The sequence below is a fragment of the Diplotaxodon limnothrissa genome, linkage group LG17 (genome assembly GCF_057381915.1).
Source record: "Diplotaxodon limnothrissa isolate DT_005_m linkage group LG17, D_limnothrissa_male_GT1.1, whole genome shotgun sequence".
NCBI lineage: Eukaryota > Metazoa > Chordata > Actinopteri > Cichliformes > Cichlidae > Diplotaxodon > Diplotaxodon limnothrissa.
Genome location: NC_140612.1, coordinates 14,331,024 through 14,403,112, shown reverse-complemented (window position 1 = coordinate 14,403,112; position 72,089 = coordinate 14,331,024). Strand labels below are relative to the sequence as shown.

Genomic DNA, 72,089 nt, shown 5'->3' with positions numbered 1-72,089 from the left:
GCAAGTTGCCCCACTTAAAATGATGACAGAGGTCAGTAATTTGCACCAGAGGTACACTTCAACTGTGAGAGACAGAATGTGAAAAAAAAATCCATGAATCCACATGGTAGGATTTGTAAAGAATTTATTCGTAAATCAGGGTGGAAAATAAGTATTTGGTCAATAATAAAAATACAACTCAATACTTTGTAACATAACCTTTGTTGGCAATAACAGAGGTCAAACGTTTACTATAGGTCTTTACCAGGTTTGCACACACAGTAGCTGGTATTTTGGCCCATTCCTCCATGCAGATCTTCTCGAGAACAGTGATGTTTTGGGGCTGTCGCCGAGCAACACGGACTTTCAACTCCCGCCACAGATTTTCTATGGGGTTGAGGTCTGGAGACTGGCTAGGCCACTCCAGGACTTTCAAATGCTTCTTACGGAGCCACTCCTTTGTTGCCCGGGCGGTGTGTTTTGGATCATTGTCATGTTGGAAGACCCAGCCTCGTTTCATCTTCAAAGTTCTCACTGATGGAAGGAGGTTTTGGCTCAAAATCTCACGATACATGGCCCCATTCATTCTGTCCTTAACATGGATCAGTCGTCCTGTCCCCTTGGCAGAAAAACAGCCCCATAGCATGATGTTTCCACCCCCATGCTTCACAGTAGGTATGGTGTTCTTGGGATGCAACTCAGTATTCTTCTTCCTCCAAACACGACGAGTTGAGTTTATACCAAAAAGTTCTACTTTGGTTTCATCTGACCACATGACATTCTCCCAATCCTCTGCTGTATCATCCATGTGCTCTCTGGCAAACTTCAGACGGGCCTGGACATGCACTGGCTTCAGCAGCGGAACACGTCTGGCACTGCGGGATTTGATTCCCTGCCGTTGTAGTGTGTTACTGATGGTGACCTTTGTTACTTTGGTCCCAGCTCTCTGCAGGTCATTCACCAGGTCCCCCCGTGTGGTTCTGGGATCTTTGCTCACCGTTCTCATGATCATTTTGACCCCACGGGATGAGATCTTGCGTGGAGCCCCAGATCGAGGGAGATTATCAGTGCTCTTGTATGTCTTCCATTTTCTGATGATTGCTCCCACAGTTGATTTTTTCACACCAAGCTGCTTGCCTATTGTAGATTCACTCTTCCCAGTCTGGTGCAGGTCTACAATACTTTTCCTGGTGTCCTTCGAAAGCTCTTTGGTCTTGGCCATGGCGGAGTTTGGAGTCTGACTGTTTGAGGCTGTGGACAGGTGTCTTTTATACAGATGATGAGTTCAAACAGGTGCCATTCATACAGGTAACGAGTGGGGGACAGAAAAGCTTCTTACAGAAGACATTACAGGTCTGTGAGAGCCAGAGATTTTCCTTGTTTGAGGTGACCAAATACTTATTTTCCACCCTAATTTATGAATAAATTCTTTACAAATCCTACCATGTGAATTCATGGATTTTTTTTTCACATTCTGTCTCTCACAGTTGAAGTGTACCTCTGGTGCAAATTACTGACCTCTGTCATCATTTTAAGTGGGGGAACTTGCACAATCGGTGGCTGACTAAATACCTTTTTGCCCCACTGTATACAGCCAATCACGCCTGGGAACCGTGAGAATAAATGTAAAATTTAAGTAGTAGTTCAAGTATCACCACATCATGAATTAAGTTTCGTTCATCCTGATACCTGCAATTTTGTGGCATCCCTCTTTGATAAATTTTGTGGGTCTATGACCGGGGAACACCACAGACGAGTACAGGAGACGTTTCAGTGCAACTGTAACATTCCTGACTGCCCGACAGACGGTAGCCTTGGAAACGTGCTCAGCGTCACCAATATTATACAGAAAGCTCCCGTTTGCAAAAAACCGAAGTGCAATACAAATAATATGTACAGAACTGAGAGAATGTCCGCGATGTGTCACATGAGCAATATTACGCCTGAGGATGTTATTCAAATGAATTATAGATTGTGCTGAAAAACGGTAACGTTCACACAGAAAATCATCAGGAAATGATAAAACGCGCTCTAATCACTCTCTCCCGGCGGAGAGCTCTGCGGAGAATTTGGGCTTCAACATCTACTGGCTCTTCAAGGAAGGAGCACGCCATGTCTGACACTTCCTACAGTCAGGTTTCCGACAAAGAGGCGGAGAAAGTCAGGGTTAGTTGAAGTAAACCTGCTAGGGGGCAGGTTAGCTTAGGAGTGTGTCGTCATAGTAACTCACTCGGAATTAATCTAAACTCGCTTTGTGAAACCGAAAACCCAGAGTTTTTGTTAACTCAGGGTATACTTACTCAGAGTTTGCACTAAACCGGCTTCCTGAAATAGGGCCCAGTACAGAAATGAAGCCCAAAAATCATGTTTTACTGTCCTGTGGTCTCAGCCTCAGATACTTATCAAATCACACAAAGCTCTTGTAGCAACAAACAAACAAATAAACAAAATATGTTCTCCTTCATTTCTGTCAAACAAAGTTGTATGACACGTTTCCAGTGGTTGCTAGGCAACCTGGGAAGCGCGACGGAGACTAGACCGTCGCATACAGACAAACTTGCCGGTTTTTTTGCAAATCGAGCTCAACACTGCCCCTAGTGTCCTGGAGCACTTCCGTTGTGTTTTGGAATTTGCATGTGTTTTGGAATTTGCATGTGTTTTGGAGTTTGTACGTGTTTTGGAGTTTGCAAGTGTTTTGGAGTTTGTACGTGTTTTGGAGTTTGTACGTGTTTTGGAGTTTGTACGTGTTTTGGAGTTTGCACGTGTTTTGGAGTTTGTACGTGTTTTGGAGTTTGCACGTGTTTTGGAGTTTGTACGTGTTTTGGAGTTTGCACGTGTTTTGGAGTTTGTACGTGTTTTGGAACTTGCATGTGTTTTGGATTTTGCAAGTGTTTTGGAGTTTGTACGTGTTTTGGAGTTTGTACGTGTTTTGGAGTTTGCAAGTGTTTTGGAGTTTGTACGTGTTTTGGAGTTTGCACGTGTTTTGGAGTTTGTACGTGTTTTGGAGTTTGCACGTGTTTTGGAGTTTGTACGTGTTTTGGAGTTTGCACGTGTTTTGGAGTTTGTACGTGTTTTGGAACTTGCATGTGTTTTGGATTTTGCAAGTGTTTTGGATTTTGCAAGTGTTTTGGAGTTTGCATGTGTTTTGGAGTTTGTAAGTGCTTTGTCTCTAGGGGCCACCGTAGGGGCTAATGACTTGTGATTTATTAAACTAATTGAATTCAATTTACTTTTATTTACATAGTGTCACATCACATCAACAGTTGCCTCAAGGTGCCTTAAAGTCTATAGTTATATGAAAGTAAATATATAAGAATACCTAAATCAAAAGAACAACAAAAGAAGACTAGTTGGGTTTTAATAAGGTAGTTAAACAATTTTATTAACATATAGTCTTATGTTAATCACCTTATAAAAACATGTAAGCTGACTACCTATTTGCTAAGCGTTACTAAAAGAACCTACTATAACACATTACATTGTCTTATCTATTCAACTAATCTGTTTCTTGTAACATAGTCTCACACATTTTCAAACATTGCTACATGTTCCCATGTTTATTTGTCCTTTGGTGACTTGTGAAGGACATCATAATGTAACATATTTCCTGAGCAGGTATCCCAAGCAGAAGGCATTTATAAAAATGTTAAATGACACTGCCATCAGAACTAAAGTAGGCACTGGTGATGGATGACTCAGAGCACAGCAGGAGTGCTGGGGATCCTGTACGTGACGATTTGATCAATGTGTCTCTCCACGCAGCCGGTCAGGAGATGTAGTGCCTGCCATGTTCAGACCCCATTGTTTAATCCAACACATCATTAGCACGCAGGCAAAGGTTAACGAGACAGAGATAACCCATTAAATAATCAATTGATCATTCTTCAATTTACCTAAACTCTTGTCCTTTTCTCACCAACACGGATCACATAAAACTACTCTAAGAAAAACACAGAGGCACAGTTATTCACAAGACATCTAGAAACACTTATAAACTTCAGATAAACCCTTCAGGACTTGCTCTGCTTTATTTATTTCTTGTACTTTCCTCTTTGTGGATTTGTCTGCTTTATCTCAGCTCAGGAATTGAGCTAGCTTTTGGGTGCATTTTCAGTTAGCCTGGACATCCATTATCAGTCTGAGGCAAACCTGATTTAGAACCTCAGAATTATTTGGTGGAGAAGAGGACATAGTCATTCTGTCACCTTCTTCTCTACTGTCAGTCCCATTGCTGCTCTTTAATAAGGCTGCTAATCAATTAAGGCATGTGTGCAAAAGGGTCATCTCAGCCAAGTATCCAAATGAGGCCAACGGTCAGATCAGCGAGACACTGCAGGGTTATTGAACAGAACACATACCTGTCTTCCACATTGTCCAGCTCAACTTAAATTAAGCTGTAAACTGACCATGCACATAAAACATTATTTTCTGAACGTCTGCAGAAAGTTTCTGTTTATCTTGAACTTAGTTAAGGATCTTATGATCCCTTACATGTTTGCCTAACAAACAAAGATGCCTGGTTTGACGCTTGGAGGAGCCACAAATTGCTTGGGGGTTGCGTCAGGAAAGGCAAGTAGCATGAAAATGTAGAAAATCAAATATGCAGAGCTGCATGCTGCTGTGACTGCTCAAATTAAAGTAAAGCCAACAGTCATTATGGCATTTAAAACTTTATCTGTCAAAAATTAGTTTATTCAGTAGAAACAGTGTACTCAAACCAAAATTTAAACCAAACAGCAAATCAAGCAATTAAATTAAATGCAGCCTGCATGGCATATGCATGGCTGTTGTGAGTCAGCTGCTGCTTGCAGAGTCAATTTTTTTATTTGTTAATTTTAGCATCTATGCCCAAAATATTCCCAAAGCTTCTTAGCTTGTGTCGCCTCTGCTTTTATTGATGTGCTCATCACTTTTAGATCAATAGATCAGATGTTGTCTTTGCATTTTAGTCAAATATTTATATGTTGTCGGGTTTTGTTTTTTGTTGTTGTATTTTTTTTTTTTGGGGGGGGGGGGGGGGGGGGGGTATTAACACCAGTGTTTTAAAAGATTGTAACACAACTCCTGGTTGCTTCTAACAGGCTGTGCTCTTACTTTTTTTTCTAAAGGTGTGCTGTTAACATTTGTAAGCAGCACAAAGGCTCAGAATGAGAAGACACAATTTCATAGCTCTCAGATTGGTGAGGATGCCTCTCTACTCATGGCAGCAAACCTTTTACAGCTGCTTTGTTGCTGCTTGCTCGATCATACAGATCCGGACATTGTGTTTGACTTTCACACTTCAGCTGTAGCAGGACGTTTAAAAGGGTCTGTGATATGTAGAAACTGACAATGTCAGAATAAGCAGCCATTTTCACACTTATTAAGACCGTTTAATAAATTAATTCCTGCAAATCAAACAGAGAGACACTGATCTCCTGTGGCTGTACCTGGCAGTGTGCCTGGCTTAGACTCAGTCTGTACAGTGGTCCACCTCCTCCTTATTCTACGAAAAGATTAGAGGGTTGCAGGACTTATTGACTCCTCCAGGTATTGGAGTAATTAATGTAATTAGGCACTGTATCTCTGCTTAGGCCTTTTATCAAAGCTGTTTCTTTATCACTTCTGGAAATTTAATTAGAAAAATTGTTTTAATTAGAGATTTTGTAAAAATAAAATTAACTTCAGTCAGATGATTCCCTTGTTAACTGAAGAAGTATATAAAAAGAATAGTTGGGAGTTTTGTATTAACCACTTAAGTCCCACACAATTTTCTTTAAAATTTCCATCTGAGAAAATGTAGTGGCAAAAACAAAAAACTGTAAGTTTTTGATTTCAGGGCATTTTGAATTTTAAAAAAAATAAAAAAAATTCCCAGTTCTAACATAATCAAAACTTTCTTTTGGTCTCAGGAAAGAAAAGACAAAAGCAGCCAAGGACAAAATAACTGTATATATATATACTGTATATACTGTATATACTGTATATGTGTATATATATATATATATATATATATATATATATATATATATATACATATACACACACACACACACACACACACATATATATATCACTAAAGTTTTATTGAATTGGATTGAATTGAATCCTGGTTATAACTTTTTCAAAAGGAAACCTTGAAGGCTAATTTCAAAAATGGAGAGTGTCTTTTTTCTGAATTAAAACTGGGAACTGGTTCCATAGGAGAGGAGCCTGATAGCCAAAGGCTGTCCTTCCCATTCTACTTTTAGAAACGCTGCAAACAAGTAAACCTGCAGTCTAAAACAAAATGCTCTGCTGGAATAATTTGATACTACTGTAGTCTCTTTGACGGGGACTGATTATTTAACACCTTAGATGTGAGGAGAGGAGTTTTAGATTCAATTTTGGATTCAACAGGGAAAAGCTAATATAGGACAAATCTTTTTCTAGTCTCTGATACTACTCATGTTGCAGAACTTTGGATTAATTAGCAACTTTTCGGGCCTGATACCATTGAATTAGAATAGTCTAGCCTGGAAGTAACAATTGCACAGGCCAGCTTATAAGCTTCACCTATTTCAAAGAGATTTAAATAAATTATTAAACTAAATGTTAAATTAATTTCAGTTTGTGGTCTTCTTTGTCATATTTTGTTTTTGTTTGTTTATTTTGTGCCAGAGTGAGTGTATTTTTAGTGAGCAACACACTTTCACACCTAACCCACTTATAGTGGCCACAGTTTCCAAAGTGAACCTTATGCTGTGTTCAAGAACACTTGGAGGATCTTGTCAGAAATGATGACTAGCTGATCACTAGAAGGGGTGTGTCTTTTATGTGCAGTAAATGGATGCAACAGAAATTCAAATGCCAAATTTTTAACTTGGGGTGAGATGAACTACCGGTTGAACTTACCTCCAAGGCTCCGGTGCAGTTTGGAAAAAAATGTGCATAGTGTGTGTATGTCATGTAATCAGGTCGAGCTTCTCCTTAGCCACCGGCTCACTGGATAAAGTTACTCCCTAAATGTCAGTGAACTTATATAACACGAGAAATGATCCTCTCTTGCAGTACCTGCTGCAGTTATGTTATACGTGCTTTGTAATTTAGCATATGTTGAATCATATTATCTACATTTGTGCTCTTTGACTGACCTATTTTCAGAATTATCAATAGAAAATAACAAAATAAAACAGTACATAAAACTGAGGAAGAACTGAGGGATGAAGGTGGTACTATTCTCAAAGAAATGGACAAAGTAAAAGATGGACTTTTTAAAATCAGTGAAACTCTGAAACTCGACCTGTGTTAATCCAATTCAAAGAAGAGCACAAAATCTGCTCTGTGCAGATGTAGGCACACTTTATTTAAGGTTTCATTTGGTGTGCCACAGAAAGAAAAGATCACATGGGCATCATTTGAGTTTAAGTACAGTTAATAAACTGTCTGAAATGATTTTGTTAGGCAAATGGGGATTATGAAAATTTTTTTGTTTACTATGATATTTCAGAAGGTATAGTCAACATCTAACATGCCGAGTAGATGGTGGAGTGCAAATAAAAATTTTTTCCATGAAATGTAGTAGAATAAATGCATAAAGTAGTATCCTTTTTTTGAGAAACTCAAGGACAACATGAGTCTCTTATAACAGTGCTCTCCTCTTTTTTCAGGACTGGGTCAGCTTGATTTTATCTGTCAAAAGCTTCACTAGTTTTTAAGACATCTGCTCTCTTATGGTAAGCTTTCAGCAGAAGTACAATTCTGCTGAAACTATTCATCAAATTAGACAAAATCTGCCAAGAGAATAGGAGCATTTCACTTGCAGAGATTTTTAAAACAAATATCCTGTTTCAAAGCACTCACTTATATCTTAAAGTTTGGCCAGCCTAACAAGACAGTTAAAATCAATAACATATGTGTGTGTGTGTATATATATACATATACATATATATATATATATATATATATATATATATATATATATATACACATAGTGGCAAGGGAACAATAAGAGAACAGCACCACCAAGGCTGGAGACGGAGCAATACTGGAAGAGCATATGGGAGAAGGATGCAACCCATAACGGCAATGCTCAGTGGCTAGAGGATCTGAGGGCAGACCACAGCGACCTCCCTGAACAGGGTCCAGTAACCATCACAGTGGCAGATATCCAAGAAAGGGTCTCCAGTATGAAGAGTTGGACAGCACCAGGGCCCGACATGGTTCACGCCTACTGGCTGAAGAAGCTGACTGCACTCCACGAGCGTCTGGCAGCACAAATGAACCAGCTGCTAGTTAACGAGAGACACCCGGAATGGCTAACTGAAGGCCGGACGGTCCTGATCCCCAAGAAGGGACCGGTCCCCTCCAACTACCGACCAATAACCTGCCTCAGTACTACATGGAAGCTCCTGTCAGGCATCATATCGGCTAAGATGAACAGGCACATGGGTCAATACATGAGCGGGACACAGAAAGGAATTGGCAAGAATACCAGAGGCGCAAAACACCAGCTACTGGTAGACAGAACAATCAGCCGAGACTGCAAGACCAGACTGACCAACCTGTGCACTGCCTGGATGGATTACAAGAAGGCCTATGACTCAATGCCCCACAGCTGGATACTGGAATGCCTAGAATTGTACAAGATCAATGGGACCCTAAGAGCCTTCATCAGGAACTCAATGGGGATGTGGCGTACAACACTAGAGGCCAACTCCAAGCCCATAGCACAAGTTACCATCAAGTGCGGGATCTACCAAGGAGATGCTCTGTCCCCACTGCTGTTCTGCATAGGCCTGAACCCCCTCAGTGAGATCATTAACAAGACTGGCTACGGATACCGACTACGGAACGGAGCAGTTGTCAGCCACCTCCTGTACATGGATGACATCAAGCTGTATGCCAAGAGTGAACGAGACATCGATTCACTGATCCACACTACCAGGCTATACAGCAATGACATTGGAATGTCGTTCGGACTGGAGAAGTGTAGTCGGATGGTAACAAAGAGAGGGAAGGTAGTCAGAACTGAGGGGATTGAACTACCAGAAGGCAACATTGCAGACATAGAGGACAGTTACAAGTACCTGGGGATCCCGCAGGCAAATGGGAACCATGAAGAGGCCGCTAGAAAGGCTGCAACCACCAAGTACCTGCAGAGGGTCAGGCAAGTCCTGAGGAGTCAGCTGAATGGTAAGAACAAGATTCGGGCCATCAACACATACGCCCTGCCCGTGATCAGGTACCCTGCTGGGGTAATAAGCTGGCCAAAGGAGGAGATAGAAGCCACTGACATAAAGACAAGAAAGCTCCTGACCATGCATGGAGGGTTTCACCCCAAGTCCAGCACCCTGAGGCTGTACGCTAAGCGGAAGGAAGGGGGCCGGGGACTGGTGAGTGTCAGCACCACAGTCCAGGATGAGACAACGAACATCCAAGAATACATTGGGAAGATGGCCCCAACTGACCGAGTGCTCAGTGAATACCTCAGGCAGCAGAAACCCAAGAAAGAGGAGGGAGACGAGGAACCATCATGGAAGGACAGGCCCCTGCACGGTATGTACCACCGGCAGATAGAGGAGGTGGCTGATATCCAGAAATCCTACCAGTGGCTGGACAAAGCTGGACTGAAAGACAGCACAGAGGCACTAATCATGGCAGCACAAGAACAAGCTCTGAGTACAAGATCCATAGAGGCTGGGGTCTATCACACCAGGCAAGACCCCAGGTGCAGGCTGTGTAAAGATGCCCCAGAGACAATCCAGCACATAACAGCAGGGTGCAAGATGCTAGCAGGCAAGGCATACATGGAACGCCATAACCAAGTGGCCGGCATAGTGTACAGGAACATCTGTGCCGAGTATAACCTGGAAGTCCCGAGGTCAAAATGGGAGATGCCCCCAAGGGTGGTGGAGAATGACCGAGCTAAGATCCTGTGGGACTTCCAGATACAGACGGACAAAATGGTGGTGGCTAACCAACCGGACATAGTGGTGGTAGACAAACAGAAGAAGACGGCCGTAGTGATCGATGTAGCGGTTCCGAATGACAGCAATATCAGGAAGAAGGAACACGAGAAGCTGGAGAAATACCAAGGGCTCAGAGAAGAGCTCGAGAGGATGTGGAGGGTGAAGGTAACGGTGGTCCCCGTGGTAATCGGAGCACTAGGTGCGGTGACTCCCAAGCTAGGCGAGTGGCTCCAGCAGATCCCGGGAACAACATCGGAGATCTCTGTCCAGAAGAGCGCAGTCCTGGGAACAGCTAAGATACTGCGCAGGACCCTCAAGCTCCCAGGCCTCTGGTAGAGGACCCGAGCTTGAAGGATAAACCGCCCGCAGGGGCGTGCTGGGTGTTTATATATATATATATATATATACATACATACATATATATATATATACATAGACTCGTTCAACCATGCTGGTATTTTAGTAATGTGTATGCTCCAAAAGCAGACACAGTGGATACACTGAGGCTTGGCTTCACTAACAGTGACCGTCGCCATGTTTCCAACAGGCTGTGTGTGATGGTGCCCTCTGGTGATTGCTCACTGCATCCAGGACAGTTGAAGTGGATATAACAGAGCAGGTTCGTCTGTAAAACACAGAATTTAAATGTTTTATTGTCCTCTGGTGGATGTGGATAAAGTCAAATTCCAAAAGTGCTATTTCATTGCTGCATTGTCTGTGCTCCACACAATGGATTCATACTGCCAAACTGGACTGTTGCTAGATGACTAGATTTTTCTTGTCTGAAAGCATAGCTGGACTGGCTAATGGAATAAATTTTGTTCCTTCTAATATATGTTCTAAGTATTTGATTCCTTTACCACTCCAATATGGAAAGTTTATCATATTATTGTTTTGTAATATGTCAGGGTTGTTCCAGATAGGTGTACGTTTGCATGGGATTAATGAAGACTCCGTCAATTTTAGAAACTCCCACCATGCTGTCAGAGAGAAGCTGATGTTGATGCTTTTGAAGCATTCATGTCGTTGGATATTTGAGCTGATAAATGGTAGATCTGAAATCTCTAGATTATTGCAAAGTGCTTGTTCTACATTTAGCCAAGGAGTCGTCTAAGAGGGTATGTTTTAGCCATCCTGAGATAAATTGAAGCCTGTTGGCTAAGAAGTAGTGCTGAAACTTAGGTAGTTCTAATCCTCCTCTATCCTTGGTCTTTTGTAGTGTTTTTAAGCTTATACGTGGGGGTTTATCTTTCCAAAGGAATTTGGAAAATATTGTAGTTTCGATGTTTTTAACTGTATGAGTAGTCTATCAAATTAAGTAATCTACGTGTATTTGTTGATGAGTGCCTACCTTTTATGAAACCAGTTTGGTCAGGACGAATTAAGAGGGGGGTTATTTTCTCTAATCTCTTTGCAGATTATTTTAAGGTCTACATTTATAAGGGATATTGGACGATAGCTTGAGGGATATACAGGGCAAATGCCCGGTGGGCCGATGGTGATTTTTCGTTTTTATGGGCTGGTTTTTTTTTTTTTTTTGTAACGGTATAAACAATGAAAGGTGGTGGATTGGCCAGATGCTGGTCGATCTGTAAAAATAATTCAGTTGTTTGGTGGTGGCTATGGAGCTTCCACAGAGGCCAGCAGGTGGATGAGGGAAAGGTGAGGCAGGAGGAGAGACCTGAGGTGGCCGCAGGTCAGGTGTACTGAAATTCAGGTAAGAAGTTATGACCTGCAGTCTATCTGGGTCAGATATAAACCAAGTTTAGGTGGAGTTTATTTTTGTTGTGCTGACTTTTTACAGTCAGTTACAATCAGAGAGTAACGCATTACTGTAATCTGATTACTTTTTAAAAGTAACGAGTAAAGTAAGGGATTACTATCGCGAAAACGGTAATTAGATTACCGTTACTTTCCCGTAGGAACGCTGCATTACTGCGTTACTAAAACCGTGATTTTTTTGCGAGAATGTCTCATGACAATGATGTAAGCGAGTGCGACGTTCGTGACAACAGCTGTGTGCAGATCAACAGTGGATCATATATCGAGTGCGGGAGAGAGTATGAGCGTGCAGCGTTTAAAGCGTGGAAGTACTGATCTTACTTTGAGTTTGATTCCATAAAAAGTGACAAAAACATTAGTGTCCGTTGTGCGTGGGAAGAAAACTTCTTTTTACAGCGAAAAAACCCCCTAAACTTCCGAGCAAGCACCGAGTGCGCTACGACGTAATGGGAAATTCACAGAGAAACTCGCGGATTCTTCCATTGACTGCGGCACACCTGCACCACGCACACCTCCGCCTACGCCACTCCTGCTATACAGGTGAAAATAGAGCAAAAGGACCGCTAGTCTGTGACTTTATTTATTTTCTGCTGTGTTTTACTTGCATCTATTTGAAAGACTGAGTGTAAACACAAAAAATATTTTATTTTATGTGCTGGAATTTGCAGAAAATAGATTTAAATGTTAAACTAATTTCTTCCAGTCAGAGAATGGAGCATATAATTTAATTTTTGCTTGATGCATAAAGTTAAAAGATTAAAACTGATAAAACAAGTTTAAAAAAAAGAGACTTTTCCATTTGATTACATTTTGTATGATGGATTATGCAGAAAAAGTAGAATTGGGCTGAAAGATCTATTGCTTTATTACCTATTCAGGTTGTAAATCGTGTTTTTAAAAAGTAACTAAGTAATTAATTACTTTTGAAAATAAGTAATCAGTAAAGTAACGGGATTACTTTTTGGGGGAAGTAATCAGTAATTAGTTACTGATTACTTTTTTCAAACTGCACCCAGACCCAGGTGGTGTTACCCTTTCCCCTGGTGTGGAGAGAAGCAGACCACCCCGACTCAGCAGCAGCAGGGAGGCCCCACACTCCAGACCCCAATCGGACAGCCAACTCCTCCTCCTAGCCCATATGTAGTGTTGATGCATGTGTGTTCTAAGGTGCATTTAAAACCCAGGAGGGCATGGAGCTACCTGCCAGAGAGCAGCAGGTAAGCGCATAGCCCCTCCTGCTAGCCCTCAATGTCTACGTGTATTTAAAATTGAGAGGTGGGCAACGACGCCAGGGGTGAGGTTGTACACCCTGATGGTAATTTGGAGTCTGTGTATCGTGCCCACCCCCAAGATCCTATATGTATGTGTTATGAGAGTGTGAGTAATGTGAATGTCTAAGTTGTGGGATAAAATTGACGCACAGGCAGCCAGAAGGGGACAGAGGGGAGGATGCCTCCCCTGCACCCTGGTGACACACCTTTACCCCAAGGCCCTGCATGTGTGGGTGATTGTGGTGGAGCGGGAAGAGGGAGGCAGCTGGAGATGGGGAGGGAAGGAAGGGAGGGGCAAGTGACCCCTCCCTGGGGCCAGCTCCACCGCTGACCCCAGTAGGCACCCCTACACTCTGCAACCCGCCAGGGAAAGGGGGCCCAGGCCCATCCGGACTGGGGCCCAGTTCAGCAGCACCGCTGCTGTATATTTTGGAAAGTAATTTGGGGGTTTTAAGAGTAAGAAATTGTACCACACTTGGTGGTGTTTGTAGTTCGACTTGACCCGGTTTAAATTTCTTTTTTACTATGGATTTAATTTGTTGATATTCTAAAAATCTTTTCTTGTTGATCCCCATATTGTGGAACTAGTCTGTCTAATGGAATAAATTTTGTTCCTTCTAATATATGTTCTAAGTATTTGATTCCTTTACCACTCCAATATGGAAAGTTTATCATATTATTGTTTTGTAATATGTCAGGGTTGTTCCAGATAGGCGTACGTTTGCATGGGATTAATGAAGACTCCGTCAATTTTAGAAACTCCCACCATGCTGTCAGAGAGAAGCTGATGTTGATGCTTTTAAAGCATTCATGTTGTTGGATGTTTGAGCTGATAAATGGTAGATCTGAAATCTCTAGATTATTGCAAAGTGCTTGTTCTACATTTAGCCAAGGTTCGTCTAAGAGGGTATGTTTTAGCCATCCTGAGATAAATTGAAGCCTGTTGGCTAAGAAGTAGTGCTGAAACTTAGGTAGTTCTAATCCTCCTCTATCCTTGGTCTTTTGTAGTGTTTTTAAGCTTATACGTGGGGGTTTATCTTTCCAAAGGAATTTGGAAAATATTGTAGTTTCGATGTTTTTAACTGCATGAGTAGTCTATCAAATTAAGTAATCTACGTGTATTTGTTGATGAGTGCCTACCTTTTATGAAACCAGTTTGGTCAGGACGAATTAAGAGGGGGGTTATTTTCTCTAATCTCTTTGCAGATTATTTTAAGGTCTACATTTATAAGGGATATTGGACGATAGCTTGAGGGATATACAGGGTCTTTGCCTGGTTTTAGCAGGAGATTAATGTTTGCAGAATTCATATTTGATGGAAGTCTGCCCCTTTCTTTGATTTCCAACAACGTTCTGTAAAAAAATAGTGCTAGAATCGTCCAGAATTCTTTGTAGAATTCTGCAGGAAAGCCGTCTGGACCTGGAGCCTTATTATTGGGCATACTTATCAAGGCTTCCTGGAGTTCACCTGGTGTCAGTGGTGAATCCAGTGCCATTGCTTGAGTGTCCAATAATTTTGGAAGAGTTATGTTGTCCAAAAACTGATCAATTTCTTTTTTAGATGGGTTTATTTGTGGTGCATACAACGTTTTATAGAAATCCCTGAAAATGTTGTTTATTTGTTTCGGGTCATATATTGTGTTCCCAGATGAATCTTGAACAGCACATATAGTTGTTTTTTCTTTATTTATTTTTACTGGTTTGCTAGAAATTGACCAGATTTATTACCATGTTCATAATTTTGTAAGCGTAGTCTTTGTACTAAGAATTTTGTTTTTTTATCAATTATCTCATTTAATTCTAGTTTTGTTTCGCGTATTTTGTTCAATGTTTCCTGATCTTGGTGTGACACATAAGCTTCTTCTAGTGATTTGATGTTTTTTTTCTAATTCCTAAATAGTTTTGCTTTCTTCTTTCTTTTTATGTGATGAGAAAGAAATTATTTTACCTCTCATCACAGCTTTCCCTGCTTCCCATAGAACAGAGGCAGATATTCCGGGAGTGTCATTATAGTCTAAATATAGAGTCCATTCTTTTTTTAAATATTTAATAAAGTCTTCATCTTTAAGCAGTGATGTATTAAATCTCCAGTTATTACTTGGCGTAGTGTTATTCTTGTGCATTAGTGTTAAAGATACAGGAGCATGATCGCTGACAGCTACAGGGTGAATCTCAGTGTCTGAAATGTCACACAGCAGTGAGCTGCTGACCAAAAAATAATCCAGACGAGAGTAGGAGTGATGAACATGTGAGAAAAAAGTATATTCCTTACTGTTGGGGTGAAGGGAGCGCCATGCATCGCAAAGGCCAAAGTCTGTTTGATTATATTTGTGGACTGCCAATTATGCTGAGTTCCTGCTGTATTGAGCCTATCCATTTCTTCATTTAGTCCAAGGTTGAGGTCGCCTCCAAGAACAAGTGTGCCATCTAAGTGTTCAGAGAGTGCACTGAAAAAACCGTGAAAGAATGAGGGATCATCAACATTTGGACCATATACACTTACAATACATAGCTTTTTATCAAGTATAGATAGTTTAATGATTAAGAATCTGCCCTCTGGATCTATAACTATATCGAGTACTGTGAAATTAATATTAAATTAATTAATATACTGTTTATGTAATAGCATGCCACATCTGGCCTGATTGTGGTTTGGTGTATATGGCCCAGGCTCATAGAAAACAGGTCTGGCCCGGTTCCGGCATCAAGCTGGCACTTCTAACTGACTGGTATCATGGCAGGGTGTATGTCAACCAGATGTGGGCCAGGTCTGGCAATGATGGCAATATTTATGTTCCTATTTTCCTATTTTAGTTAGAAGATACAAATGCCATTTTGCAATACTATACTGCTATGGTGGCCAACGTTTCAAATGCAGGTTTGACAAGTTTGTGAGTGTACATTTTATCCAAAACCTAGTGAGGGTTTACTCATATTTACCACTGGATGGTTGTAGCTCAGGAGGTAGAGCAGGTCACCTACTGATCAGAAGGTTAGTGGTTTTATCCCTGGCTCCTCCAGTCTGCGTGTCAAGACTGTGAATGTAGTTAGCAAACACTCAGTTTAGAGAAAGTGTGTGATTGGGTGAATGTGACGTGTTGTATGGAGCACTTTGAGTAATATGGGTGTGGCGGGGCGTGGCCTGCGGTGCCGTGCAGAGGAGGCGGACACACCTGCACGGCATCCGCAATCACGCCCCGTCGAATTAAATATTGTACTGGTTCCTGTGGTTGGCGTTGTTGTTGTGGTTATTATGTTGAGCTGGCAGTGGGAGAGCTGCAGCTCTGGGTGCGGATGTACAGCAACCGTGAAAGTGTTAATAAAGTATGCTGCAAAGCATGAACGTGCACCAGGATCTGCCGTGGTCGTTTACAATGGGAGAGTAGAAAAGCACTATTTAAGAATCAGTCTATTCACTGTCTGAACAGAGTTACGTCATGTTACTTTTGCACTACTATGTTCCGGCACATGTTGTTATTACATGGCTTGATTAAGGTACACATTAGGCTGACATCTGGGGCCAGAGCTGAAACTGTTCTGGACCAGCACAGGGCCAGCAGTGTGTCTGCAACTGGCCATGTGCTGGCCCATGTGTGGGTTTACCTCTGGTAAACCAGATCTGGGCCACCAAAGGTACGTCATTCTTTGCGGTATGTGGGCCATGTGTAAGCACATTGTGTGGGACAGATCCGGGCCATACCAATTTTGCTATGTGGGATGAATTATGTAAAAATGGAAACATCATAAAATTGAAAATGAACATAAAGTAACATGTACTGAATAGAACATCAGTATGGCCATCATTATTTGCTTGGAAAGTCTAAAGTTCCATGGCTTTGAATAGCCAAAGAACACAATGCCCAGCTTAGAGCGACTAAAAGTAACTTCTTTTAACATTCTGTCCACTAATAATAGTAATTTGAAAAAAAAATATTTGGCATTTTTCATCAGTTTGGGTTCCTCTGTTTATAGTAATTAACCAAAGTTTTAGAATAGAATAGAATACCTTTATTGTCACTATACAGTTGTACAGTGAGATACAGAGCATCTCCTACTCAGTGCAAACATGCAGGGGGAGGGCTCTATCCGCCTTAGTGCAGCTTCCGTACCATACCGTGATGCAGTAAGTTAGCAGGCTCTCAATGGGCGAGTGCTGGAAGGTCAGCAGAGGATGTCTGGGATGATTGTACTAAAGGCTGAGCTGTAGTCCACGAAGAGCATTCGGACATAGCTCTGCCGCTGTTCTAGGTCACTCAGCACAGAGTGGAGGGCGATGGAGTCTTCTGTGGACCCGTTTGTGTGGTATGCAAACTGGTGGGGGTTGAATTCTGGGGGGAGGAAATCCTTGGTGTGCTGAAGGACTAGTCTTTCAAAGCATTTCATGATTACCGGCGTGAGGGCCACAGGGCGATAATAGTTCAGGCTGGTGATGGGAGACTTCTTTGGCACTGGGATGATTGTGGCTGATTTTAGACAGGATGGGATGGCTGCTTCATCCAGTGAGAGGTTGAATATTCTGGTAAAGATTAGGGTGAGCTGGTGGGCACATGCTGTTAGCACTTTACTTAGCACTGACCCTGCGCTGTATTCACCTAGAGGCACTGTGTGTAAAATCAATTTAAATAGCTCTCATGCTTAGTCTGGGTTTTAGTTTGGTGGCCTCTTGTCTGGGGCGACCGTGGCTCAGGGGGTTGGGAAGCGCATCTGTAACCGGAAGGTTGCTGGTTCGATCTCCAGGCTCTCTGTCCTGGTCATTGTGTCCTTGGGCAAGACACTTTACCCTACCGCCTACTGGTGTTGGCCAGAGGGGCCGATGGCGCGATATGGCAGCCTCGCTTCTGTCAGTCTGCCCCAGGGCAGCTGTGGCTACAACCGTAGCTTGCCTTCACCAGTGTGTGAATGCGAGAGTGAATGAATAGTGGCATTGTAAAGCACTTTGGGTGCCTTGAAAAGCGCTATATAAATCCAATCCATTATTATTATTTCTTGTGATGAGTCTTACTTCCACTGTCTTCTTATTCCCAATGTATCCCTGCTGTGTTATGCATCTGTCTCCAATTCATCCAAACCATTTTAAATTACAATAAAGAAACACCAGAGCATTAACCACAGCCGAATACTGTGGATCGACACATTGCAATTATAATTTTTGCCTTTTTCTTTGTTTATTTTTTCCATGTTGTATTATAACTTACAAGGATTTGGCTCCCTCCCTATTAGATTATATCGACACAGAACAGAGAAGTGCATCAGGGCTGTGACCACAAAAAGGAGAGAAGAAATCGCTACTCGGAATGCTAATGTTTCAAAAGTGATTCAGAGCAGCGTTCGATCTCAAATCAAATGGGACTTATCACATTAATGCTAGATTAGATCACAGTGCTGCTGTGGTTGGTTGTGCATACCTTTAGAGGCAGGGTCTGCTCACTGAATCAACTGTAACAGCTGTAAAGTGCTGTTGTGAAATTGTTCTAAAACACTGAGGACCATGTTCCCATTTGTGAAAACAGCACCATTGCTTTCTTCTTGCCATTAGAAAGAATGCACATCTGTACTCGACTACAGAAATCTCTTCAACTGGCATCTTTAATATACGTTGTACACATTACTGCTTCCACTCTCTATAGTATCTCAAGAAACATCAGCGCAGCTGATTAGAAAGATAAAAGAAGTCTCAATCTTAATGTTACAATGTGCACTAGTCCACTAAGCATCTGGGTGCAAACGTTTTGGGGGGCTTTCAGTGGAGCCAGTGTACCTAGATGGAAGGAAATATTCCTTCCTAGATGGAAGGAAATTGAAATATTCAATTTCCTTCCATCTGTTCTCCACATGGACTCAATGCAGTCACAACCTGCTCAAACATCATTGCTTGTAGTCTGAGTTCTAATGACCAAAGCACAAATGCAAACTAGATCATACATATTATGCTGGAGTGTTGGTAAGAGACATAAACACACAGGACACAGTGAAGCGGTTTGCTTTTTTGTTTATTTTTTTATAGCTTTTTTTTCCATTATTATTTAAGACTTTTCCCCTTTTTTCTTGCTATCAATGCTTTTGGCACTACATACTTAGGGTGACATGTTAGATTGTTTTTAAAACAAACATCTATTCAAAGCCTTCATCTTGTGGCAAGCAAAGTATGAATAAAGCTAATAAAAATAAAGGTTTACATTTGTCCTCCTTACTTTACACATAAAATAAAAACACTTTTTTGGACCCCCTCAAAAACGGGGGTATTAAAATATTTGACATTTGTATCACAAATCAATGTAATGACACAAAAAGTAAAACTTAAAAACTGTACAAAAATGATAAAATTCATTTTAAAAATCGTCTTGTGATCAAATGATGCTTTATGCGTTGTTTTACTGACCATAAGCCTGATTAAAAAAAGATGCCAGTTTACTTCTTCTGTTGGATGAAATTCAGATTCACTGGATGCCGGACATGAGGGACCAGTGGGAAGTTGGGATTCGGATGCATCATAGAACCTAAACAAAGAGAAAAGAAATCCCTTAGAAAAATAATGTCTCTTTTCCAAAAGTAATAAAAAAGCATTGCTGTTCATCATATCTAACCTTGGGCCACAAAGGGTTTACCATGGTGGTAGCCTCCGTTGCCCTGCTGGATGAAGTTCTGGGGCATTCTGTAGGGCCAGGATGGAGACAGAGTGTACTGAGGGGTTTTATTGTGCTCCCATAACCGAGAGCCTTGGCTCACAGCTACAAATGAAGCCGGGTGGCCAGACTCTGTAGACAAAGGGGAAAAAAAATCTTTCTGTAACTGTCAAAAAGAGACAATTGGTACCGGTAAGAATTTTAATCCTAGTGCAGATTTTGCAAATCAAATGGTGTTTTGTGGGTGCAGCACCCATAAGGTAGTAATCAGGATTAGACTAACAAGCTGAAATCAGCATGCCACAGGGAACTGCAGAAGGGTCAACACTGAAAATGCTGACTACTTGCATAAATTTGATTTATTTACAAATTAAATCATTAAAACTTGTGAAATGCTTATGACTATAATAATATCATAGAAAATTTAAAAAAAACCCCCAAACAAACCAAAAAAACCCCCAACTAAATACAAACTAAAACAGCTAAGTGTATGAAACTGACACTGACAAGCCTCAGAGCTCGGGTAGACTGTCGCTCCTGTGTACCTCGTTCTTTTCACTAACATTTTTAAATTGTTAGGGTCAAGAAACAATCCTCGGTCTCATGCACAATCTTTTTGACAACTGCAAACTCATGAGGGTTTGGTAACATTTCCTCTACATTTGCACCATTTTCTTTAGCCTCTCCTAGCTGTGATTGAGATCTGCAGTTTCCTAAGACATACACAACCTAAATCCGAAACATCATCCTGGAACAAAAACTCCAGATTTACTTCTGAATGAAAGAATTCCTTGATTTTCTCTGTAAAGAAAGTGCAGACTCTAAAGCAGCTATACCTGAGCACTAGAGTCAGGTGATTGTGTAATAAAATAAGAAATGGTTTGATGCTTTTATTTAAAGCTAAAGATAGAGACAGAATCCCACACAGACAGATGGTGACCCCAAATCACCCAGTGAATACCTGACTTGACTACAGTGCCATTGCCCATGAGTGACCCAGGTTGTGCCAAGTGGTTGTGCCAGTGTCCTTCCCGTCCTGGCCCGCTGATGCCCAGCTGTCTCCCCGCCGGCTGGGCGAAGATTATGCTGGGGTCATTCAGATTCATGGTGCTGGGGTTTCCACCTGAACCTGTGGGACTCCCGTTCCCAGACGCTGAACGCAGGGCGAATTTCATGCCAGGCGGAGAGGGGGCAGTGGGAGAGGACGAGGTGAGGACTGGTCCATGGATAGGCCAGGAGGTGGAGGGAAGGTGGACTGGGTGAGTAGACTGTCCCTGGGACTGGTGTGACTGGTGCTGGTGGGTGGGAAGAAGTCCCAGTGCAGTGAGTGCACTTGGGTGATACTGGCCTGGGTGGGAGGTAGGAAAGCTAAGGAGAGAGAGCGGGACCTGGGGATGTGCAGACTGCTTGTGGGGACCAGCAGAATTGGTCTTAGTGTGGGAGGGCTGAGTAGAACTGGAGTGGGTGGAACTTGGGGGAACAGCAGTGGGCTGTGGTGAGTAGGGTGGAGTCTGACGACTATCAGACTATTAGGAAGAAAGGAAGAAAAAAGGAAGAAGTTAAAAATCAGCAATCTGAACAAGTGATGTGCAAATAAGTTCTAATTTTATTTGTTCGTTATTTTTGGATTCACATATAAAAGTGACGACTCTTTAGACCATGTTTTCTTAAATTCATTCATAAATCACACTAACTACAATCTTTTTTATTTTTATGGCAAAATGTAATCATTGGGATTATTGTAGGTTCTTTACCTACAATATAAACTGCCTTGATTCAACTGTTATTGTGATTTGGCGCTGTATAAATGAAACTGAACTGAATATGCCCAGTAAACTTATTTTCTGTTAATTATTTGCATCTCTTTCCAGAAGCATGCACTTAATTTTCAGTTGTTTAAGTGAGAGAAGATCCTATGACCTACAGTAGTTTGAGAGACATTGCAAAGTTTAATAACTTCCTTCATTATGAAAACTAAAACTACACTGAAGAAAAGCGGATCACATGTTGTTACATGCTGCCATTTATAGTTCTCAGAACTGGAATTGGTACCAAAAAAAAAAAAAAAAAAAAAAAGAAAAGAAAAGAAAATCACATCTCAGTGTTGAATATGCATCACTTATGAACTTCTGTCATATCTGTGCTAGCCAGTGTCAGTGATTATTTTGAAAGCGTAGTGTGTGTGGAAGGTTAACTGTTGTACTTACACATTCTGAGGCCTGTCTGGTCCTTCCAGGACAGTCTGCAGCTGTCTGGGGAATAGGGATGGACTGAGAGCTCACTATAGTTCGCACCATGTGAGAAGCTGTAAAAGAATAAAAAGCCATATAAGCTATCTTTTGAGTTCCCACTGCAGAGAATATCTGATGTGTCCCACATCTGATAATTATAACTCAAAATCAATAATTGTTAGGGCATTTACATACATCGATATTTAAGATTTTAAAGAGACTCATAATAAGGTTGGGCGATATGTAAAAATCTCCCAACTGACAATTGCCACTCCAATAACAATGATATTCACGCAGATGACTTTTTGATGGGCAGAGCAATCACGCAAACACTGATTAGCACGTTTAGAAATTATACATTTTGTTTAGAGGGAATAATTTACCTTCTTTATATGTTTGTTTCAATATTACCGGTAACCCTTTAAGACCTACCATAGAACCAAGTCCGCCCGAGCTTATCGTTATATTTTTACATGCTGTAGTCCTATTTTGGGGAGTATTTCAAGTTGCTATACATCAATATAGAGCTGGGCGATATGAGATTTTTTCATATCACGATATGTTTTTTTCATTTCAGGCGATAACGATATATATCACGATATAAGCCAAATAACTATATTTGTAAGATTTAAATGTGCCGTTGCTCACAAGTAAAATGTGAAATAATCAGCAGCTTGTTTTTATTTAAATATTTATTTCCCATAATAAGTTCAACAGGGTAGATGTACTAAAGGAACATGAGACTTTTTCAGATAAATAAAGGCAAATATTACAAACTACACAAAAGGCAGCCGCTAAAGCGTTTAAGTTTCAAAATAGAACAAACGAAACAGACTAAATTGTCAATTCCACTTAGAAACAAAATATTAATTCTAAAAATAAATCTTAGTTTGTTTTACAGAAGAACAGACAAAACTGACTAACTTTTGTCAATATCAAATAAACTGAGAACTAAAAGGAAATTCTCAATCTCTCCTTGTTGTATAGCTTAGCTTTTCAAACAGTTTTAACAGTTACTTTAGTCTGACAAAAGCCGAATGACGACTTAGCGCTTCCAGTCAGAGACTGAGGCTACGTCCACACGTACACGGGTATTTTTGAAAACTGAGATTTTCCGTTTTCGTTTTAAAAAATAATCCCGTCCACACATAAAGGCAGAAATGAAGGAAAACGCTGCTATGAACATGCCAAAGCAGCAGGTGGCGCTAGATTCCTAACCGTGCAGAAATGTTGGCCAATCAGAAGTCTAGAAGCCTCGGTGGGAAAAAGTAAACAAAGCTGGGGCATAGAAGCAGAACCGAGTCGTATGTGTGGAGGGACAGTAACTGTGTGTATATGTAAGCATTTAAACACTGCAGAGAGTAGAATTAACAGTATTGTAGAAATTCATTTCACCGAAACAATAACGTGGCGCACAGTGTGACGCATGCACCAGTTTATTGTATTTCCAGACTTGCTTTCGGCACAATTTACAGTGCACGTTACTCTGTTTTTTGTCAGACTTGAAATAGCCGAAATACCTTCACACTACGGAACTTCTATGGCTCTTCCGTTCGACAATCTCTCCGGCATTGGAACCATCATCTGTTTTCTCTTCGGTCACGCTCGGTTGATTTTTCTAGTCGGCACACTCATTTCCTCCATTAAGCGCTGGCTCCATTACCCGCTGGCTGCTTCCCAAACAAACACACGTGCGGCTTGGCACTTGTGCTGTACGTAACAAGTCACGCGACGTGACGCTGCGGCTGTGATTGGTTCGGCTCTGCGCTACTTAATTTGGATTGGCTGACCTTTTTTTTTTTTTTTTTAAGAGGACAAGAGCGGCGAAGTCTATCGCGATAGTTTAATTTCTCTATCGAGTAAAAGTTATATCGCGATACATATCGTTATCGTTCTATCGCCCAGCTCTACATCAATAGAACTGTTATATCCCAAAATTTTATAAATGTATGCATTAAGTCCATAGTAACTGCATAAATTGCAAAAATGTGCAATAAACTACAAAAAAAAAAAAATGGAAAATCGTTTTTTTGTTGTTTTTTTTTTTAACACATATTTCTAGTTACAGAAATTTCAGAGGTATATACCTCAAAACTGTAAATACAAAAAAGTTGCACAAAATAGTTTCCAACCAAAGAAAATTTACTTTGAGTGTCTTCATAGTGTTATTTTTGCCATACACCAATTTTTATATACAGCATGAAAAACGAAAATAAATATTATTATGTGACTTAAAAAAAAAAAAAAAACTAAACTTTTTCCAACAGTGCAATTTGAGTTCCAAGCATCTCAGAAACTATACAGAAAAGAATAAAGTCAAACATGACTTTTAAAAACACCATTATAGGCTTTTAAAGGCCCTGAAGGTAAAAACTATGTTTCCCACAAAATATGACATCACTTCCGATTTTGGCAGGCAATGGCAGACATGCAATAGTTCGCGCTGATGTCTTTTCCAACGTAGAAAGTGCTATAAACAGCTGATCGGCAAAGCATGTTTCTGGAATACTATGCTTTTGTTGCTGCAAGTGCTTTTTATGCTATTTTTGCAAAGCTATATGTGGAAGGAAACCGTGACTTAGGACAAGCTGAATGCGTAAGAAGTACGTACTCCTCCGGTTTCCTATGCAAAAAAAATTATTGCGCTAGCTTATGTGGTAGCAATTCTACCGGGACTTAAAAATAGTTATGCAAAACGGAAACACCATCCTGACAAATATTCATTTTCATACACAACTTCAAAGGGAAAAAAAGAAGCTTTTTTTTGTGCTGACCTGGTGCTCCGGCAGCTCTTTGTTTGAGGTGACGATATTCAGGGCAGTCTCGCCGTACATGCCCCATGTCCCCACACTGGAAGCAACGCCGATCCTTTGGCTCTCGTTCCTCCTCTTTGATGTCCTCATCTTTCTCATTTTCCTTCTTTTTTATTCTGACAAAAAAATTTCAAAAAAAAAAAAAAATCATGTCACCACAAGAAGGTATGGAAAACATGCCAGATTTAGTACAAGTCAAATAAAAACAACTTTGACTGAAAATATATATCTGAAGTTTGATAGTTGAAATTAATTTACGTCCAGTGCACTGACTTCGTACTTTAACATCCATGGCTGGTTGATTGAATAGAAAAATGTTAGGCCCCAAAGTTATGATATTATATTCTGTACTGTACAGTGCTGTGCAAAAGCCTTGAGCCACCGCTCTCTTCTTTACATTTTGTTGTCAGTGAGCCTGCCTTTCTTGTAAGGTATCCTGAACAATGGTCTCCACGCTTCCTGAAGGTCTTTCAAAGGTTTTAGGACAATGGCTGCTTTGAGACTCATCTTTGGTCTTGTCCTTGTACCTGACCATTTTCAGAGAAATGTTTTTTAGTATGTTAAGCCCCTTTCTCGGTCAACAGTTAAAAAGAAGCTTAAAGCAACGGATGAACCAGTGTGATGTCTACACATAACAGATGACAGACAAGAACCAATTTTAAATTGTACCTTTGGGTACTTTGGTAATACTGGCCTGTCCCAAAACACAGCATTAGTTCCCATTTGTTTACTTTAACCTACAAAAATATACCAAAGTTAACACAGTTTGACAACCACAAATACAATGTTTGCACCAACAAGGTGAATCCCAGCATGCTGTTAGCCAAAAACTTGGCATATGCTGGGGTGTGCAATGTACCCATTAGAAAAAACCTGAGGAAACTGGACAAGTAGAGAACAAAAGAAGTTGCTTACCAAAAAAAACAAAAAAAAAACTGGAATTTTCCTGAGAGATACAACTGGCCATTCTCTTGATTATTCTATTGTTCATGGAACTCTCATGAGAAATGGTCTCAGTGGATGGGTGGCTGTCAAGATCACATTCTTTTGGACAGTTCCCTCCACAGCTTTAGTTGTATTTTTTAAGATGTGAGATAAAACAACTGAGAGAAGTTCTTCGTATTTGAGCATATTGATTTTTTTCTCGGAAATCTAGCCAACTGAGAGATAAATCTCTGTGACTTAAGAGGGGACCACCTGCGTCTCTTTGGACAGTCCTTCATGTAGTGTCCAATCTTTCCGCAGATCCTGCAGCACCGGTCATTAGGAGCCAATTCACCATCTGTCAGCACCTTAGAGTCAAAAAAGTATTCCTGCAACAGAACAGAAGACATTCAAAACACAAAACACCATTAGGCTGGGATACACAGCACACAGCAGTCAAAGTCTGAACATTCAACTGTGTTACATGAATGACCTACCACTTCAGTGCCCGGGACGGGATAAAAGGGAGTTCCAAACAGCTTTCTCCCATTTATAAATGCCTTCATGATGAAGTTTGTCACTGGTGGAGGAATGAGAGGCAGCATAAGTAACAGGGCATTTTCACAGTTTCAAAGCAAGCTTCTGCAGACGTACCCAGGCCCAGAGCAGTTCTGAATCGATTTACATAGAATCCTGACATTTGTCTACATATTTCCCCTTCATAACAACTGTACGGTGGGTTATTTGTTTATTTTTAATATTCGTTTGGATGGAGTGTGGCCACTTTGACAAGTGTCCTGACACTGTAGGTGGCACTATTTGCTACGGCTCATTTTCACTAAACGCACAGTGGATTCACAAGTAACAACTTTATATAAGCACTAATGTTGAGACTTCAGGACTGGAAAGCAATGGCTGACATCACAATGACAAAACTTATGTTTCACATATAGTCTATGGTTTTGGTGCCCATTAAATGTGTTTTCAACAATGGACGGGAATCAGAATAGCATTCTGCCTGATCTGCTGATGTGCAACCACGGATGATCTGATATCCACGTGTCGGTGTTGTTCCCACATCATCATAATAAATGTTGTTCCAGGTTCAACATTGCAAGTGACCAATCACATTGTTGTGACATCCCCCTTTTGTGCCTTTGAAAAATGCCGCCTTAAAAAAAATCTACTTCACTTGCGAGAAGAGAAACCGCTTCGGTCCGCCGATCCAGGAACTTGAATTCTTTGAATTTCCGGATACTTTTGTTTAATAAACAGTAAGCATTATACATATTGTCCTTACAGAGGCGGTTTCTCTTCTCGCAAGTGAAGTAGATTTTTTTGAAGGCGTTTGTTTTTTTCGAGGTGGCGAATGACGTCACGAGAAGGTGATTGGTCACTTGCAATGTTGAACCTGGAACAACATTATTTATGATGATGAGGGAAAAACACCAACACGAGGATATCAGATCGTCCTGCAACCACACATGCTGCTACACTGTGATTTTGTGTGTATTTACATTACTATCATAACCTGACAGGACCTGCTGTTTTGATCTAGTCTCTAAACCATCACAATTTGTCCTTCTTCTGTTCATTTTCAAGCATCAAAGTACAATGACTTCAACAGGTGAACAACTGTAAGTGTGGGTGCAGGTGTACAAATATTCAACCAGCCTCATCCTCTGGGCTAATCTACAATGGAAATGAAAAGCTGCAAGCAATGTGTGCACGGTGTACATATTAGAGCATTGGTGTCCAAAGACTGTTGCTGACTGTTGCCTGCTTTTACAGGCAACAACTGCAGAAGGGGAGACTAAATGAAAAAAAATGCTGCTAAGATCCACATAAAAGATAATAAGAGGATGAGAATGATGTAGAGGGTGAGCCTTTATAGCACAAGGTAAGACTGGCTACTCAATTTTTTCAGAGTTGTTTGAACCCAGTAGGAGGCTAAACTGACATGAAAAAAGGAAATAAAACCCAAGAATTGTCTAAGATTGTTCAACCACCAAAATTACACCATAACTTGACAGAGGTTTTAGGAAACTTTATCATAACCAAAGACAAGTTTTCAAAGTCTACAGAATGCATCAATAAGATATTTTTTGTATCAGGTATGGCAGGCACTTACTTTTACGAGAAACTCCAGCACCGAGGTTATGATTCAAATCAAAGGGATCTAAGAAGAAGAGCATATCAGTGGGATGAAAACAACTGTGAATCTGGAAGCAAATCAAGTTTACAGAGATGCAGAGCCATGTTAGCACCTTCAATAGCGATGCATTTGCTGGTCCACTGTTTTTCAAACGTGGTGAGGCGTTTCCTTTGGCGAATGCTGATCACGTGCTCTTTGAAGTCAAACTCTTCAGTGTAAAAGCGTAGAAGTCCCAGCCACAGCTCTCCCACAGACTCTGTGTTCTGCTGATTCTCTAAGTGATGACGACGCTGTGAGAACAGAGGAAACTAATTCCAGAGTCATTACAAGACAAACTGTACTTGCTGCTTTTTTGTGTGTGTGTGTGTGTGTGTGTGTGTGTGTGTGTGTGTGTGTGTGTTGTTTAATTAGATTTGACTGATTATTCGAGATACGTGGTTTTTTTACACCCCAGGGAACGCTGAGACTAAAGTTAACTTAGGTAATGCTTTTAAATAATTTTCCTACATAATTGCCATAAGACATTTTAACGTGGTTGCTAAGCTGCAAAACTCTTTTGTTTTTCCAACTCACCAGATCCTCAAGGTCATCAAAAAAGAAAGCGTTCCAGCCATCTACCAACCGCTGAGGAACAGTATTCCCATCAAAGATCTAAAAAGACATCACGTATCATTTAGAGCTATTTACTTCATGAAATTCAATGCAAAAATAATTTTTAAAAAAGCCTCTTCAAGTTTCAGGCACAGCACTTGACTGAGTTAATCAGTGGTAAATACCTCCTGCAGGACAGGAATGACAGGTGGCTGCCTCTGCTGCAGAAAGTAAAGCACCATCAGGATGTAAGCATAAGAAGAGAGGCTCCCTCTGGAAGCGTCACCGATGTCACAGCGCTGTGAGGACAAAAAGTGGGTTAGTTACAGGAAGAGACGACACTCGTGGTGAAGGCTTTTTGTAAGAGGGCACACTAAATCATGTTATAGATCTTGTATTTTCTGTTGCATTTTCTTCCTTGTAAAAGAGATTTGATTTCAACGTTAAATAAAGGTAAATAAAAACACACTAACATACATGTGTTATGCTTGCAGTGAGATTTCCAATTTTTTTTGGGAAGAAAACCCTGCTAACATTTGTTGTAAAACCCGTTCCCAAATTCAAGTGCAGACATCAGAAGAATAAGCTCATGTATGTTTGAAAACATGCAGGTGGATATACGTTTATTTGTATACTGAGCATCATTGTATACATACCATCTTTTATATAACTGCACTTTAATATTCCTTATTTTTGGTTTTGTTTATGCACTGGCCTCAATGCTGTTGAGTCTTTATACAGCTTTCATTTACTTGCTGTGTTGGTTCTGTTACTCCCACTGGTATGGGGTGGGAGATCACTTGCAAATACTGAATTTGTGCTTCTTTGAAAACACCCAAGAAGGATCGTAGATTACTGAATACTCAGCCTGAGTACTCTGGTTACAAACCCAGATTGTCAATTTTCACATACCTTTGCAAAGACCTTCATTGTGTATCCCAGAAACTGCACACGTGGATCCAGAGCCGCATATGTAGCTAGCATCCTGGTGTTGTGTTGAGCCTAGAAAGAAGAATCCTCCAAATTCATTTATAATGCAACATATTTGACAATATAAAACATCTCTTATAACATTACATGACAACAGTCATAATGAGGGCATCTTCCACTCACCAGTGTGTTATAAAGGCTGATATCCCCCTCCAAACCACTCTGTTTGTGTTCAAACTTCACTATAGGCACTTTAGCTGTGGTGATAGGTAAGATGTTCCTCAAACCTGAGATGATGGAAATTATGAGATTAAAGTCAGTTTTTCCACACAGACAGGAGTCTCCTACCAAATTATTCAGGGGGAAATAATAGGAACACTTTAACTGACCTGTATGCTTCTTGAGCACTTTTGCAAGGCCTTCAATGATTTCTTTGCAGTTCAGCTTCTGTTCAGACAGATCCAAAAAAATAAATTAAACACTGATCATATGAAATAATGATCATGTGTTTATTCAAGTGAGTGCATCTGGATGTTTTGTCTGCTAACCTCTGCAGTTTCGTGGCCCTCCAGAGTCATGCAGATGTCAAGGTCACTGTCACGGAATCCAAAGCCATTTTTGGAAGATCCAAACAAGCAAAGCTGGGCTTTTTCTGTGGAAACATGGACGTTTTAAAAAGAAAACCAAAACAAGGCACATCAGTCTTTTAAAGTGTTCTCACAGTGATGTTGTACTCTCTAAACTCCATCCATCCATCCATCCATCTTCATCCGCTTTATCCGGGGCCGGGTCGCGGGGGCAGCAGCCTAAGCAAAGAGGCCCAGACCTCCCTCTCCCCAGCCACCTCCTCCAGCTTATCCGGGGGAATACCAAGGCGTTCCCAGGCCAGCCGAGAGATATAATCTCTCCAGCGTGTCCTGGGTCTGCCCCGGGGCCTCCTCCCGGTGGGACATGCCTGGAACACCTCACCCAGGAGGCGCCCAGGGGGCATCCTTGTCAGATGCCCGAACCACCTCAGCTGGCTCCTTTCGATGTGGAGCAGCAGCGGCTCTACTCTGAGCCCCTCCCGGATGGCCGAACTTCTCACCCTATCTCTAAGGGAGAGGCCAGCCACCCTTCGGAGGAAGCTCATTTCTACCGCTTGTATCCGCGATCTCGTTCTTTCGGTCACTACCCACAGCTCGTGGCCATAGGTGAGGGTAGGGACGTAGATCGACCGGTAAATTGAGAGCTTCGCTTTTACACTCAGCTCCCTCTTCACCACGACGGACCGGTGCAGCGCCTGCATTACTGCAGCTGCAGCCCCAATCCGTCTGTCGATCTCCGGCTCCCTTCTCCCATCACTCGCGAACAAGACCCCGAGATACTTGAACTCCTCCACTTGGGGCAGGAACTCATCCCCGACCCGGAGTGGGCACTCCACCCTTTTCCGGCTGAGAACCATGGCCTCAGATTTGGAGGTGCTGATCCTCATTCCCGCTGCTTCACACTTGGCTGCGAACCGTTTCAGTGCGAGCTGGAGGCCCTCACCCGATGAAGCCAACAGAACCACATCATCCGCAAAAATCAGAGATGAGATTCTGAGGCCACCAAAGCGAAACCCCTCCGCCACTTGGCTGCGCCTAGAAATCCTGTCCATAAAAATTATGAACAGAACCGGAGACAAAGGGCAGCCCTGGCGGAGCCCATCACCCACCGGGAACGAGTCCGACTTATTGCCGGCAATGCGAACCAAGCTCTTGCAACGGTTGTATAGGGATCGAATGGCCCGTAGCAATGGGCCAGACACCCCATACTCCCGCAACACCTCCCACAGGACACCCCGAGGGACACGGTCGAATGCCTTCTCCAAGTCCACAAAACACATGTAGACTGGTTGGGCAAACTCCCATGCACCCTCAAGTATCCTTGAGAGGATAAAGAGCTGGTCCAGTGTTCTGCGACCAGGACGAAAACCGCATTGTTCCTCCTGTATCCGAGGTTCAACTAGCGGACGAACTCTCCTTTCCAGCACCCTGGCATAGACTTTCCCAGGGAGGCTGAGGAGTGTGATCCCCCTGTAGTTGGAACACACCCTCCGGTCCCCCTTCTTAAAGATGGGGACCACCACCCCGGTCTGCCAGTCCACAGGTACTGCCCCTGATCTCCACGCAACATTGCAGAGGCGTGTCAACCAGGACAGCCCTGCAACGTCCAGAGCCTTCAGGAACCCGGGGCGGACCTCATCAACACCAGGGGCTCTGCCACCAAGGAGTTGTTTAACTGCCTCAGTGACCTCGCCCCCGGAAATTGGCGGGTCATTCCCCTCAACCCCAGACTCTGCTTCCTCCTCGGAAGACGTGTCAGTGGGATTAAGGAGGTCCTCGAAGTATTCCTTCCACCACCTGACAATTTTCTCAGTCGACGTCAGCAGTGCTCCACCAGCACTATACACAGTGCAGGTAGAGCACCGCTTTCCCCTCCTGAGACGCCTGACAATTTGCCAGAATCTCTTCGAGGCAGTCCAAAAGTCTTTTTCCATGGCCTCTCCGAACTCCTCCCACACCTGAGTTTTTGCTTCAGCCACTGCCCGAGCCGCATTCCGCTTGGCCTGTCGATACCTGTCGGCTGCCTCCGGAGTCCCACAGGCTAACCAAGCCCCATAGGACTCCTTCTTCAGCCTGGTGGCTCCCTTCACCTCTGGTGTCCACCATTTGGTTCGGGGATTACCACCACGGCAGGCACCAACCACCTTGCGGCCGCAGCTCAATGCAACAGCTTTGGCAATGGAGACGCTGAACATGGTCCATTCGGACTCAATGTCCCCCAGTCTCCCTCGGAATGCTGTTGAAGCTCTGCCGGAGGTGTGCGTTGAAGATCTCGCGGACTGGGGCCTCTGCTAGACGTTCCCAGCACACCCTCACTACGCGTTTAGGTGCACCAGGTCTGTCCAGCGTCCTCCCCCGCCACCTGATCCAACTCACCACCAGGTGGTGATCAGTTGACAGCTCAGCCCCTCTCTTTACCAGAGTGTCCAGAACATATGGTCGCAGGTCTGGTGATAAGATTACAGAATCGATCATCGACCTACGGCCTAGAGCGTCCTGGTGCCACGTGCACTTATGGACACTCTTATGTTCGAACAGGGTGTTCGTTATGGCCAAACTGTGATTAGCACAGAAGTCCAATAACAAAGCTCCTGTGTTCACTGAGATATTCAACATCTCTTTATCTCAGTCGGTGATCCCCACATGCTTCAAAGAGTCCATCATTGTTCCTGTCCCGAAGAAACCCCACCCTGCTTCTCTCAATGACTATCGCCCTGTAGCCCTCACCTCAGTAGTGATGAAGTGCTTTGAACGCCTGGTCAGAGACTTCATCATTTCTTCACTACCAGACACGATGGACCCACTACAGTTCGCTTACCGTCCAAATCGTTCCACAGACGATGCCATCTCTCATCTCCTCCACACATCACTCACTCACTTGGACACTAGAAGGGGGAATTATGTTAAAATGCTCTTCATAGACTACAGCTCTGCATTTAACACCATAATTCCCTCCACACTCACCACCAAGCTGGAGCATCTGGGACTCAGCTCATCTATGTGTCAGTGGATCTCCAACTTCCTAACTGGCAGACCACAGGCAGTAAGGATGGGCGGACATGTCTCAGCCTCCACCACTCTCAGCACTGGAGCCCCCCAGGGGTGTGTTCTGAGCCCCTGCTGTACTCTTTGTACACATATGACTGTGTGGCCACTACCAGCTCCACCACCATCATCAAGTTTGCTGACGACACCGTCGTGGTGGGCCTGATCTCTGATAACAACGAGACGGCCTACCTGAAGGAGATTAGGAATCTGGAGAACTGGTGCCAGAGGAACAACCTCCTTCTAAACGTCAGTAAGACAAAGGAGCTGATAGTGGACTTCAGCACTAAGCAGGAGAGGAACTACCAGACCCCCGTCATCAACGAGTGCCCAGTGGAGAGAGTGGACAGCTTCAAATACCTCGGAGTTCACATCACGCAGGACCTGTCATGGTCCTGTCACATCAACACCGTGGTGAAAAAGGCCCGACAGCGTCTCTACCACCTCAGACGCTTGAGAGACTTCCAACTGCCCCCCAAGGTGCTCAGGAACTTTTACTCGTGCACCATAGAGAGCATCCTGGCGGGAAACATCTTAACCTGGTTCGGGAACAGCACCATGCAGGACAGACGAGCTCTACAGAGGGTTGTGCGGTCAGCTGAGCGCACCATCCGCTCCGAGCTCCCTGACCTGCACTCAATCTACAGCAGGCGGTGCTGGACCAAGGCCAGGAAGATGGTGAAGGACCTCAGCCATCCCAACAACAGACTGTTCTCTCTGTTGAGGTCAGGAAAGCGATTCCGCTCCCTGAAGACCAACACAGAGAGACTGAGGAGGAGCTTCTTCCCGCAGGCGATACGGTCTCTCAATCACACCACCACACAGTACTGACCCACACATATGGTTCTTACACACACACTGGACTTTCTGGACTTTGTTTTTGCACAACACTGGTCACTATATTCTTCATTTCCGGTTAATACTTGTACAGCTGCTGTTATTGTGTATATATTTATTTATATTTAGATTTCTTCATACATTCTTATATAGTTCTATATTGTGTATTTTGTTGTACAGTTATTTTATTTTCAACTTTAATTTATATATTTTATCTTATTCTCCCAGTTAAATTTACCCTTCATTCTAATTTGTGTTGTACAGTTATTTCATTTTTAACCTTAATTTATATTTTATTCCTTCCTAGTTAAATTTACCCTTTTTAATTTTTCATATTTATTTCCTATCTTATTCATAGCCTTTTCCTTTTTTGTTTTCTTTAGGTCACGAGCAGTTGTCCAAGCATTTCACTACATATCGTACTGTGTATGACTGTGTACGTGACAAATAAAATTTGAATTTGAATTCGAACAAAGCACCGCTCGGGTTCAGATCAGGGAGGCCGTTCCTCCCAATCACGCCCCTCCAGGTCTCGCTGTCATTACCCACGTGAGTATTGAAGTCTCCCAGCAGGATAACAGAGTCTCCAGGTGGAGCACCCCCCCCCCAGGGACTCTAAGAAGGCTGGGTACTCCGAACTGCCACTCGGCGCATAAACGCAGATGACAGTCAGGACCCGTTCCCCGACCCTAAGGCGCAGGGAACAAACCCTCTCGTCCACCGGGAAAAACCCCAACGTACCGGCAGCAAGCCGAGGAGATATTAGAATACCCACCCCAGCCCGCCGCCTCTCACCAGGGGCAACTCCAGACTGAGACAGAGTCCAGCCCCTCTCCAGGAGACTGGTTCCAGAGCCCAAGCCATGCGTAGAGGTGAGCCCGACTATATCTAGCCGGTACCTCTCAACCTCACGCACTAACTCAGGCTCCTTCCCCACCAGAGAGGTGACATTCCATGTCCCTATTGCCAGTCTTGGCAGCCGGGGGTCAGTCCGCCAGGGCCTCCGCTCCTGGCCGCCACCCGGCACACAATGCACCCGACCCCTATGGCGCCTCCTGCGGGTGGTGGGCCTGCGGGAGGATGGGCCCATGCCTCCTCTTCGGACTGTGCCCGGCCGGGCCCCATGGACTAAGGCCCGGCCACCAGACGCTCGCCCTCGGGCACCCTCCCTGGGCCTGGCTCCAGGGCGGGGCCCCGGTAATCCTATCCCGGGCAGGATAAACTGTTCCCTCGATGTTCTCTTCTGAATCGCTCTTTGTCTGGTCCCTCACCCAGGACCAATTTGCCATGGGAGACCCTACCAGGGGGCAAAAGCCCCCAGACAACATAGCCCCTGGGATCCCTGGGACACACAAACCCATCCACCACGATAAGGTAGCGATTCAAGGAGGAGCTCTCTAAACTCATTTCTATCAATTCTACAAAATCTGCTAATACTCATTAAGTTCATGGAACTCAACAGTCGCTTCACATTGAATGTATTCCTCAGTATATTGTGTCTTGTCAACTGCTCGACAGCTTTTAACTTAAATTGTGCAAAACACACAGTAACACTACACAGCAAAGTTACCAAGGAAATGGAGAGAAATGTTTGAGACTTTTGTTTGCAGTAGATTGTTTCAGGCTCACCATTGTATTCCTTCCTTATAAACCTCTCCAGGCTAGCAAGGATCTGCTCCCTCCTCTGCTGTTCAGCATGTGTAGGTGACAATTCATCTACCACAGCAGATGACACACACACACACACACACACACACACAGAGAAAGAAACAACGATGCCTTAATTATTGAAGTTTTTTCTTTTTTAACAACTGCTGAAATACTGGTTTCAGACTGCACAATATGAGAATTATCTGCTTTTGATGCCATTTGTTTTCTCGTGTATTAAAGGAATTTTTGATATGTTTCCTCAAGCTTTGTAGAGTCTTTACATTTTGATCAAATATAATCATAAGGTATTTGGCCAGCTGCCCACCATATGCTGAAGAGAAGATGGGTTTTTATTTTACCGTATTTTCACAACCATAAGGCGCACTTAAAAGTCTTAGATTTTCTTCAAAAAGTACGGCGCGCCCTATAGCGCAGTGCGCCCTGTGTGTTGTAAGGAGGACGTAGTAGAGAACACCATGAGAACGCTAAAGGGTGAAGTGTGGGCGTTGATCGTATATACCGGACAATCGCACATACCTGTATAAAAGGACAGGTATGTGCATTATGTGGAACATCGTTGTTTTAACAACCCTGAAAATGGCAAAGAGACACGCTTATGAAGCACAGTTTAAACTGAAGGCCATCAGCTATGCGGAGGAACATGGAAATCGAGCAGCCGCGAGAGAATTTAAGATTAACGAATCGATGGTTCGCAAATGGAGGAAGGCAGAAAACAAGCTCCGGCAGGTCAAGAAAACGCAGCTGAGTTTCCGCGGACATAAGGCGAGGTGGCCCGAGTTGGAGGAAAGACTCGAGCGGTGGATCATCGAGCAAAGAACGAGTGGGAGAAGCGTTTCGACGGTCACCATTCGGCTAAAAGCAGTTTCACTAGCTGAAGAGATGAACATTGAACATTTCCAAGGAGGTCCGTCTTGGTGCTTTCGTTTTATGAAACGGTGCCATTTTTCCATCCGGACCAGGACTACGGTAGCGCAGAAACTTCCAGCGGATTATAAGGAAAAGTGAGTACCAAACTTTGTTTTGCTCCTGCTTTATTTTTAAATACGCACACTTGTATGCTTGTGTGTTGTTGATGATGACGATTACTGGTAATAAAAATGTGAGTACCAAACTCAGTTTTGCTCCTGCTTTATTTTTAAATATGCACACTTGTATGCTTGTGTGTTGTTGATGATGACGATTACCGGTAATAGAAATGTGAGTAAGGTACCGAACTCAGGTTTGCTCCCGCTTTATTTTTAAATACGCATACGGTACTTGTATGCGCCCTATAATCCAGTGCGCCTTATGTGTGTGTTAAATACAGTAATGGCACACATAACTGAGACTGCGCCTTTTAGTACAGTGCGTCTTATGGTCGTGAAAATACGGTACTCAAAGATAATGGCTATACAAGCAAAATGATTCCTTGCAGGAAAATGCTAAAGTGAAACAAGTTAGAAGTGCAATGTTCGCTACATACAGTAACATAGTTTGCAGAGGCCATCGAGGATCTCTCTGAAGCGGTCATTCATAGGGGGCAGAGGCTTCAGCTCGATTTTCTTAAAGTCTTCAGGGCACTCGTCCTTCAGGTGACCATCTCGTTTGCAAATGCTGCATACGACAGTTGGAGGCTGGAACAGGAAAATTAACGATGTCCAGGAACAGCTTTAATGTTATGTAAGAGTTCCGAATGTCACATATTGCAAAGCTTGAAAATATTTCCTTATGTTTGCTTTAATGTGTCTAAATACTGAAGCAAGTCATATTGTCGCAATCTTAAAAATACTTGAAACTGCCAGTGCTACCCCTCAGCCTCTAAGTAGACACACCTACGTTATCAACTTCAAAATCCTACATTGCCTTGTTCTCAAGTTATTACATTCACATGATTTTCAAATAAATAAACCAATTTAAAACTACTGACCCACCAACTCATCCATCCACCGATCCATTCATTCACTTTCTTATCCTATTCTGAAGCTTTCCCAGCTGTCAAAGGGAAAGAGGTGGGGACAAGTCTACCACAAGGCTAACACTGAGACAGACAACCGCTCACACTCTCATTCACAATCACTAATTAACTTAGCATGCATGTGTTTGAGGAAGCCGGAGTAAGTGGAAAATAACCCACAAAGCTACAGGGAGAACACGCAAACCACACAGTTATGTAGCATGAGCATCTAAGATGATGCTTCTTCTATACTACAGCAACAAGTTTAATGGATCTCTATTATAAACAGGTCAGAAGCCTTATCTCAAACTACATTACATACAAAATGTTGTGCCTTGCTAAGGCATTTACAAATATTTATCCAATGGATGGATGACATTAATTACTATTTACCTTTCCACAAGTGAAAATCATCTTGTCAAACACATAGTGCAGATCATCTGGTGCAACAGGCCCGTCATCCTCTGAAACTCCGTTATCCTCCTCTTCCTCTTCTTCTTCCCTGTCACTGTCCAGCAGGCCATTGGGGGAGGAGGAAAGTGTGTTTCCCTCACTGAGAAGCATGTCCATGAGGCGGGTGTCTAAAGTGCTCTCATTTCTTTCTTTGGATGGATCTGAACCATCTTCATCATCACTGTCAGGCTCTTCGTCCTCCTTTGATCCCTGGTGCCCTCTTTGAACACTCTGGCTTTTTTCTGCTTTGATGTTATTCTCATCCTTGTTTGTAGATGAAGGCTCTTTCTTCCCAGCTTCTTCCAATTTTACACCCTGTGCCCTTGCTTTCTTCTTTGTTTGGTGTCCTCCGGTGCCCTTTTTCTGAGGGCAAGCAAAGTACTTGTAAGCTGTTCTGAAACGCTCTTGGATGTACTCAAAGACCATCTGGCTGTTCAAGCTTCGAGCAACGTTCCTCTTCAAGGCAAACGGATCTAGGAATATAAGAATGAATGAATTTCTCCATTTCTCTATGCTTGGAAAGTGAGTTTTGCAATAGAACTATCTCTTACCTTCGATAGCAAGCCTGCGACGAGGCCAGTTCTTCACTTCCCTAGAGAGGAGGTCCTTTAAGCGGATGCTGATGATATATTCTTCAAGTGCAAATTCCAGTGTGTAGAAACGTAAAAGCTCCAACCATAACTGGCCCAGCGCAACATCTTTACCCACGTTGAAGGTTAGGCGGATCTTTAGGTGAAAGCAGCTATGGTTAGTGCAAAGCCCAGGGGCAAAAGCGAGAGTATCAACACTGTCACTGAGTTAGGTAAAACAAATCTTACCAAACCCTCTGAGTTAGGGGCATCATTGCGGTGTTGAGGTTTGGCTCTGCCTTCTCCCCTGGCCTCGTTTCTGTTCTCTCCCCGTCCTTCGGTAGAGGTCGGAGGTCTATGCTCCCACTGGACATACATGTCCATTGTAATTCCAGTCAAATGATATTCATCCACATGTTTGACATCAAAGCCTTCAATCTGCAGGAGAAAAGCAAAGCCAAACATAACAGAGAGTAGAAGCAAAGTAAAACAGTTAGCAAAGAGATCACTAGCTTGTTTTTAATAGCCATTTTAGCCTGTAGAATCTGATATCACAGCTATATTTTTACTAATATTTACTACTGTCGTACTTTTGATACATCGCAAAGAAGGTCAAAAGGCAGAAGCCTGACTGAAAATCAGTGGTCTTATGGAGTGATGAATCTGATTTTTAAATTTGTGATTCAAATCATTGTCAACACGGGAGTGTCTACAGTAAAACACAGCGGAGGCCCCGTCATGATTTGTGGCTGCATTCCAGCTAGTGGTGTTTGAATTTTGTCAAAACTAATGGAATTATGAACACTAAAAATACTGTCAGATTTCAGTACCATCTGGAAGAGTTTGGCAACAATTTCATTTTCAGCATGATAATGACACAAAAAACCAATGCAGTCAATTCATACAGATAGAAAAACACATAATGGAACACTGCCAGTCATGGAATGTCCCCACAGAGCCAGATCCCAACATTATTGAGGTGCTGTGGGATCATAACAGGTAGCAAAACAAAGCAAGCTTCTCTTAGAATGTTTTCACACCGGTTTGGTCAGTTTAAGGCTACATCCACACTAGCCCAGATAGATTTGAAAACGGCGTTTTCGCCTGAAAACGCTTCGCGTCCACACTAGCGTTTTCCATCGTTTTCACAGAGTTGTGCGTCCACATTGAAACGGCCCAAAACGCTTATATTCCAATAATGCGCATGCGCCAAAGCAAGTGAGAATTAAAGAATTTGAAGAAAAGCTATCTGGAGCATGTACAAGCTGATATTAATCATTTTTAGGACTGTCAAAATTGAGAGCAATGAAAACAACTGCTGTATAATGCCCTCCGCTATCTTTGTTTAATTGGTCACATGACTGCATCACATGACTAAAATGTGTCATCGTTTTAGAAAGTCTGCGTTTTCGAGTCTCCACACTGCGGCGGGACAGCTCCGTTTTGAAATGTATGTGTTTTCGAGAGCGTTTTCAAAACGCTGCGTTTTTCCTTGAGGAAAACGCCGTCTCAGTGTGGACAGGAGGCCAAACGAAAACGCATTAGTGTGGACGTAGCCTAAATCAAATCCTGTTCATTTTCCCCTTGGTGTGGTGTATTTGTTTAGGTGTAAACACAGTAATCACACTTGGGTGTCGACCAAAGCAACCGCACAGAGACACTTTGGAGGGGGTGATCTCACTACAGTTCCAAATGAACTTGAGTGGTTTGTTTGTGGCGTGAAAGTGACCCCAGCCCGAGCTAAGAAAGTGTCCTGTAGCAAAATATGCTGTTTATTCTCAATGTGGGAAAATGCTCTGCACTATAAATTAGAGATGGACCGATCCGATATTACGTATCGGTATCGGTCCGATACTGACCTAAATTACTGGATCGGATATCGGAGAAAAATAAAAAATGTAATCCGATCCATTAAATATCACGAAAGCACCTCACAAAACTTGCAACACGCCGTAACTCACCTCAGAACGTTAGCACGTCGGAGCAGTATGCATCACGTGATAGAGCGGCTGTGGCATGCAGGACCTGTCGGTGGTCTGGATAGCATTTGGAGCTTCGCTAGCAACCCGGCATTTCATCTCCGACAAAGTTATCCCGAGAGAAGTAAAGCAAGTGTGTAAGTCCATCTCTGAATGTTTGTAAAGCATTCCTGCGTTAAGCTTAACAAGTGATATATGGAGCGACTGCCTCTTCTTGCTGCTACTTCAATCATGAAACTGCTTAATGATCAGCTGATCGGCTTTTCTGTAGCGAGTCCATGTCTCTAGTTTGCTTTTGGCCCACTTTGCACCAGAAAGAGGAAACCAGCGGCTGAACAACAGCAGCACGTTTAAACTTGATCAGCTGTTGTTAGAATTTATTTAATATTACTTTCTACTCGAGGATCTTTTTCTAGTAGCTGACGCTGGTAACTGTGCAGGGGCGGATCTAGCAAAGTTTAGCCAGGGGGGCCGATAGGGCATTAACAGGGAAAAGGGGGCACAAAGACATACTTTTCTTTCTTATTCTCATTTGTCTCATTCTCAAATGTCTAGCTTTTAATAAATAATTATCTGACACCCAAAGTTTTAATTTGATGCAAAATGAGTAGAAGTCCATTACTGTATATAGTAACTATTAAGTCTAATTAATATATATATATATATATATATATATATATATATATATATATATATATATATATATATATATATATATACATACATACATACATACATACATACATATATATATATATATACATACATATACACACATATATATATTAGGGGTGCAACGATATTCGTATCGAAATTGAACCGTTCGATACAGTGCTTTCGGTTCGGTACGCATATGTATCGAACAATATATATTTTTTAATTTATTTTATCAACTTTTCTTCTGACGATGCTGTCTGTGTTGAGCGCTCAGTGAATCTGCGTTCGACTACTCCGCCTAGGCTGCACTGTCGAGCACAGATCCACTGAGCTCCAACCACATGCATTCAATCAAGCTAGCAAGACAGAAGCTAAGCTCATTGCAACATGGCAACTGCCTCAGTGCCTCCTGAAGTCGAACCTCCTCCACCGTCATTGAAATCTGGCGTTTGGAACTTTTTTGGCTTTCGTGTGAAGTATCACCCTGATGGTAAGCGCGTTGTGGACAAAACTACAACAGTATGTCGGATGTGCCATGCCATGATTAATTACATCGGTGGGAACACAACAAATATGAATGCACATTTACGCCGACATCACCCTAGTGCAAAGACGAGTGAAGGCAGCCAAAAACAACAACAAACACACATGCTACAAACTTTGTCGGAGTCATTTAGACAGCCGTTAGCGCATGATTCTAAGAGGGCAAAAGAAATCGACAGGGCAATTGCTACTTTTATTGCTGTCGACATGCGACCCTTTTCTGTTGTAGAAAACACCGGGTTTCGGGAAATGCTGAGAGTACTTGAGCCCCGTTACAGTATTCCTTCACGAACCCATTTCACCGATATCGCAGTTCCTGCTTTGTACAAGGAGACAAAAGCTAAATTAGAGACGGCAGTGTCAGCAGCACCCGCTGTTGCTCTGACCTCAGACGGCTGGACGTCAAGAGCTACGCAGAGCTACCTCACTGTCACCGCGCATTACATTGATCCGGAATGGCAGATGAAAAACTGTGTTTTGCACGCCTGTGTTTTGCACGCCTGGTCGAAAGTCACGCCACTGACGACTTAGCCAAAGGTCTCTCTGAAGCTGTGGAAGACTGGAAGTTAGTGCGACCAAATGTGACAATATCTGTAACTACTGACAATGCTAAGAACATAGTTAATGCTGTCACAGCTGCTGGGCTGGGGCCACAAATCGGATGTTTTGCACATACAATTAATATAGCTGCTCAGAAAGGAATGGCAGTGCAGAAGGTTTCCCCATCTCCTAGCAAAGATGAGAAGAATTGTCTCCTTCTTTCACAGAAGCACAACAGGATGCAATGTGTTTATGAAAAAACAGCAACTGCTGCAGCTTAGTGGAAAAAAACTGATTCAAGATGTTCCAACTAGGTGGAACTCTCATGATATGATGGAAAGATACCTTGAACAGCAAGCTGCAGTGTATGCTGCTATGGCCGACAATACTGTGAAGAAGAGTATGAAGAACATTCAGAATCTAACTCAGGAAGAACATGCACTGGCTGAAAATCTTGTTACAGTCATGAAAACCCTAAAAACTGTGACAGTCATGATGTGTGAAGCGTCATCTCCAACAGCATCCATGATCCTGCCACTTAAAATGAACATCCTGAACTCTATGGCGCAGTCTGGTGATGACAGCCCAGCAGTGAGAGATGTAAAAAAAAAAAAAAAACATCAGGGAGGACCTGGAGAAGAGATACGCTGATCCTGCCCTTCAGAATTACCTACACAAGTGCACAGCTTTAGATCCTCGATTCAAGTCCCTGCGACACTTGGATAATGTCACTCAGCTGAGAGTCTATGGAGCACTCACCACAGAACTTGTCTTGAGCATTGAACAAGTAGGTATTCTTTTTTTTATTTTTGAAATTTTATTTAGCTACTGCTTCATTTATAAATATTATTTAAACAAATACAATTAACAGTTTGGTTGTTTATATTTCCTCAAGACCAAGCCACAGGCACCACAGAAACTGCGACCTCCGCAGAGACTCAAGCAGCAAACTCTTCAGATTCACCATCAGCATCTCCACCAGAGAAAAAGTCGGCCATGAAGGAGTTGTTTGGAGAACTGTTCATTGCACAGAAGCCAAGGACCAGGTCTGCAGCCGAAGTGGCAGAGGAGGAAATTAACTTGTACAGGTTAGCAGACTGCATTCCCACAGATGATAACCCACCGAGATGGTGGAAGGAACATCACAGCTTGTACCCTCATCTTTCCAAGTTGGCACAGTGTTACTTGGTTGTACCTGGAACCTCTGTCCCAAGTGAGAGGGTGTTTTCCACAGCAGGTGACATTGTCACAGCAAGCAGATCTGTACTGTCAGCAGAACATGTGGACATCCTAATTTTTCTGAAGAAGAACATGGAAATTGAGTAAACTATGTTTTGGTTTGTATTTAACAGGACCGTTTATTTAAGTTGTTTATGCTGTATAAGCAGCTAAGTGCTAGCACTCCAGAAGATGAGTGTTAGGGGAGGTCCATTAAAGAGTGATTCATTTTATGGGTACCTGATTTGTTATATATGCTGCTGAGAATATACCCCAGAAGAAGGGTATAGAATAGCTTTTATTTGTATTTATTTTTTATTCTTTACATGGTGGGGTTTTTTTTGTTTGTTTGTTTTACATGGTGCCAAGTCTGCACAACAGAAAATATGTGAAGTATAGCTTTACCAGATTTAAGTTTTCATGTGTTTTCTGTACACTATAGAACATGGTTCTAAAAAAATTTTTTTCATGTCAGGGATTGGGTGTGTTTGTTTTATATTCTGCCAAGAATAGAAAATACCGTCAGGGATTCCCAAACAATGCAGAACTGTATGTGGTTGATACCTTGTTTTTAGAACATTTCAAATGTTTAAAAATATATTTAGGAAGGCCTTTCTGTGCAATACATTTTTATTTAAGTTGTTTTTGTTGTATATGCAGCTAAGTGCTAGCACTCCAGAAGATGTGTGTGAGGTGAGGTCCATCAGAGAGTGGTTCATTTTATGGGGACCTGATATGTTCAATATGCTCCTGAGAATTTACCCCAGAAGAAGGGTATAGCATAGCTTTTATTTTGGAAAAGGACATTTCTCTGAAATAAACTCGTTTCCAAACTCTTTTATTCTTTTATTATTTTGTTGTTTCAGCAACATTTCATTTAAAAACTGTATTTTTGAGTTAAAATAAATATTTATAATCTTAATAAATTACAAATTAAAAAAGGCATGAACATTTTTTTGTATCGAAAAAATATCGAACCGTGACACCAAAGTATCGAACCGAACCGTGAATTTTGTGTATCGTTGCACCCCTAATATATATATATATATATATATATATATATATATATATATATATATATATATATATATATATATATATATATATATATATATATATATATATATATATATATTAGGGGTGCAACGATATTCGTATCGATATTGAACCGTTCGATACAGTGCTTTCGGTTCGGTACGCATATGTATCGAACAATACAACATTTGTAATTTATTTTATCAATTTTCCTTCTGACGATGCTGTCTGTGTTGAGCGCTCAGTGAATCTGTGTTCGACTACTCCGCCTAGGCTGCACTGTCGAGCGCAGATCCACTGAGCGCTCCACACAGACAGCATAGTCAGGAGGAAGAGCACAGGGCAAGCTAGCGAGACAGAAGTTAAGCTCTCAGCAACATGGACCTCCCCCACTCTCATTCAGATCTGGCGTTTGGAATTATTTTGGTTTTCATGTGACGTATGACCCTGAAGGTAAGCGAGTCATGGACTAAAGTAAAACAGTATGTTGGATGTGCCATGCAATGCTCAATTACATTGGTGTGAACTAGTGTGTTAGCGCAGTTAGCTCGTTAACGTGTTGGCCGTCTAGCCCCATGCACGGGGCGATCGGCGGTAGCTCGTTAACGGAGATTTGCCGTGTTGTGGCGTTAAGGTCATTTCAACGAGATTAACCTGAAAGCACTAGTGGGAACACAACGAATATGACTGCACATTTACGCCGACATCATCCTAGTGCAAAGACAAAAACAACAAGCATGCTACTAACTTTAGCCGAGTCATTTAGACAGCTGTTAGCACATGATTCTCCTTATGCTGCTGAGAATATAGCCCAGAAGAAGCGGATAGTATAGCTTTTATTTTGGAAAGAGCCATTTCTCTGTAATAAACTCTCTTTTCCAAAGATGAGTGATTCCTCAATCAGATACAGGGCTTGCAATATCGCTAGCCCGACGTCCCGGAGCTAGCGATTTTTTCAGTCGGGCTACCAAAATCTATCTCTTCCCTGCCCGTCAGGCTATTGTAGGAAAAATATATGTCAATGCTTTTGCATTCTTTCAGAAATGTAGCTGGGTAATTATGTCATTGGCATCGGTGAGCCACTGTCAATATGTGACATATTGAAGTCGCGTTTGAATTTGCGCTTGTTTTTTTGCTTTCACTTTGCAATCGTGCGAACTGTGTATAGAGAGCGACAGCACTGATCTGTGAGTGATGATAATTTGTGCACCAATTCCTCTGACATCGTCTTATTAATCGTTAGCTTACTATGCAAACATGACAAGTGAAATCTCCTGCAGCAAGCTTAAACATGTGAGAGGTTGATCGCGCAGAGAATCGCTGAGCTTATGTGAGTGCGTGTGTAAAAGCAGCAGGAGAAGTTATGACAAATCAGACTATAAGGCAAAAAGAAAGTGCAGCTTTATGGTTTCATGGACAAAAGAATTTCTGTGGCTGCAATATGACGAGCTAAATAACCGGGGCTGCACATAAGTGGTCCGCAGGTGCGCATTCGCTGTCAAAATAAAAAACACGCACAAGGGTTAGGGTTAAATTTAAAAACTGTACTTTTGAGTTAAAATATATATTTATAATTTTAATAAATGACAAATTAAAAAGGCATGAACATTTTTTTTGTATCGAAAAAATATTGAACCGTGACACCAAAGTATCGAACCGAACCGAACCATGAATTTTGTGTATCGTTGCACCCCTAATATATATATATATATATACACACATACCCTAGTAAGCTATAGTACTTTTTCCTTTGGGAAGGTACCATCTGTGCAGTCTGCAATTTTGTTGAAGAAAGATGTTGAATCTATTTAATATTTCTTGAAAAATAATTGATTTCTCTGCATTTTTTTCACACTGCATCAAATTAAGGTTGATTATGTCGATTAAGCATCATGAGGTGGCGCGTGAAGGGTGGTTCCCTATTTTTTATTTATTTATTTTTGTTGTTGCTGGGAGTTGGAACGCTATTAGTTAGGTTGCTTAATATTTATGCTAAGTACTCTTTAAAATACCAGAATAGGGAGAATGGTGGTTCAAGTTTATTAGATTGATCAGTATTGCTGAACTATGAAATATTTTTTTTTGCATACAGGTATCACAGAATAGCTTTAGTGTAGTTGTTGTTTTAAACTTGAGTATGAACTTATACAAAATGCAGCAAGATATTTAAAAAACAGTTTTGTTGATTAAAAAACACTATATCGGATTCATATCGGTATCGGCAGATATCCAAATTTATGATATCGGTATCGGTATCGGACATAAAAAAGTGGTATCGTGCCATCTCTACTATAAATGTAAAAGCTCTGTAAGGTCTTGCAACTAGCTGTGAAATGAATGTAAATTCTCACTTTTCTCACACAGCACTTTCTTCCTGTATTACTTTTATTGCTCCCACCCCAGATACATCTGCCTAATAAGCAGACTGACACATTTTGATTGGCTCGGAGTTCACTTGAATTTTTCTCTATGTGAAAACCAACCAAACCATTGTAAACCTGTAGTTTTTCCCCAAACTCATCACCTAATTCAGACAGAGGAACTATAGGGTTTTTTTTAATGTTGTATATTTGCACATTTTAATAAATCACTATATCTTTTTACAATTTCCTAGCAAAATATAAAGAAATAAAAGGTGGCCTAAAACCTTTGCACAGTACTGTATGTTTAAATCCCCAAAAAACACTTTCTTTTAAGATCTTTTAAGGCTGCAAAGCAGAAATATGGCAGCTTTGCAGCCTTAAAAGATCACCTAACTGCAGATTAAATGTATATGTAAATGTATATTTTTCTAGCCTGCCATGCCACTTCTCACTCTAGATTGTTAGCTGCCCAGTTTTGGAAACATGAGCTATAGAGATGATGTGCTTAAAGCATCAAAAATACTTTTAAAATATTCATAACCAACATCCTTTCCAAGAAATGTTTTTCCGTTTACACAAAACGATCCACAAACAGTTTGGTTTGACGGGTATATAAGAACTACTCTTCTTCCTGTCTAAGGAGCTTGAAAAGTAAAATGTCTGGACTTCAAGTTTCCTTGAAGAGGTTTCACCTCTCATTCGAGAAGCTTCTTTACTTTTAGAACTGAAGAAGCTTCTCGGGTGATTCAGGTGATTGGATGCCGGATCAAATTAAAATTTGACAGATTACAACTTAAGTGTGAAAAAGCTATAAAACCTCTGTATGTTACTCAATGTCATTGTAGCAGGTGTGCATCATTAGAGTGGCATTACTTGTTCAACCAGCACAACAAGTAGCTCTGTCACTCACATAGAGAAGCTACTGCCACTAGAATTGACACCTTCTCATATCCTGTTCTGCAGGGGATGTTTTTAGACCTTACACTATTTAAAAGCAATGAATCTCAGTGAGCAACATTAGATCAAGTTTGTAATGAAATCATTTCTGTTCTTCACCCTGTGTCATCCACATTTGTAACCATGTGGAAAACTGCAACAAGTCTCATAAAACCTATTTTATTTGTTTAATTTATCTTTTTAAAAACTAACAGGAAAAAAGATCTGCTAAACATTTCATAAACAGTGAGTTTATCATTACCTTCTGATAAATGCATAGATATAATATAGGTAGGCATCTTTAAAGAAAACTAATGATTTACAGCATCAGAAGAGTTTTCGTTATTACACAGGCAGAGCATACAGCATAGTGCTCAAAAAGTCTGATGAGATAATCTAAGCAACAACACGGGATATTTTTAGTGTTGTACTTTTGCATCAATGTGTCCATTCGTGACAAGAATGATACAATTTTCCATCAACGTCTTGTATTTACACCTAGTTTCCAAATAGAGACTCGAGCCATGTGGGATTGTTTTTTTTAACCAAACTATCCTGAAGACACACAGACAGAAAATGTGGGTCATTTTGTCCATTAGATGCTCAGACACTGTCAACATTACACTGTCTGGGCCCTGCTACCACTGGTAAAACCTTTGACATAGGGCTGCTCGATTATGGCAAAAATGATAATCACGATTATTTTCACTGAAATTGAGATCTCGATTATTTGACGATATTTATTTAACCCTTTAAGACCTACTATAGAACCAAGTCCGCCAGAGCTTATATTATTTTTTTTACATGTTGTAGTGCCATTTGTGGGAGCATTTCAAGTTGCTATACAACTGTTATAGCCCATATTTTAATAATATGTATGCATTAAGTCCATAGTAACTACATTAATTGCAAAAAAGTGCAATAAACTACAAAAAAATTGAAAATCGTTTTTGTTTTGTTTTTTTACATATATTTCTACTTGGAGAAATTTAAGAGGCTTATCCCTCAAAACTTTAAATACAAAAAAGTTGCAAAAAATAGTTTACAACAACAGGAAATTTATTTTAAGTGTCTTCATAGTTTTATTTTGGAGATACACCAATTTTTATATATACTGCAGGAAAAACGAAAAAACAATCCTATGATGCAAATTTGCAAAGAAAACAGCACGTGCATCAAAATAAACTATTTCCAGCAGTGCAATTCGAGTTCTAAGCATCCCAGAAACTATTCAGAAAAGTCAAACATTACTTATAAAAACTCCAGTATAGGTTTTTAAGGCCTACAAGTAAAAAACTACATTTTCCGCGAAAATGACATCACTTCCGGTTTCGGCCAGGAAATGGCGGACATGTGATAGTTCGCGCTGACGTCTTTTTCAAAGTGGGAAGTGTTACGAACAGCTGATCGGATCGGCAAAGCGTGTTTCTGGAATATTATGTTTTTGTTCCTGCAAGCGCTTTTTATGCAATTTTTGCAAAGCTTTATGTGGAAGGAAACCGTGACCAAGGACAAGCTGATGGCATAAGATGTAAGTACAACTCCTCTGGTTTCATATGCAAAACCAATTATTGCGCTAGCTTACACGGTTCAGGTTCTACAGGGATTTAAAAATAGTTACGCAAAACGGAGCATGCTGCTCTGACCAGATTTAAAGGGTTAACAATAACAATGTATTGAATAATGACTTTAAAAAATAATATAAAATAGTGTGCAACACCACTGAAGTTTTTTTTTTACCTCTCTTTTCAACCAACGGCAGTCACTCTCCTCTCCAAATAACTTTCCGAGCTTCCCTCGGGTCCTCTTAATCAGCGGTCTCCAACCTTTTTTGCGCCACGAACCGGTTTATGCCCGACAATATTTTCACGGACCGGCCTTTAAGGTGTCGCGGATAAATGAGGGAGGGGCTAATAATCGGCTCATTCATTTTTAATGATCGTTGAAAGCCCAGATCGTAATCGTGATTAAAATTCGATTAATTGAGCAGCCCTACTTTGACATGATGTGAAAGTGTCATATGATGTCAAAATTTGTTGTTGCTCTAGTAACACTATGCATTTGTGTTCTCTAATTTGTAACCTTACTTGCAAGTTGCACTTGCAGAGTGCAAACAGTGGATGGAAATTGTTGATGTGGTTACATGGTGGGTTTACCGCTTACCACAGCGGGTTAAAAAACTGAACCCAAGACTGAACATTTTTCAGTTTTAATTAGTGGTGCAACGGATCAAAAATCTCACGGTTCGGTTCGGATCACGGTTTTAAGTCACGGATCGGATCAATTTTCAGATCAGCAAAAAAGAAAAAAAGAAAAAATTTAACATTTACCTATTAACTTTTTAAGTATTTTTTGCCTATTAAAAACATTCAACTCAAGACTTATTCCACGCAATTATATAAAAACAAATTAAGGTGCAAAATAGGGCAGTACAGGGCTTTATATCTACCACTCCGCTGTGATATAATGAGCGGTCACGTAGCTTTCCGTTGACCTGGAGGTCCACCCGTTTGTAGTTGGGCAACAAAAGATGCCTGGGACAGTTCAGCCATAACGTTAAACTTTTCCTGCTCATACATGCCTGGGTACGATCCTGTCACTGAAGTGGACGCGCAACGGGATATCATAGTGTGGCTCAAGCACGTTCATCATAGTTTAAACCCCTTGTTTTGCACAAGGGAATACGGCCTCCCGTCTGCAGCTAAACACTCCAGTAGCTTTTGTAATAGCTTTAGCCCGGTCGGATTGGGCAGCAAAGGGCTGCTTAAATACCGCAAACTCCTCTGCTCCTCCACTTGGACCGCTAGCGCTGACCATAAATATCGCTTGACAGACTGACCACGCGCACCATACACATACCTTTTTTCCTTCTTTTTCGAATCTTCGGATCACGTGCGTGCCGAACCGTGGAGTGGGATCGGTTCGGATTACGGATCAACCGTGATCCGTTGCACCACTAGTTTTAATATATTACACTGCTGTACAGGCTTCTGAAGCATTACACAGTTAAGTTACTTTAGTTATTCTTAACTGTTCTTAACTAAAAGGTTAAGCAGTTATATGTTTACTTAAGATTTCCACTGAAAATCTATTACTTCTAGGCTGGAGGGAGAGCCTTCAGTTTTCAGGCCCCTCTTCTGTGGAACCAGCTTCCAGTTTGGATTCGGGAGACAGACACTATCTCTACTTTTAAGATTAGGCTTAAAACTTTCCTTTTTGCTAAAGCATATAGTTTGGGCTGGATAAGGTGACCCTGAATCCTCCCTTAGTTCTGCTGCAACAGGCATAGGCTGCTGAGAGATTCCCATGATGCATTGAGTTTCTCCTTTTCAGTCACCTTTTTCACTCACTATGTGTCAATAGACCTCTCTGCATTGAATCGTACTTGTTATTAACCTCTGTCTCTCTTCCACAGCATGTCTTCTTTCCTGTCTTCCTTCTCTCACCCCAACCAGTCGCAGCAGATGGCCGCCCCTCCCTGAGACTGGTTCTGCCGGAGGTTTCTTCCTGTTAAAAGGGAGTTTTTCCTTCCCACTGTCGCCAAAGTGCTTGCTCATAGGGGGGTCATTTGATTGTTGGGTTTTTCTCTGATGTATTATCGTTTGGTCTACCTTACAATGTAAAGCGCCTTGAGGCAACTGTTGTTGTGATTTGGCGCTATATAAATAAAATTGAATTGAACTGAATTGAAAAACGCCACGGTGGTTACCTTTGTGTTCATATTTGAGGTATGCTGTGTCACTTGGTATAATATTGCATCACTACTACTGCACTATAATGCTGATGCTGCTGCGTCAATACAGTTCACACTTTGAAATAGGTAAAGTGTCACTAACGACAGTAACTCTCTGAAGATGAAGGTGGTAAATGCCCTTCATTCACTTGTACTTATAACTGCTGCTGCTCAGAAGCTTTATGCTCCAATCATTGTTCTGTATTTTTTTTCCCTATACTCTCAAAAATCTCATTGTCGCAAACTTTATGGAAATACTCTCAGAAATCTCAGATACAATTTTGAGACTATATCTCCCAACTCTATTCCAGGTTCTAAAATATAAAGAAAGGGATTTAAAAATAATTTTGTTTAACGTTGGTTATTTGCCAAGGAGCACAGATACAGAGTGGCCCTTTCTCAGTAACTTACCCAGGGGCCCAGGTAGACAGGGAGGATAGGGTCTTTTCTCTGCTGCAGGAAGAAGATCACCATGAGGGCAAAGGAGTATGAAGGGATGCCACCTTCAGCCTGACAGTCAATGTGACACAACTGTGTGGATAAATACATAAAAGAAAAAAAAATCTATTTTTGCTTTCAGCAAAACATCAAAGCAAAATTTGGTCCAAACAATACATCATACAGACCAACAGATCATCTGTGTTTGCCATTTGGGCATATAAGTTTTATATTTGCACACAAATGAGGTTGAAAATAACTCTTTTAACAAGAGATTTAAAAAAACAAAAACAAAAACCCACTTCCATTACATCATCATTATTTCTGGTCCGTCAGTTTTCATATCCAAAACATCCACTATATCCTTTGTGCCATTTCATAAACACATTAATTATCAAGTATCATGACACAAAGATACTTTTGCAACATGCTGAGAACTAAACAAAGGACACATGTATTAGGTGTATGCATTCTGAGTGTCCGAAACAGGCTTACCCTTGCCCAGTAGCGGAAGGCCAACACCAGTGAAATCAGTCTGGGCTCCAGTTTAGACAGGGCTGCCAGATGATTGGTCGTAAGACAAGCAACATCATTTCCTGCACTCACTTTACACATCAGACCGCTGTGAAGAAACAGAGGTGGGGGAAGATGACAATTAGCTGGACCAAATTCTAACTGTCATAATGTCTCACTGGCTCATGATCTGAAAAAGAGGTCACATTAAAAAACAAAAAACAATACCAGACTGCAGGCCTCAGTGATTTCCCACACACAGGCTTTATATAGGCTGGGCACTTAATACATTTTGATAATTCACAACTTACTTTAGAATTTTCATATTTATTTTTGTAATATATACAGTGGACATAAACAGTGTATACACTTTTCCCATTTTTAATATGACCTAGAAGCCTTTACAATTCAACTGAAAAACAAAGTTGTTAGGAAAAAATATATTCAAAAAAATTAAGCTAGTTGCATAAGTGTCCACATCCTTAAACTAATACTGTGATAAATCAAAAGGTGTTACAACAGACTTCCTGGGAACATGCCTGCCATCAATTAAGAGACTCTGATTAACCCCAAATAGAGTTCAGCTGCTGTCCCGATCTTCACTGTTTTCTGCTACGGCAGAAGTCATGGTTTGCTAAGAGCCTAAAAAGCATCAAAGTCTAGCGGTCGAAAGGTATTAGTCAGTTTTTTGTTTTTTAAAAACCACTTACAAAGCATTAGATATATCATATACATCAAAGTGGATAAAAGCAAACAAAAAACTGGTTACAGCTTACAAAGAAATGCATCAACTCTCCAAAAGGCATGAGAGAAAATGTGTTCCAATCTGATAAAAAAAAAAAAAAAAAAAAAAAAAAAAAAAAAACACAATTCTGAAAGGTAAGTGTGGGTGGGAGGAATGGAAAAACTTCTATCAAAAGTGCATCACAGGCACGGTGAAGCATTGCTTATGATTTGGGATTGCTTTTATTTACCTACAGCTGTGCTTAAAAGCCAGGTACCAATTCTGCCAAGGAGAACAGTCAAATATAGAGTCAAAATTATCTCAGATGCTTGTTGATGGCTACCAAAACCATCTGGTCAAGGTGCAACTTGTTAAAGCGACATTTATCTAAATGTTACTGGGCTGGATGTGTATACAGTGCTGATCCAAAGTTTAAGACCACTTGAAAAATAGCAAGCAAAAAAAAAGTAATTTACTGTATAGTTTGATCTTAACAAGGTTCCAAGTAGACCCTTAACATTCAACAAGAAGAAATGGGAGTGAGCAAAACATTTGTTTTTTAAGCCTCCTAGGACCTGGCATCCACATATGTGGACATCACATTTTGGGTTGTCTAGACCAAAATACTTAATTTTTTTTCTACAAGGGCCTGATATCCACTTACGAGGACATTATACTGCCACTGTTCTATCAAAATTTAAAACGAATGTGGCTCTCATTTTTCTCAGAAACATAAAACTAGGTAAACAAAAAAACAATCTCGTAATTCTTTGGGACCGGATGAATGTAAAAACAATCAGCCCAAATATCAAAGAAAAATTAAAAATGCAAGCCATGAAAGAGTTCGGGTCTTGGGAGATTAAAACAATGCTTGAACTCAAACAGGATGTTTTACAGCTGTTCGAGTTTAGGACCACACCTCCAAAAAACCTGTGATTCTCCTGGAAGAAGTCCCTTGTCCTGCGGGCATTGTGTACTGTAGCATTGTCCTGTTGAAAAACCCAGTCGTAACCACACAGAGGAGGGCCCTCAGTCACGAAAGATGCTCTCTGAAACATCTGGACATAGCCAACAGCCGTTTGACATTCCTGCACCTCCAGAACCCTCAATTGCTCCACTGAAGGAAAAGGCATCCCATTCCATTATGGCCCCCCCTCCACTGTGGTGCATAGAAAACATTGCAAGTGGGATCCATCAGACCATGAAGGTTAATTTTTTTTTTCGCATCAAACACTTAAACTTTCTTCCACCTTTAAAAATTCTATGTTTGGTGCTCTCTTGGAAAGTCCAAATGGCCAGTTCTGTGGCGTTCAAGGAGATGAGGTCCCTGAAGACATTTTTTGTTTTTGAAGCCCTTCAGTCTCAGATGCCGTCTGATAGTTATGGGGCTCCAGTCAGCACCAGCAACGCCGGTGCCGACTGCAGCCCCAGTAACGCTGATCGAGGATCGTCCAGTTTCTTCAAGGACAGCCAACAGGGTCATCAGGCTCACTGCTGGGGGGGGGGGGGGGGGGGGGTCTTCCACCTGATGTTTTTGTTCCATAATCCTCAGGATCATTTAAGACAGCGGTCCCCAACCCCCGGGCCTCGGACCGGTACCGGTCCGTGAGTCGTTTGGTACCGGGCCACGAGAGTTGAGGCTCAGGTGTGAAATGTATAGTTTTCAGGGTTTTTATCGGTTTTCAGCATTATTTTGTTATCGTTTACTCTGTTTTCCTTGGTCTTTTCATGTGTGTTATGAATAAATTTTCTTGTTTTCGGTACCGGTACTAGTTTTATTTTGTTGTATTTATTCGCGACACCTTAAAGGTCGGTCCATGAAAATATTGTCGGGCATAAACCGGTCCTTGGCGCAAAAAAGGTTGGGGACCGCTGATTTAAGAAATTCCAAATGACTGTTTTATTGAGCCCCACGTCAGCAGCGATGGCGTGCTGTGAAAGACCCTGCTTATGCAGTTCAACAACCCGACCACATTAGAAAAGTGGAACATTTTTTTTTTGTCTTTGCCATCAGTGACTACCTGACAGACAATGACAATGACTCCATATTTTTGCACAGATTTGGCCATTTAAAGGCATGTGGTCCTAAACTTTTGATCAGGTGTAAAACTGCCTTTTTTAGTTTAAGCGTTTTCAATAAATTGCATGCTCTAAAAATTGTTTTTTTTTTATCTCTCTCTCCCATTTCTTCTTGTTGCATGTTGGAGCTCTACTTGGAACCTTGTTAAGACCCAACCATGCAAAATATGATTTGCCATTTTTGAGGTAGTCTTAAACTTTTGATCGGGACTGTATTTAAGCCTGTGTGTATAAAAATTGCATAAAAAGCGCTTGCAGGAACAAAAACATAATATTCCACAACAGGCTTTGCCGATCCGATCAGCTGTTCGTAACACTTCGCACATTGAAACAGGTAGTTCGCATGTCTGCCATTTCCTGCCCAAAACCGGAAGTGGCGTCATTTTCGCGGAAAATGTAGTTTTTTTACTTGTAGGCCTTAAAAGCCTATACTGGTGTTTTTATAAGTCATGTTTGACTTTTCTGAATAGTTGCTGGGATGCTTAGAACTCGAATTGCACTGCTGGAAATAGTTTATTTTAATGCACGTGCTGTTTTCTTTGCAAATTTGCATCATAGGATTGTTTTTTTGTTTTTCCTGCAGTATATAAAAATTGCTGTATCTCCAAAATAAAACTATGAAGACACTTAAAATAAATTTCCTGTTGTTGTAAACTATTTTTTGCAACTTTTTTGTATTTAAACTTTTGAGGGATAAACCTCTTAAATTTCTCCAAGTAGAAATATATGTAAAAAAACAAAACAAAAACGATTTTCAATTTTTTTTGTAGTTTATTGAACTTTTTTTTGCAATTAATGTAGTTACTATGGACTTATAGCCCATATTTTAATAATATGTATGCATTAACAGTTGTATTGATGTATAGCAACTTGAAATGTTCCCACAAATGGCACTACAACATGTAAAAAAAAAATAATAATATAAGCTCTGGCAGACTTGGTTCTACAGTAGGTCTTAAAGGGTTAAATAAATATTGTCAAATAATCGAGATCTCAATTTCAGTGAAAATAATCGTGATTATCATTTTTGCCATAATCGAGCAGCCCTATACTCCCTAGCCTTACATTTAACTTATTCTGTCACTGAAGATAATGCTGTGTCATAGACATACAACATGGAGGGACAAAAAGAGATCCTGCTAATGCTCACCTGCTAACATCCCGACAGAACACGATAGGTACTTTGGCATGGAAGTCTGACTCCACCTCAGAAAACTCGGCTAGGGAGAAAACAATCAATTACTGTTTGTTTTGTTTTTTTAAATGATGGGTTTCAGCCAAATTGAAAACAAAAAAATGCAGATGGGGGGGGGGGGAGGAGGAGGACCCGAAACAGCATTCAGCTAATCTGGAGTTATATACAGCTTAATAACCAGCACATCAACTTAATATAAAATGCAACTGAGAAAACTTACGACTGTTTTTGAGGATTTCCAGCACCTGAATTAAGACTTCAGGTTGTGTCATCTGAACAGACATAAGAAAAGGTCACTGCTGTCATTGTGCTTTTGTGTTAAGAGTAAATGGATTGCAAACTATTAGCAGCAGACTTACTGAGGGAGGGTAGGTGACATCAATGTTGATATCACTTGTCTTGAAGGCAAAACGGGTAAGACACGAACCATAGAGACGGAGTGAACAAGCTGGAAACCAAAGAATCAACGTCAGGCAGATCTATAGTCTACGCAGAATAACTCTCACAGAAAGACTGCCAACTGTCAATAAAGATAAAATCAAGGAATTGACTGGATGCGATCACATCATACAACCTGTGAGGTGTTTCTGTATAATGATCTCCATCCTGCTGACCACTGTCTTTCGAATCTCAAAGTCTTCATCTGATATCCCTTGCTGCCTGGCAGTTTCTAGGACAGCGGCATTGACAGCCCACAGCTGAGCAGCAGAAGGAGGTGGCAGGGCACGCAGCTCGTTTTCCTCTTGTTTCTCCTAACATGTCACAAGCAGAATGTGTAAACTATTTTAAAATCTTCCTATCAGTCCACTCAGATAAACACCAGCATATCACAAGTACTTACCATTATGTTTTTTTTGTGTCTCTTTTCCTTGATGTGTTTGTGTGCTCCTTGAATGTTCTCAATGTGCACAGAGCACAGCTTGCATATGTACTGGTAGTTTGGGTACTCAGGGGACTGCTGTAAAAACAAAGACATAGGCAATCAATTTATGTTCTCTACATGTGGGGGATTTGTTATTTGGATCCTCCAGCTTATAATTAAACAGTGGATCTCACCTTGCCATGCTGGGTGGAGATTTAAAAAAAAAAAAAAAAAAAGTGCCCAGTACAAAAAAAACCAAAAACACACATTCTGAAAATGACTCAAGGTAACAGAAGAATGAAATAGCGAAAATTAGGAAGAACAGATCCTGTTATACATCCTGTTTAAAAACTGAATGTTCATATCAAACATTATCAGGGCTTCATAAAAATAAGCTCAGCTTATGTACAGGAAATTCCCATCAGCCAAAACCTTCCGACTACTCTAGAATGTGTTTCAGGCCGTCTTTGCTAAGTATGATCTTAGAGACAGTGAACAGTTTGGGTTTGGTTTGTATTTTAAAGAGGAGCAGCCAATTAGATGAACTGAGGGGCTTCACCATGGTCCAAATGGTAGAAAAATACGATAATGCGTCCAGTTTAAACTGAGCTCAATCTTGAGTTTACTCAGACTTTTCTATTAGAATGAGCCTTTTAGTCTTTTTTCCCCATTTATATGAGACAGAAATGATTAGCCATCAATGATCAGTGCATCAATGTTTAATTAGAATGATCACATTTAGGTTAGCACCAAAAATGAAAATGAGATTTAACACATGATCTGCCTGTGTGCTACTATTTTTTCCCATGTTTAATTTAACTAGACAATTAGATAATTATTATAGTACAGTAGCAATCTGCTTTATAGCTAAATTGTAAGCTGATTTATTCCAATGTAAAGGCAAGACCTTACTGCCAAAATGTCCTCAAGCTTTAGTTAACCCTTTATTTACAGAAGAGCCATTCCATTTGGATATTTTCATTTGTGCTGCTGTTTATGAAAATAAGTGTATCATAAAAATCGATGTATCTCAAAAATAAAGTTATGAACACATTCTAATTAAGATGTGGCTTTTTAAAATTTTTATACATGTGGAAAAATGCAAATTAAAAAAAATTATTGCACTGTCAAGTAATTTAGCAACTCTGGACCTATTACATACATATTATTAAAATTTGGTATACAAAGGTTATACTGAGTGGTTTTCTCACTTTCAGCAGTCGGTAGATGTAGTCTCTGCGGAGACGCTCCTCTGCCTGTCGGAGGCCCAGCTGTTGCTCTGTGAGAGGTCCTTCCTCCACAGTGGGCCTCACCTCTGGGCCCTCTTGCACAGACTGATTCATCAGTGTTGCGGCTTTCAACACTAAAAAAAACAGCAAACACAAAGCACTTTACTGGAGCTCTATTTGATGAAGAAGACTTCTTCATTTCAGGAAAAATGCTTTACAACCCACCTTGGGATTTTTCTTTTGCCAGGGCTCTAGTAGAGCTCCTAGCCTGCTCTGTAAGCCCTTTGTCAGGGGTAACAGGCACTACAGAAGACCTGCTCTCTTTGTTTGCTGAGGGGCTGCTGTCTGCAGAAAGAGATGTTCTGGACTCAGAAGCCTGTGGCACCAGGTGCTGCTGTAAGCTTGCCCCTTTTCCTTTGCCTCTCTCCCCAGAACCCGTTCTTCCAGTCAGCCTACTCAATCTGGATGGCCGACCTCTTCTCTTGTCCTGGGGAATATCTGTAGAAGTCTTGCCTTGCCCACGGCTAACCTGGCTGCCTATATTATGTTCATCCTTGGCAGTCGTGCTGTTTTCTTTGCTGCGGCTTGCAGACTTATGACCCTCTCTCTGCACAAGAGTCTCTTTATTTGATTTCTCAGTGGATAAAGCTTTAGCTCCTCTGAGCTGAGACTGTTTGACTGTCTTTACTGGAGTCAAGGACTCATCCATCCCTTTGTTTCTTCTGCTCTTATTCCTGGTGGAGTCAACACCACACTGAAGATGGCCAGGGAGGCAGGCCACCCAAAGTCTAGGAAAAGAAGAAAAAATAAATTGTATCTGCAGTGAAATAATGTGTTGTGCATTGTTTTAACAATTCAGCCGAATGCATATGTAAACTTTGAATGAGTAACTTAGAGAAAAATCTTTAGTTCATAATTGTTAGTTTATTGTTTATTTAAAACTTTTTTTTTTAATAACAGATTTTTTCCCTTTATTTTTTAAAAGAGTTGACTTTGACTCATTAAAAAGGTGAATAATCAAGTTGTAAATAAATAAGGAAGTGTTGAGTTAATTTTGGGTCAGATCTTTACCTTTTACTCTTTTGTTTAAAGGATTTATCATTGTTTAAAAGTAATAAAGATGAGCGGGGGGCGTTACAGAGCAACTTTAACTTTGTCTTTAGAGTTCAAACAGATCATTTTTATTATGCATTGTCCACACTGAACACAGAAAATCCCAGAGCCAAGTTACCAAGTGAGCACATCAATAAGTTTTTATGAAATCAAACTAAAATATCTTGTGAGCACACTAAACAAAAACTATGACAGATGTGCACATACAGTACAATTTATAAAGCTCGTTTGTAATATTCTCAGTTAAAACAAAAATCGTTTAGCACAGAGATCCACACTGCTGCTAATGATCATTTTCATTCGTCATAAAGCAACAGACCAATTTGTCTATAAAATGCCGAAATTAATCAAACAAAAGTTAGCATCGTAGTTCCAACGTAATCAAACTAGCGTTTTTAGATCAAACACAAATGCCAAATAGACAGTTTACCACCCTGATTGCTTTCCCCCCAGGTCTGTTCCTGGAAATCCACCTCCACTATCGCAGTTGGAGATTAATTTCGTTTTACAGTAAACCACAGGTTAGGGGTTGCAGACATTACTACTCACTGGGGCTTCCGTGTGTTTCAGTTTAGAGAAAAACAAACTTAAACACAACACCGAAAGCTAACACACACAGTTAGCTAAACTTCCGAGCAACAAATAAGGGAGGAAGATGCCATCAGGCAGAGAAAAAAAATGCGTTAAAATAGAATTAACTTAAAAAGCTTACCATTAAAGGTTAAATGTACCGTCTTACGTTATGGGAATGCTTCACGCTTACTTCCTGGGGTTGCTTTGCTCTGCAGAGTACGTTGTTAGCCCTCTCCGTAATGTTACTGAGGTTAGCTGCGATGCCCGGTCGTCCGCCTGAGCTAGCTACGGGAAATAAATAATACTGGTACTCACTTACTACACAGCAGCAAGTCATAAAAAACACAAAGGAGACGCTTAAACCATTGCAACACAACAGAGCACGCACTGACTTACTTTCGAACTCTTAAGTTGATTCGAAATTATTGTTTAGCTATCTCCATGGTTCTGGTCTACATAATGTTTTCAAATCCCACGGCCCTGGTCAAAACAGCAAGCATTGACGCCATGTTAATACATTACCCCGCTGCATTGTGGGAGTGCCAGTGATGATGAAGAGGGGCGTGTTTCGTGCCGCGTTCATGTACTACTAGGAAGGTCCTTGTTTTGTATACAACACCCTTTCTCTCTCTCCCTCTCCCCCCCTCTCTCGCTAGCTATATATATATATATATATATATATATATATATATATATATATATATATATATATATATATATATATATATATATATATATATATATTAGTGTCTGGAGAAGCTGTGAAGAGTGTTATGTTGCTTGTAGCATCATTCAGCATGATCAGTTTGGTAGTGGGTCAGTGACATATCCATGGAGGGACACATAGAACTCTACATGCCAGATACCAAATGACTGCTATTTGGTATCTGGATGAAATCCTTGAACCCAGTGTCAAACCCTACATTGGTACACTGAATCTTAGTTTCTCTTGGTGCTTGGCATCACATGGCAAGAGTATGCAAATAGTTTCTGGTGGATCAAGGAATTGATTCCATTTACAGGCACCAAAGCTTGCCTGACCTAATAGAACACCGATAGAACAACTCTGGCACATTGTGTTTAGGTCCATCTCACTCCACCTGGTTACACGTCAGACTGTCCAGGACCTGGTCTAGCTGATGCCCTTGTCCAGACCTGGAAGGAGATCCCAGATCTGGATCCAAGATCTATAAGGAAAAGAAGTGCAATTTGAGTTTCATTATATCTCAGTTTTTCTAAATAATAAAGAAAAGCTGCTGTAGTAAATGAACAAAATCCATCAGCATGACTCTTTGGGTTTAAATTGTAAGAAGTAAGTATGTGAAATAATACCGAAAATGATGATTGATCATAGCTGTCCTGTAATTATAAAACAAAGGTTTTGTTAATTCACAGAAAATGCACGTTTCTTACTTTCCTTCTTTCTTTACTTACAGTGTGACGGTATATCATGAAAAGATTCATTAAATATATATCTATTAGTTAATTGCATGAGTGGCTATGGATTACTATTAGTTTTTGGATGGAAGGCCATTGGGAAGGTCTTCCTCAGTAGGGCTGATTCTGGCATGGAGGGCATGGGATGTGATGGTAAGTAATGTGTGTTACACACAGACACATGCTCATATGGTGGAATAGTATATAATAATGCAGTTTTCCTCTGGATAACTGCCCTTCACTTAAGTACCTAAAGCACAGTGCCCAGCAATTTCCCTTAGAATAGTTATCCCTGAATCAGAAACATATAAATTCTCATTCATCCTCCTCTCAATCATCTGAATTTTTGCTCTGTTTTCAGCAAGAAACACCTAAAGAGTAAATGCTGAACTTATGCTATATTATTTTTGTTGATAGGCCTACGTCATACTTGCCCTAATCCTCCCTCATCAGGTTAGCAGGTTTCTGAGTCAATAATTTGCGTTGCTCTTGGTATAATGCTGGTTACTAATTGCTGAAATGCACTGGCTGGTCTTTATATATAAATTAAAGAACACTGTTAATAGATCACACTGTGATTGCAGCATCACAGTCATTTGCTTTGCTTAATAAACCTGTCCCATAGCCTCTAAAATAAAATAGCTACATTGTATCACAGCCATAGACATCCTACTTCAGGATGTCTGTGGCTAAAATAAAATTCCCTCCATTCATTATCCCAACTGACACAAAGAAAAACACAAAATCACACACACACACACACACACACACACACACACACACACACACATATATGTAAATATATATATATATATATATATATATATATATATATATATATATATATATATATATATATATATATATATATATGACAAACCTTAATCTTACAGAGCTTTTAATACACTTCTCAGTTCACGCAGTTCATGATCTACACCGAGAGTTCATGAAAATCTGTGTTTTTCATGCAAGGTAACAACTGGGCACGAGTCAGAATTGTAAAATATAGCTATAAATGATAATGATCTGTGTCACTTTGTCAACTTTGTTGGAGGAATGTATGGTCCATTGCTATGAATTATGAAATGGCATTTTTTCCTCTCTTTTCATAAAGGATGATCCCAGTTTATACTAAAAGTGGCGATAAAGCAACTATTTCCTTAGTATTTGGTAGTATTTGGACAATTAGAACTGCTCCAAGGCGCCACACAGATACTTCTGGGTCACTGCTCTCACGGAACCTTCCTGAATAAAACTGGAATGCACCCTAAACTGGGCCTCAGGTCCGTTATTCTGAGACATCAAGACACACTTTCCTCACGAGTTTACAGGCTAAATTGCTAGTTTCTGCTCATACCGAATACAACCGAAGACCAATAAGACTTTTATTTTTGTTAAGCGCTTCCTGCCCAGGAAACGCTGATCGCTGTGTGTAGCTTGAGTGCAGAGGAGGTGCGCAGACTGCTGGTGACTGCGGGGCGGACGGAGAAAGACTGCAGGAGTTTATCTTGGTTCCGCTGGTGGTTTGACTGCAAAGATGTTTCCTGCAGTGCTCACAGTGTTACTGACTTTCTTCAGCCTCGCTGAAAGCAAACAGAAAGACTTTTATACTTTTAAAGTTGTGAATAGCAGGGGCAAGCTGGTATCTCTGGAGAAATATCGGGGTTCGGTAAGTACGACTCACAGCAGCTTAAACTACAGATGTTAGAGCGCAGTTTCTCGGCACGCCAGCCCTTTGCTTGAATGAATGTTGCATGGGAATGTTGGCTTCTTTCTTTCTTTTACTTCTCTCCATGAAATGTTGTTTGTAGATGTAACTAACACAGCAGTGATGAGAATCAGTTTGATTGTGGGCTGCTGGTGGGGATGTCCCGTCACGTAGCCCGGATAGCCTACGTGGCAGGCCTGCAGCCCCTGAAGCTGCAGAAAGTGCTGAGATTTCATTCAAACAAGTTACGGATCACCAGACCGCGTTAGCCCTAATCTGTCTGAAGACTTCACTCTATCTTCACTCTATCCGTCATCAGAGGTAACGGAACATACATGAGTTTGGTTTTTACCCCAGTTATTACAATAACTGTTGATATACACCTAAATAAAAATAAATAAACGTAATAATGCAACAATGATGTATATTACATATGACAACCTTTATATAAAATGATAATAATAAGACAAACTGCATCTTTTTTGACTTAGCTGTCTTTGACTTTATTTGCTTCCAAATTCTTAATCATGGAGCTTTAAATGATTATTATAGACGGTATCTTTCAAAAAGATATCCTTTTTGTAATAAGGTGAAAGACTCTCTGGATTTTGTTTTAACCATAAACACAAACAGACAAATTAAACTATAAATCTTTCACACACTACAGGTGAATGAACACAGTTTGTACACCACAGAGCTGTAGCGGTGCACTTTTTAAGGAAGAGTTACTGTAACTAGTACAGTGCCTAAATGGGTTGAGTGTACGTAAAGTTCCAATTTACATTTCATGTCAGCAAGGAATAATTAAATGTAAAAGCAAGACTGAAAACTGGTGTTCCATTACACATGAGAACTTTGCTGGACCTGCTGTGCTGCCTTGTAGATTAGACAAACAACCATTAAGATAAGACACTTGCTCACACACTGACATTCAAAGATGTTCAGTAATACGTACTGGATACCAAAGACAAGCAAAGCTATAGTCTAAAAAGTGAAGCCAGTGGGAAATGCTTTTAAACCTGCATTCTTTTTCAGTGAGTCCAAAAAATGGGTGATCTTTGAACCAGTTGAAGACAACAGTAGCACAGCATGATAGTTATTCACTGCATCTCACTTCAAAATGTTATATTCAGTTTCAGTTCAGTTGTATTTATAGTGTTAAATCACAACAAAAGCCACCTCAAGACACTTTATATTACAAGGCAAAGACCATCCAATATTAGAAAAATAACCCTAATAATTAGGGTAAGCACTTCTACATAACATCTGCAGCAGTATAATGTCAAGGACTTGTTTGAACCATTTTCCCTTGATGTCCTTGTGCACATCCCATAGTTGAAAACAGTCGAACAGAGTCACTCTCATTTAATGGGTTATTGTGTTTTCCGTCTCCCCTCCTCCATCCTACCTCACCTCACCTCACTCTTTTCACACCCTCTTCTCATTCTATATGCATGTGTGTCACACATTATTATTAAGTTATAAAAATAAGATATCGGCACTTTGTGACTTTGTACTTTGTGACTAATAAATCAACACCAGCTGCTTCTTCAGTGAGATCCACATTCTGTGGATGAACTCCCACTCCACTGTCGCAGATTCCAGCATGCTGATTATAGTCCTTGATCATACTGTAGTGTAACTGTGGTTTCTTGTATTTTGTTTGAGTTTTTTGTTTGTTTTGTTTTATTTTAACTAGAGTTGTGCTTTGTGTGATTTTGGGGTGCATTTCTATTTGCTGGTGTTTTCTTGACCTCTCAGGGCCACTGTATAAAAGGCATCAAGGACTGCCAAAACAGCAGCCCTACCAGTAACTTTAATTCAAAAAATGGGAGTCATCCAATGACCCCATACGCTACCTTCTCAGCATTACACCCACTAAGTTTGAAGTTAATCATATTAACTGTCTTTGAGATATGGTACCAGACACATAAAGAGCTTAATTTATTAGAGATGTGGATATTTTCAGTATCCCATGTCATATATGTCAGACTTGCAATTGTATTATCTTGACACCAGATGTCACTAGATGATAAGATTACACACTGCTTTCTCAGGAAGCCATACTTCTGCAGTGATGATCTTCTGTAGTTTAACTGCGAGTTAAAGTATGAAGCTGTGACATGTATTAATGTGTATTAGGATACTTATTAGTCTCTGTATCTGTGAATGGCGTCTGTAACATGTAAAGGCCTAAATCACAGTTATCTGTGGTTCAAATAATTAGTCAATCAGTGGGACGGCCAGACTTCACTTTTGCTTTTTTTGAAGAAGGAGCCTGTCTGTCTGTCTGTACACAGTGGGGCAATATGTGTGTGTGTGTGTGTGTGTGTGTATATATATATATAAAAGATGACAGAGGCCTGTAATTTTCATCATAGATATACCTCAACTATGACAGACAAAATGAGAAAAAAATATCCAGAAAATCACATTGTCTGATTTTTAAAGAATTTCTTTGCAGATTGTGGTGGAAAATAAGTATTTGGTCAATAATAAAAGTTCATCTCAATACTTTGTTACATACCCTTTGTTTGCAATGACAGAGGCCAAATGTTTTCTGCAAGTCTTCAAGGTTTTCACACACTGTTGCTGCTATTGTGGCTTATTCCTCCGTGCAGATCTCCTCTAGAGCAGCAGTCCCCAACCTTTTTTGCGCGATGGTTTATGTCCGACAATATTTTCACGGACTGCAAGATGTCGTGGATAAATACAACAAAATAAAACCAGTAGCAGTACCAAAAAAAAAAAAAATTAATTCTTAACACACGGGAAAACACCCAGGGAAACAGAGTTAACAATAAAAACAATAAAAAACAATGATAAAGACCAAAAAAAACCATAAAAAAAATTCACACCCAAGCCTCAAGTCCGGAACCAAACAACTCATGGTCCGGTACTGGTCCGTGGCCCAAGGGTTGGGGTCCGCTGCTCTAGATCAATCATGTTTTAGGGCTGTGGCTGGGGAGTCTTTGTCTGGCCTGTGAGCCTTCTAGGACTGGGCGATATATCAAGTTTAAAAAAAAAAAAATCGATATATTTTCGTACGAGATATAAGATGTGACAATATCGTTTATATCGATATAGTATATGTTATGTTATAATTATACTCGTGGAGTCGCAAGTTTGCCTTTCTTTCGTCCACTTTTGTCTCTCTGCAACGTTACTGGGCCTCGCCTCTCCTTCACTGAACACAACTCCCCCCTCCCCCATCGCTTCACCTGCAGGCAACGGCAAGCTGGACACGGCAAATCTCCGTTAACGAGTTACCGCGGATCGCCCCGTGTGTGAGGCTGGACGGCGTCAACGTGTTAGCGAGCTAACCGCGCTAACGACATGCATGGCCTAAAATCCTTTCATTTTCTGTATGTATGAATTCTGGTTGTGCCTACTGACCGCGAACCGATTTTATGTGGTACACGGCACTCAGCAATCTGTCAAGACATGTTTTAGTTCCACTTTGGAAAGCTACGGAGCTGCACCGCTTGATGGATTGTCGGAGCAGTAGGCTACCGTATTCCGGAGCCTCGCGGAGTGATACGTACTGTGCTTCAACGTAATATTACCGTATTGTGTGTGTATAAGCACCATAAATGGCACCTGTTAAGAGACACGGTTACAAAGCAGATTTCAAACTCCAGGCTGTCAGTCACGCAGTACAACTTGGGAAAAGAGCAGCTGTGAAATCTGTCTTTGTTATGCTCAGCGTCTTTTAGTTTACATTTTGACTGCACAATTGTGAGCTTTTTGTTATGCACAAAAACATCATTGTTTTCTTTTATTTATGGAGCATTATTATATAATAAATGCTGATAATTTATTTTTGAGTAATTTCTTCATGTACATCTACGCTGTATGTTAATAAAAGTGCCTGTGTGACATCTGGGACACAGCTTTGACTAAGAACTCTCTTTTTGTTCTTACCTTATGGCTTAAAAAAATATCGAGATATATATTGTATATCGCCATCCAGCTAAAAAATATCAAGATATGAATTTTGGGTCATATCGCCCAGCCCTAGTGCCTTCTCCACTTTGCTGTCCATCTTCACTGTCACAGTGCAATAAAGACAAAAATAGTCTAAAAAGAGACAACTAAACAAACAATTTTACATCAGATATGGTCTCAGTGAAAGTAACCGTTATTTAACATAAATTAATGAAAAAATATCCATATCTGTTTCAGTTATAGCAGGTGGCCTCTTCACTGAATGTGTCATCCTCAGCAGCCTTGTAAAATTGGTCAATGGCAACCTTTAACTAACACATATAGCTTTATAGATCCAACATATACTGTACAGTGGGGTGATTCAATCCAGTGGTTGCCAACTTTATGTGAACTACATGCAAATAAAACTGCAAGTAGTTCATTTAATTATGCATGTTTAAAGAAACATATATACTGACACATATTAAGCTAGGAAAGCTTTTGTGGTGTTTTTACAGTGTTTTCTGGTGGCTTTAGGTTTCCCTGGTGGTAAACGTAGCTAGTGAATGTGGCTTCACTGAGGAACACTACAATCAACTGCAGCAGCTCCAGCGGGACTTTGGTCCATATCACTTCAATGTGCTAGCCTTCCCCTGTAACCAATTTGGACAGCAGGAGCCTGGCAGTGACAAGGAGATTGACAGCTTTGTGCGCAGAGTCTACGCAGTCTCCTTTCCTCTGTTCAGCAAAATTGCTGTTGTTGGCACTGGAGCCAACAATGTCTACAAGTACCTTCTTGGTGAGTAACTGCCTCTTTGGGGGGGGGGGGGGGGGGGTTATGAGAGAGCAGTCGTGTGCGGTGTAGAAAAAAGAGAGGGGAAAAATAGAAACCTTTGAAGCAAAACTTAAAACAAATAATGTTTTTTTTAAAAGGTTACAAGCTTACACGAACCTGTTATTCATACATCTGTCATTTAATCTTTTACAGAGGCATCTGGAAAGGAGCCTGACTGGAATTTCTGGAAGTATCTAATTGACGTTAACGGCAAAGTGCTGGATGCATGGGGACCAAAAGTCTCTGTCAAAGAAATTCGCCCTAAAATTGCTGAAATGGTGCGGCAAATAATCTTGAAGAAGAAAGAAGAGCTTTAACACATTTCGCTTCAAGACTCTACTTAATGTTAATACCACAGGGAAACTGTGGCAGGTTTGAGCAGAAAATGAGTCACTGCTTTGGTAACATTACACTAAAGCCATGGCTTATTCATTTGTGTTAAGGAAGTAAAACGATTTGTGGTAGGTCTTGTTTGTAGCTATAAATAATTTTTTAAAAAGGTGGCGCTACAGGAAATAGAAGATCAAATACACTGGGGATTGAGGCAATATAAGGTGTGATCAAGCAGCAACCCTCAGGCCAAAGAAAGGTTCCAAACATTCCTTAAATAGCTACACGAAGCTGGCTCCAAAATGCGTCAGTACTTTTGGCTCGCATGTCTAAAAATCCTTGCAGTATTAAAAAGCACACACTGGAATAAAAATTGTATTTGGCCTCTAATGATACCTATGCTAATTTAAGTCTCACAACCTTCTCTCAGTGTTTGTGGTGTTGGAGTTTATCCAAATTGATCAGCTACAACTGTACTTCTTTACTTGATCGTCTTAGTAAGATTCAAAGCTCCCAAATGTGTTATGGAAATTTTCATCCTTCTGACACCTAAGTTTAAGTGTACTGTAACAGAAAATTTAATTTCTCTTGAATCTGTACTAAATTTTCCACAATTTCATTGTAATTTCTTTCCTCTACTTACATTTTATTGTTCTTATTGTCATTCTTCCCATGCTTTGCTCTGGTTATATTTAGAGTTCCTTCAGTTGTCCAAGCCAGTAGTGTTAAATAGTACATGGTCTCTTCTTTTCTGTTCAGCAAATGATTTAATTGGCATATGAATAATTGATCAGTAGTTACAAGACAAATGTCTATATTATTAATTAAATGTTAAGCAAAAATGAACAAAAATATTTTTGTCGGTTCATTTAAAATGTTTGGACTCCAGATTGATTGGATGGCGGAAGTAGTGGACCTCCAGCTATTTTAATAGGGGACCCCTGAGATAGTCTATATAATTATTAAATTGAAACAATTATTTGGGTTTAACATAAGGAAATGTTAGTTAGTGACCGATTAGCCTAGTGACCTTTCCGTGTTTCTCATAATAAACCATTTCAGTGCCTCATCTTCAGCTGCAGGTCTAAACATCCTTCAGTTCAGTTCAATGCAGTTAGAGCAGTAAGGCAAGGCAAGGCAAGTTTTTTTGTATAGCACAATTCAACAACAAGGTGATTCAAAGTGCTTTACAGAGACATTAGAAACAAAAACAAATAAAAAGCATGATTTAAAACTGATTAAAACAAGCAAACAAACAAACTAACTAATTTACAAACAAACAAAACAGTATATAAAATCAAAACAGATAAAATCAGAACAGTAGATAAAATCAGTAGTTAAATGTAAGTTTTGAAATTTAAGCTTAAAAGTGTGGATTTGGTGCTTTATTCAAATGCAGCTGAGAATAGGTGAGTCTTCAACCTGGATTTAAATAAACTGAGTGTTTCAGCTGATCTGAGGCTTTCTGGGAGTTTGTTCCAGATATAAGGAGCATAAAAGCTGAATGCAGCTTCCCCGTGTCTGGTTCTGACTCTGGGAACTGATAAAAAACCGGATCCAGATGACCTGAGGGGTCTGGAAGGTTCATACTGGGTCAGGAGGTCACTGATGTATTTTGGTCCTAAACCATTCAGAGCTTTATAGACCACCATCAGGACTTTAAAGTCTATCCTCTGATGGACAGGCAGCCAGTGTAAAGACCTCAGAGCTGGACTGATGTGGTCCACTTTTTTGGTCTTAGTGAGGACTCGAGCAGCAGAGTTCTGAATGAGCTGTAGTTGTCTGACTGATTTTTTTAGGTAGACCTGTAAAGATGCTGTTACAGTAATCAAGCCTACTAAAGATGAATGCATGGACTAGTTTTTCCAGGTCCTGTTGAGACATCAGATCTTTTATCCTTGAAATATTCTTGAGGTAATAGTAAGCTGATTTTGTTATTGTCTTAATGTGTTTTTCTAAGTTTAGGTCTGCATCCATCACTACACCCAAATTTCTCACCTGGTTTGTGGTTTTTAGGTGTATAGATTGAAGTTCTCTGGTGACCTGTAATCGTTTTTCTTTGGCACCAAAGACTATTACCTCAGTTTTGTTTTTGTTTAGCTGGAGAAAATTGTGGCACAACCAGTCATTAATTTCCTCGATGCATTTACCAAGAGCCTGTACAGGGCCTTGGTCTCCTGGTGACATTGTGACATATATTTGTGTGTCATCTGCATAGCTATGATAGTTTATTTTGTTGTTCTTTATAATCTGTGCCAATGGGAGCATGTAAATGTTAAACAGAAAGGGTCCCAAGATGGAACCTTGGGGAACTCCACATCTGATACTTGTCTGCTCAGATGTGAAGTTACCTATTGATACAAAGTATTTCCTGTTTTCTAAGTATGTTTTGAACCAGTTTAATACAGTTCCTGAAAGACCTGTCCAGTTCTCCAGTCGTGGAGCTCTACTGCTAATGTTCAGACATTAGCAGTAGAGCTAATGTTTGAACTACAGAACTGACTTTAATCAGCATTCAAGCTCATAGTGAGTTCTGTAGTCAAAAATCATTTATTTGTACCGATTAGCTAATGAACATGGCTTTCCCCAACACCCAACTGCTCATCCTTGCTAGAAACCATAAGGGGGAAAGCATAAGATGCTAGTTACTGCAGCCCCAAACAATGACATTCCACCACCATGCTTGACTGTAGGCAAGACACACTTGCCTTTGTACTCCTCACCTGGATGCCACCACACACCCTTGACACCATCTGAACCAAATAAGTTTATCTTGGTCTCATCAGACCACAGGTAATACATGTCCTTAGTCTGCTTGTCTTTAGCAAAATGTTTGCGGGCTTTCTTGTGCATTATCTTTAGAAGAGGCTTCCTTCTGGGACGACAGCCGTTTGATGCATTGTGCGGAGCGTATGGTCTGAGCACTGACAGGCTGACCCTTCACACCTCCAACCTCTGCAGCAATGCTGGCAGCAATCATACATCTATTTTCAAAAGACAACCTCTATGATGCGAAGCACGTGCACTCAACTTCTTTGGTCAACCATGGCGAAGTTATGTTAGGTTCTGACTGGAACCTGTGCTGTTAAACTGCTGTATGGTCTTGACCACCATGCTGCAGCTCATTTTCATGGTGTTGGCAATTTTCTTATAGCTTAGGCTATCTTTATGTACAATAACGATTCTTTTTATCAGATCCTCAGAGAATACTTTCCTATGATGTGGCATGATAAACTTCCAGTGACCAGTGAGAGAGTGTGAGAGCAATAACATCAAATTCAACACACCTGTTCTTTATCTGTACCTGAGACCTTGTAAAACTAACGTGTCACATGACTCCTGGAAGGGAAATGACAAACTGGGCACAATTTGGACATTTTACTTTAGGGGTATACTCACTTTGAAGCAGATTTTAATCAGGCTGGTACAGTTATGTTCAGCCAGTTCTTAAATGCACCGGAACATGTGACAATGATTAAAAGCTACACTTTAGCTATTAGCAGTGGCTCAAGGTCAAAGTAGCCATTCATTTAACCTGAATTCTCGAATCTCTCTCTTCCTAATTATGTCCCTATTTCAGTCATTTTACTTGTTGGTGTAGGTATTATGGGCACCTGAGATGAAATTCCCCCTGTTTGAAAAACTGAAATATATGCAAGTATTTGATGTTTAAATTTATAGGTGCCAATTTTTTGTATCTGAAGCGGCACAAGTATTACCTGTTTTATATAAACATGTAAAGAATAATCTTATTTTTTTAATACTATACCATTAGGCTGAATGTATGTTTGTTTGTTTA

At 40.9% G+C, this 72,089-nt stretch overlaps 2 protein-coding genes across 2 annotated transcripts; one reads left to right on the top strand and one right to left on the bottom strand.

Annotated features, from left to right (window-relative positions):
• Nucleotides 1-19,308: 19,308 nt before the first annotated feature.
• tut4 (terminal uridylyl transferase 4) lies at nucleotides 19,309-60,566 on the bottom strand. The gene is made up of 31 exons (XM_085376719.1): nucleotides 60,450-60,566; nucleotides 60,193-60,338; nucleotides 58,593-59,155; nucleotides 58,350-58,501; nucleotides 57,118-57,234; nucleotides 56,851-57,028; nucleotides 56,636-56,724; nucleotides 56,497-56,548; nucleotides 56,232-56,301; nucleotides 52,261-52,387; nucleotides 51,739-51,858; nucleotides 38,573-38,761; nucleotides 38,306-38,480; nucleotides 37,695-38,227; nucleotides 36,831-36,981; nucleotides 35,327-35,413; nucleotides 29,777-29,880; nucleotides 29,618-29,675; nucleotides 29,412-29,515; nucleotides 29,211-29,300; nucleotides 28,484-28,597; nucleotides 28,281-28,358; nucleotides 27,820-27,997; nucleotides 27,684-27,731; nucleotides 26,050-26,132; nucleotides 25,826-25,941; nucleotides 24,590-24,744; nucleotides 21,792-21,889; nucleotides 20,546-21,110; nucleotides 19,546-19,716; nucleotides 19,309-19,458 (listed from the first exon to the last, which is right to left on the bottom strand). Exons 3-31 carry the CDS (start codon nucleotides 59,074-59,076, stop codon nucleotides 19,370-19,372), a joined length of 4,575 nt encoding a protein of 1,524 aa, XP_085232845.1. The 5' UTR covers nucleotides 59,077-59,155; nucleotides 60,193-60,338; nucleotides 60,450-60,566; the 3' UTR covers nucleotides 19,309-19,369.
• Nucleotides 60,567-63,027: 2,461 nt separating this feature from the next.
• gpx7 (glutathione peroxidase 7) lies at nucleotides 63,028-68,277 on the top strand. Its single transcript, XM_085376105.1, has 3 exons — nucleotides 63,028-63,159; nucleotides 67,663-67,924; nucleotides 68,114-68,277. Exons 1-3 carry the CDS (start codon nucleotides 63,028-63,030, stop codon nucleotides 68,275-68,277), a joined length of 558 nt encoding a protein of 185 aa, XP_085232231.1.
• Nucleotides 68,278-72,089: the final 3,812 nt, after the last annotated feature.

What these genes read in the sequence shown, in the direction of transcription:
- tut4 (XM_085376719.1), bottom strand. Translation starts at nt 59,076, where the DNA reads ATGGATGAGTCCTTGACTCCAGTAAAGACAGTCAAACAGTCTCAGCTC. An exon ending in CTGTCTACCTGGGCCCCTGG is followed by an intron (nt 38,762 to 51,738) that starts GTAAGTTACTGA and finishes TTTCTCCTGCAG; the next exon opens with ATTGAAGGCTTTGATGTCAA. An exon ending in TAAACCCTTTGTGGCCCAAG is followed by an intron (nt 19,459 to 19,545) that starts GTTAGATATGAT and finishes CTCTTTGTTTAG; the next exon opens with GTTCTATGATGCATCCGAAT.
- gpx7 (XM_085376105.1), top strand. Translation starts at nt 63,028, where the DNA reads ATGTTTCCTGCAGTGCTCACAGTGTTACTGACTTTCTTCAGCCTCGCT. An exon ending in TGGAGAAATATCGGGGTTCG is followed by an intron (nt 63,160 to 67,662) that starts GTAAGTACGACT and finishes TGGTGGCTTTAG; the next exon opens with GTTTCCCTGGTGGTAAACGT. An exon ending in TGTCTACAAGTACCTTCTTG is followed by an intron (nt 67,925 to 68,113) that starts GTGAGTAACTGC and finishes AATCTTTTACAG; the next exon opens with AGGCATCTGGAAAGGAGCCT.